Source organism: Lynx canadensis, chromosome B3, assembly GCF_007474595.2.
Source record: "Lynx canadensis isolate LIC74 chromosome B3, mLynCan4.pri.v2, whole genome shotgun sequence".
Classification (NCBI taxonomy): domain Eukaryota; kingdom Metazoa; phylum Chordata; class Mammalia; order Carnivora; family Felidae; genus Lynx; species Lynx canadensis.
In genome coordinates, this window is record NC_044308.2 from 136,146,778 (window position 1) to 136,207,725 (window position 60,948).

Below are 60,948 nucleotides of genomic sequence, written 5' to 3' on the forward strand. Positions count from 1 at the left end.
ACAATGTTCTCTGGGCCAACTGCCCAACCAGGAGCTCAGCTCTTATCCAGAGCCCAGGCTGCCTCAGTTTACCTGGCACACCTACCTTCAGGGGTCTGGCAGCTCTTATCCAGAGCCAAGGCTGCCTCAGTTTACCTGGCACACCTACCTTCAGGGGTCTGGCTGAGGTGATTGGTCCCTTGTGGGGTGATTTGGGCGTGCTTGAGAAGTTCACAACCAACCGATGCTCTCCTCTGTTCCCTGGGCTGGCACGTCTCTGCAGGGCTTGGCCTCAGGAAGAAACCAATGAAAAGCGCTAAGGAGCCTCCCGACTCAGAAGGGCCTGGGGTTCAGGTCTCAGGTCTACCAGTTCCTAGCTGAATGAAACTGAACAAATCACTGTGTGCCTCAGTTTCCTCGTCTGTGAAACAGGGGTACTCAGAGGAGCCCTAGAGTATGGCTGGAGGATCTGGAGAGTGAGCATGAGCCCCTCTGTGTCTCTTTCCAGTATATAAAGCGCTGGCCAGGGCTTACTGGTCTCAGAGAGCATCAGCTCCCGGTGTGGGGCTCTAGAAGCTTCTAGAGCTTCTAGGGGCTGGGTGTGGGGAGAGGAGACGATGCTGTTGCAGACCCTTCCCTGCACTGCCCCCAGGATGCTCACAGTGGGCGTTAGAAGGCGGGCCCACATTGAAGTTTTGTGCTCTTTTGGGGGGTGGGGAGCAGACTTTCGACACTCCCTCCACATGAGATGACCGTTTGGCAGAATTGAAGGGGGAAGAGGAAAGAGTGACTCTCCAATGTTCACTTGTGTCCTCCTGGGCACTGTTAATTAATATTTAAATTAACATTATATCCAGGGCAAAGCTTGGTAAAACTTCCCTGCGTGTGGGGAGGAGGACAGAGAGCCCGGTTAGGAGGCTCTGGAAGCGTCCGGGTGAGGCGAGAGACGGTGGGAGATGGGTCCAGGGTAGAGCAGAGGAACTGGTGATGAGGGGTCAGATTCTCGATACAGTTTGCAAGCAGAGTCCAGGGGGGCGAGCTGATGGAAGGCTATGACTGCGGGGTCAGGGATGACTCTGAGGTCTGGCCTGAGCACCTGGAAGGAAAGAGCCGCGGTTATTTGAGAAGGAAAAGCCCGGGGAGAAAACCCGGAGCTCAGACTTGGGTGTAGAAAGCTGGAGGATTTGGAAGATCCTTGGCGAGAGAGCAAGAGAGCGGCTGGATAGGACTCTGGAGGTTAGGGGAGAGGTCCAGGCTGGAGACGGACGCGGGGAATGATCGGCTCACGACTGGTGCTGACAACTCATGAGACTCATGGAGTTTTCCGGGCTGTGAGTGCAGAGGAGAGGAGCACACTGTTCCTGGAGCTGTGGCCGACGATCCAACTCCAGGCTTCACTGGGCGAATACCGAGCCCACATCTGCTGCCTCACTTCCCACTCTGGGCAGGACCTGCCGGAAGAATCCGCATCTCTGGCCCTGGGAGTGGCCTGCATTGTCCCGCCCGCGTCTCATGCTTCTTACCTCCCTCCTCGGCCCACACTCTCTCCTCCCAGAATCCACTGCATCCTGACAGAGATAAAGCCACCCAACACATCCTTTAGCCTGCGGGAAGGGATCTGTGGAGCTGGGGTCCTGTTTACATCACCCTTATCATCCATTCAAGGTCTGATGGGAACTGTCATTGCCAGCCCCTCACAGATGTCTTTGAACTGGAGCTAGATGTGATCAAGCCCTTGGGCACTATTCGGGGTTCTCTCTCCCCCTCCACCACGCCTTGGTGCGTCTTAGAGCCCTGTCAGACCCAAGTCTTTCTCCATGGTCCCAGCAAGCCAGCAGAGTGAGTATAATGGCCCCCATCTTACAGATGAGAAAAGTGAGGTCCAGAGAGGCGAAATTATTTGCCCAGATTAGCAGAGGCAGGACTGGAATGTAATTGCCTGACTCTTAAGGTTCGTGCATTATCTCTGCTTCCAGGTGAGAAATGTGCTCCCGGGAGCACCTACCATGTGCAGGGCACTGAACGCCACCTAAGTTTGACAGTGTTTGGCCTACACTACCCTGTCAGCCTTGCTACCCCAGAGGAGGTGAGGGGGCTCCTGAACTCACTGTAGTAACTCTTCTTATCTGAGCAGGACCTCGCGGGGGAGCCTGGGAGTTACTGATTGTGCAAACGTCTCTCTCTCTCTCTCTCTCTCTCTCTCTCTCTCTCTCGGAAAGACTTTATTCAGAGAATTTTTACAGTGTGTGGTTTGGGCTGGATTTGGGCTACAGACAGAGTTGTGATCAGAGGTCAGGAAATCACGAGTTGGCACTGGGTCGGATGACCCAGGGAGTAGGCCGAGGGCTGGGCTGTGACACAGGCCAGAGGCGACAAGCCAAGAGGGACAATATCCCCTGCCTCCTCTGAGGGGCGCTGTGGTGTAGACACGAACTGAATCCAAACCCCAGGTCCTCCGCCACTTTGCTCAGAGGTCAGAGGAGAGCTTTTCTACCTCCTGCAGCCTCAGTTTCCTAATCTGTCAGATGGGAAGGATGACGCCCCCCTCAGAAAGTTTTATTTATTCAGTCATTGGTTTGTTAGGGATGATTACATTATATCTGAGATAGCAGCTATAAAGCTCTCAGTGCATCATGGTATTTAGGGGAGTGGGGCTCCTCCCCTGTCACCTTTCTCTTAGGAAATCCCAATTCGGGGAGGCAAGGGCTCCTCTCTGATGAGAGAGTGCATTGTTTATGTGGAACTGCCGGGGGACAGCTGTGGCCGGGAGGGCCACGGAGCATATGCTGTTCCCAGGATGTTTTATGACTGGCTACCGGAGCCCCCAACAGGACTCAGAAGCCAACCAGTCATTTTGCTCCATGTTGTGATTTGTTCAGCAAACCTTTATTATGTGCCTACTGCATGCAGAAGTACATGGGGGATTCAACCGTTCTTCCTAACTTTATCTCTGCCCCCACGCCCTGCCATGGCGACCTCCCCTCTCCATTGTCCTAAACGTCTCAGTGCCTCTATTCTCCAAAATGCCTACCCACTCTAGTCTCTGTGTATTGCACTGAGTCAATGAGCTCTGGTCTGGGAAGTGGGAGCGCTTGAGGACTTGGAAAATCAGTCTTTCTCTGGGACTCTGTTCCCTTGATTAAAATCCCAAGGGTCGGGTTACCAGAATGCCAAGCTTTGCACACCCTGGCTTCGCAGCCTGTGACTGGGAGCTGGAGGCAGGGACACCTGGCATCCAGCCAGCCCATCTCCATCCGCACCCACAGAAGGCATGACTAGCTGATCAGGGCATTCTAACTGCCGGGCCTGCGGGGCCCTCGGAATCTTTCCACAGGGTACCTGCCAGCCATCACCAATCAAATCCGAGTTGGCAGTTGAGATTAAACGGACTTTTCATTCCTGGCTGTGCCCTGCGTTGGGTGAAGAGACGCACCAGAAAGGCTCCCGGAGTCACAGGCAAGGTGACAGACATGTGGCACAGTAGCTGGGATCAGTGGGGGGCAGTGGTCCGTGGGGATCACCCGACAGGGGCGTAAAGGCATGACTGCTGTGTTATTCCTGCCACATCAGCCCCTCTCTGTGGGTGAGCCGTGCCCAGGCTGGGCTTCCCTGGGCAGCTGTGGACCCAGCCCAGAGGGGCAGAGCTGGGGGAAGGGCACAGACTCTGAGCCAGGCACTGTACTGGGCTTGGTCACAGATGATCTCTTTTTTTTTAATGTTTTTTTGAAATTTTTAATTTTTAACATTTATTCATTTTTGAGACAGAGACAGAGCACGTGTGGGGGAGGAACAGAGAGAGGGGGAGACACAGAATCCGAGGCAGGCTCCAGGCTCCGAGCCATCAGCCCAGAGCCCGACGCGGGGCTCGAACTCATGAACTGTGAAATCATGACCTGAGCCAAAGTCGAACGCTTAACTGACCGAGCCACCCAGGTGCCCCAATGTTTCTTTCTTTTTTTTTTTTAATGTTTATTTATTTTTGAGACAGAGAGAGACAGAGCATGAACAGGGGAGGGGCAGAGAGAGAGGGAGACACAGAATCTGAAACAGGCTCCAGGCTCTGAGCGGTCAGCACAGAGCCCGACGCGGGGCTCGAACCCACGGACCGTGAGATCATGACCTGAGCCGAAGTCGGACGCTTAACCGACCAAGCCACCCAGGCGCCCCTGTTTATTTCTTTTTAAGAGAGAGAGAGCACGAGCAGGGAAGGGGCAGAGAGATGGGGACAGAGGATCCGAATTGGGCTCTGTGCTGACAGCAGAGAGCCCAAGGTGGGATCCCAACTCACAAACTGTGAGATCATGACCTGAGCCGAAGTCGGATGCTTAACCGACTGAGCCACCCCGGCGCTCCCCAGATGATCTCTCTTAATCCTCATTGTCCACTCTGCCAGCGAGCTGCTATTAGCTCGACCTTAAAGACGGTCACCCTGACACTTGTCTCTGCCACTGCAGTCGGGCCACGGCCAGGGGCGCGGGGACTGGGGAGCAGGGCTGTGAGGCATCACGAGGTCTCCGGCTGCTCTGAGGGCACCGCCATGCTGGTGCTCAGCCTTGGCTGTGAGAGGAGGTCACCAGGGCAGGAAGCCCCCAGTCTGGCGGCCTGGCAGCCAAAGGGGTTTATTTCAACCCAATGCCTTTCTTTCCAAGAAAAGTGGAAAGGCCTGTCTGTTCTGATTACAGCTGACAGCCTGCCTCGGGCCAGTCTTTGATAGAAATACTCCCATTATATAAGGGGGTTACATAAATCATCTTGTGATGTCTGTCACACGTCCGCGAGGTGCTGGCCGTGCCGCTGTGCCTCTGAAGGGGCATTTGTGTATTTCCGGAGTTGAGATGGTCAGGCCCAAGTCGCCAGGTCGGGAGGGGCGTGCCTGGCTCTCTGGGTTAGCTAAGCCCCTAGGAGGGAGTCGGGGCCTGCGAGTTAGTTAATAGTCAGCAGGAAGCAGCATCATACAATGGTCACGACCAAGCGTCTGGACCCGGCTGCCGGCGTCTCAGCCCCTGGTCTGCCATTTACTGACCGGACGACCTTGGGCAAGTTTCCATGCTAATTCGTGCCTCAGTTTCCTTATCCATTGAACAAATGGCTCACTATGTGTCATATACCTTGATCCAGTGGTGAGTGCTGGCTAGGGCCGAGCTCTGAGCAGACGTCAGGGTGCAGAACAGCCTGACCTTGGGTGAATCATCCCCCCTGCCCCGCCTCTCTTCTTCACCTCTAAAATGGGAAGATGGCCCATCTCTTGGAACGGAACTTTCTACAGAGGTGTGGACACGTAAAATTGTCTTTAAAATTTATTTTTGGCGATTGAAAATATTACGTGCTAAAAACTGTACTAACAAACACACACTCAAACGAGTTGTAACTCACAAGCCAGCACACTAGACCCGTTAGCCCCGGCAGTTAACCTGTTAACGGCCCAGGGGACTAGATACTAAAGCTTCTCGGGGAATCGTTTTCATTTGATGACTATCCTGAGATAGCAAGACAGACTTTTAAAAATTTACCATTTTAGCCTCTTATCTCTTTACGTCAAGATTTCTATAGGTTCTGCAACCAGAGCAAAATATGGCCGATACTAGACTGTAATCCACACCTCCTGATTTTGAAGTTCTAGGTCATCAAAACACTCTCCTGGTGTGAATGTGTTTTCAAAATAAGTGGAAATTATTGCATTTGGGTGTGTAAAAGAAATCTGCCCTCCTAGCACATCTCTGTCACTGTTTCATATATTGGACTCTCTCAGGAGTCTGTTTAAGGGGCTTCTTTGTGTAAACGCAGTTTGAAAGCCCACTGCCCCAGGTGACCTTCCAGGTTCCCCCTCTGGCTGGGTGGTTCATGTCATTGTCACCTGCCTCCTCTCACTTTTGGTTCCAATCTGCAGCTGTGTTGGCTGAATTCTAGAAGTGGGTTATGTCAGATGACGTCCAGGGATTCTGGATGGGTGGCTCCAGGTAGTTTGGGAAACCAGGGAAAGTTGGGGTGTTTGTCCCAGTGATGGGTGGACAGAAGATGGCTGTTAAGTCGTCAGGACAGAGTTGGTCTCCCCTCCAGCACGTTGCACTGGGGACAGAGGAGCAAGCAAAGGAAGCCCCCCTCCTCCGTGCCCTCTGGTCCCCGCACGCAGGTGCTGAGTGGAGTTACTAGAACCCGGAAGTCCCTGACACTGAACCATGTAAATAGTCTTGAGGAGGGGTTAGCGCAGCTGGAAGGTCAGAGACCCGCATCCGTGACGGATGATGGGGAAGGAAGTCTCAAGTTCAAGTCAGCCCCGCTCATGTGCCTTTAACAGGTGCTTCAGTGGCCCCGTCTGGTGCGGAGAGATGCAATTATGAAACGGTGCTCCCTGTTCTCCACACACCCACAGTCCAGAAGGAACACCGAGGATTTGTTGTCAGGTGCAACCGTAGCTGTCACCAGGCTCCTTCACTAAGTCCTACTCTGTGCCGAGGCCGTTCTACAGAAATTCGGAGGTGAATGAGCAGTTGTGCCCTGCTTTCACAGAGCTCACTCAGGTGGAGGTAGATGGGTGGGTGGGACAAATAGTAAACAAACAAATAAACAAATAGAGGCAGCAGTTTTTCCATTCGGTGGAGTGGGCAACATATGTGATTCATGAAACATTTAGTGAGAAACTACCCTGCGCCAGGCCCCAGTTAGGGGTCAGATTACCAAAGGCTTTCTGGGTTAGGCCAAGGAGGTTAGACTTCATTTTGGATCTATAAACATACGGAATGGAGAGGGTGCACGGAGACCGGCCTGGCTCCAAGTTCAGTTTTGCCAGTTATTGGCTGTGAGGCCTTGAGAAAGCAGCTCAGTCTCATATCCTTCATAGCAGTACTCCCCTCAGTGAGCTGTTGCGGGGTCAGGTGGGGTCTTCTACATGTGATCACTGATTGCAGCTCTTGGCACATATAAGGTGCTGACCAAGTATCAGTTTCTTCCCTCCTCCTCCCTCCCTCCGCCCACTCCCTCCTCCCCCTTCCTCCCTTCCTTCCTCCCTTCGTCCCTCCTCTCCCCTTCCTTCTTCCCTTCCTTCCTTCCTTCCTTCCTCCCTTCCTTCCTCTCTCCCTCCTCCCCCTTTCCTCCCTTCTTCCCTCCCTTCCTCCCTCCTCCCCCTTCCTTCCTTCCCTCCTTCGTTCCTCCCTTCCTCCCTCCATCCCTCCTTCCCTTCCTTCCTTCCTTCCTTCCTTCTTTCTTTCCTTCCTCCCACTTCCCCCTTCCTTCCCTCCCTCTTTCCTCCCTTCCTCCCTCCATCCCTCCTTCCCTTCTTTCCTTCCTTCCTCCCTTCCTTCCTTCCTCCCTCCTCCCCCTTTCCTCCCTCCTCCCCCCTTCCTTCTTCCCTTCCTTCCTTCCTTCCTCCCTCCTCCCCCTTTCCTCCCTTCCTCCCTCCCTTTCTCCCTCCTCCCCCTTCCTTCCTTCCCTCCTTCTTTCCTCCCTCCCTCCCTCCATCCCTCCTTCCCTTCTTTCCTTCCTTCGTTCTTTCTTTCCTCCCTCCCTCTTCCCCCTTCCTTCCTTCCCTCCCTCTTTCCTCCCTTCCTCCCTCCATCCCTCCTTCCCTTCTTTCCTTCCTTCCTCCCTTCCTTCCTTCCTCCCTTCCTTCCTTCCTTCCTCCTCCCCCTTTCCTCCCTTCCTCCCTCCCTCCCTCCCTTTCTCCCTCCTCCCCCTTCCTTCTTTCCTTCCTTCCTTCCTCCCTCCATCCCTCCATCCTCCCCCTTCCTTCCTTCCCTCCCTCTTTCCTTCCTTCCTCCCTCCCACCCTCCCTCCTCCCCCTTCCTTCCTTCCCTCCTTCTTTCCTCCCTTCCTCCCTCCCTCCCTCCTTCCCTTCTTTCCTTCCTTCCTCCCTCCCTTCCTACCTCCCTTTCTCCCTCCCTTCCTTCCTTCCTTCCTCCCTTCTTTCCTTCTTTCCTCCCTCCATTCCTCCCTCCCTCCCTTCTTTTCTTTCTCCTCAATAAGTAGGAAGAACACACAGGAAAAACAGCCCACATTAAGAGCACTATGGAATGAGTTTTTAAGCTATGGACTCAGACCCCACAAGGTTCATTGGCCTCGGGGGTTTGCTGCTGGCAGAGCAGTGAGGGGACGACGTCACCGGCAAGCAAAGCCCGGTGGGCTGCAGCAGGAACAGACCCGAGCCTGCAGGAGGCCACAGTGGGAATGGGCCGGGATGGTTTGAAGCCAGCGTCCCAGCAGAGAATGATGCAGAAGGCGGTTAAGTGGGCCAGCGCTGGGTTACGGAGGGATTCGAACACTAGCCGAGCCGTGTGACCTGGCCCCCAAGCGGGGGGCAGCAGGGGGCCCACCCCGGTGACCTCGGGGCAGCCCCGTGCAGGACCGGTTCGGAGGAGCAAGGATGTTCCCGCCTGTACCGGTCAGGCTGGGCTCGGTTCTGCTGCAGAGACAACCCTCGGCTCTCAGCGCTTAGAGCAACGATGACTTAGCCGTCGTGCGGCCGCGGAGAGGGGCCGCTGTCCAGGGCGGGGGATGGCCAGCGGTTGGGAGACTCCAGTCCAGAGACACCTCCGTGTCAGCTCCTGCTTCTCCCGCTGCCTCAGCAGGGGGAGGGGCACGGGGGATCCCGCGCCCGATCCCCGATCCCTAAATTAAGTTCCGGCTTGTGGGCACAGGGCCCTCTCCTCCAAACCCTTCATTTGGCCTGCAGGGACCCTCCAGCCAGAGAGGGAGGCGGCTTGAAGCCAGGCCACTGTGGCCGGCGGCAGCAGTCTATTGGCCAGCAGGAGGGGGTGGGACCATCCTCCTGGGTGAGTCCCCTGGGCCTGCCCTGCAACTGCTCCCATGCGGGCGAGGGGACCTCAGAGAGGAGTCCTTGGCATCACAGACCGTGCTACAGAGGTGGGGTGTAGGCCGCCGGCCCGGCCGTTCAGCTGAGCGGAGGACCGGAGGAGACGCTGGAAGAGGAAGGGGGGAAAGGACGGGAAGGGGAAGAGGTGGAAGGGAAAGGAGGCCGAGCAGAGAAAGGCAGGAGGCGCGGGGCCCGCCCAGGTCGGCCGGCACGGAGGCCGCACCGATCAGCCTGCCTCCGCCCGCGGCCTCACCTTCCCTCTGGCCAGTCAGTGGGCAGGGCCAGCGGCCAGCGCAGGGCTCCCTCGCTCGCTCAGAGCGGCCCGCTTGCGGCCCCGCCGGCGTTGGCACGGTGACAGTAGCCAAGTGTGCAAACTTGTGCCATTGTCCCCAGGCCAGGGGGAGCCATGGAGACTGGCTAATATGACACAGGAAAATGTTTGCTGATGGCAATTCTATGGGCTTTGTCCACCTCTTTCTCCATCATGACGACTCGATTTAAGTCCCTAACTGTTTGACTACAAATGCAAGGGGACCGTGCAACGCCAGCCTTTTGTCCGGCCGCGCTGAATGGGCAATTCAGGCTTTGTGCAGCTCAATTGAGGAAGCAAACATAAAGACAAGATTCCTGAGAGCTCCGGCTCCCTTCCCATGGATATCCCAGCACCTCGTTAGGGAGTCCTTCCCCGGCTACCTTTCCCGACATCAGCGAGCCGCCTGCCCTCACAGGCTGGCCAGTGGCCGGTGCCTCCGGGAGGGGGCTGGGAAGAGGGAGACAGAGACAGACAGAGACAGAGAGGGAGAGAGGAACGGGGCGGGAGGGGGAGAGGGAGAGACACTCAACACTCAAGGACGGAGGGGAAAGAGCCCGCCCCGGCTTACCCCGTCCGATTGTCTGTCTGCACTGGGGCATGGCAGCTGTAGGCCTGGAGTCTTTGGGGGAGGTATGCAAGCCCATCTCTTCTGGGCCCAGCCCCTCCTCAATTCTGGACTTTTTAAACACACGCACGCACACACACATGCACACACACACACGCACACACACACACACGCACTGCCCCCTCGAGAAACCAGGGAACCGAGGTCAAGGGGAGGAGGGGCTGAAGGGTAGAAATTTACCGGGAAATGATTGCATTTGGGAGCTGTCTTTTTTGTGATGGTCCCCATGGTGACAATTTGTGACGGCAAAGAATGTGGGAACGGGGCGCTGCCGCCTGATTGGGATGCTTTGTATCTGGAGAGGCGCTCCTGATTGGCCTGAGGGGCCCCCCAGCGCCGGGGACTCGTCCTCCATCCAGCCCACTCGAGGGCTGCACGACTGCTTCCAGCCGGACGCACGGAGCTCGCCGGCCACGCCGGGCCTGGCCCAGGTCTGCCGCGGGGAACCTGCCAGGCCACGTCGGCGGGGGGCCCGGGGCCGGCCCGCACCCTCGGTCAGTGTGGAGGCTCAGGCGGCTCCCGCCGGCTGGGTGGGGGCGTGGGGCAGGCTGGGGCCTGGGGGAGGGGCGAGGGGCCTCGGGTGGTGGCCCAGGAGGCATGAAATTGCTGCAGATGCTTCTGCGGGGGAGCCCCGCTGCCCACAGTCTGAGATCAGCCCGCCAGGCAGGCCCAGGCTTGAGTGCCAGACGGGGGTCCTGCCTGTCCTGCGTGAGCGCCGGGGGTGGAGCGTGGGCGCCGAAGAGGGGGGGCTGAAGCTAGCAGGCCTGGGGGCGGGGGTGGGAGGGGGAGGGCATCACCACTGGGGAGAGAAGGGGCTTGGCCTTGCTCTAAAGTGGAGCGGTGGCCTCGGCTCAGAAAATAAAAACCTCGCTGGCAAGTTGCGCACGTTGGCAGCGTGGTGTGTGGGAGACACGGTGCGCTGGGCACGCGGAGACTTGCGCTCCGGCCCCAGCGATGCCACTTGTGGCTGGGCCGCCCTGGGCAAGCCGCCCAGCCTCTCTGAGCCTCGGCTGCAGGGGAGGGCCAGACTTGGGAGGACTGAGTGGGCCCGCGTGTTCCCTCCCAGATGCTGAGGAAACGCATGCTCAGCGGCCTGATGGGCAGCCCGGTGCCCAGGACTGTGTTTCAGGCTAAGGGGCGCTGGCCCTGCCGCCTCGGGGGGGGGGGGGGCGGCGGCTGGGTGCTGGTGCCCGGAGAGACTCCCAATGGCCTGTGTGTCCCCCCAGGTCAGCTCTGTGCCCTCCCCTGGAGCTGCCAGCCACGAGCAGAACCCACCCGCTTCATGGAAAGCCCCATGCAGTGGCCTCCTGGTGATGGCAAACGACAGTGACGTAAAGATGCTGCTGAACTTTGTGAACCTGGCGTCCAGTGACATCAAGGCGGCCCTGGACAAGTCTGCACCCTGCCGCCGCTCAGTGGACCACCGCAAGTACCTGCAGAAGCAGCTCAAACGCTTCTCCCAGAAGTATTCCCGGCTTCCTCGGGGCCTCCCCGGCAGAGGGGCGGAGCCTCACCTGAAAAGGGGACCCGAGGACCGGCCAGGGAGGCTGCCCCTCGATTCTGGCCATGATTCCAGTCCCGGCGGGGGTGGGGGCTGCAAGGAGAAGGCTCTGGGGAACCCGTACAGGGAGGAATGTCTCTCTAAGGAGCAGACCTTACAGGGGCAGAACCCAGAAGCTGCCAGGCCTGGCCAGGTGCCCATGAGGAAAAGACAGCTGCCCGCTTCCTTCTGGGAAGAGCCTCGGGCCACCCACAGCTACCCGCTGGGGCTGGAGGGGGGGCCGGGCCCCAGGGAGGGACCTCCCTATGAGGGTAAGAAACATTGCAAAGGTTTGGAGCCCTTGGATCCTGAGACGGCCCCAGTGCCGGCATCCCCAAGGGCACCGGCTGAAAAGGAGCCACTCAAGATGTCTGGGGTCGCCCTGGTGGGCCGTGTCAATGCCTGGAGCTGCTGCCCCTTCCAGTACCATGGACAGCCGGTCTACCCAGGTCCTCCAGGGGCCTTGCCCCAGAGCCCGGTCCCCGGCCTGAGCCTATGGAGGAAAAGCCCGGCTTCCCCCGGGGAGCTGGCCCACTTCTGCAAGGATGTGGATGGGCCGGGGCAGAAAGTGTACAGACCCGTGGTCCTGAAGCCTATCCCCACCAAGCCGGCTGTACCGCCGCCCATCTTCAATGTCTTTGGCTACCTCTAGCCGGGCTGGGAGGCCCTCGGCTCCGACCTCTGGCCTGTACGGGTGTTGGGGGCCCAGGGAGCTCTCCGCGCGAGGAGCGAGCTGGGCAGTGGCGTGGCCTCTTGGGAACCTTCCCTTTGTGTGTGTGGATGGGAGGGGAGGACAGGATTGGGGCAGTGGCTTCTCCGGCAGGCGCCAAGTCAGCCCTTGCCTTGGGAGCTGTGGGGCCGGGCTCCGCCGGCCCCTCTCCAACCAGACCAGAGCCCGACAGAGCATCCCACTGTCCTCGTGCCAGTCTTGCGCGGCGGGGCTTTGCCCCGGCCCGCCAGCCGCTCCAGAAGCCAGAGTTACACGTCTGTTCACCTGCCACCCACTATGTAAGCCAATCTCAGTTCTGTTCCTTTCGAGGTGTTTTTTTTTTTGTTTTTTTTTGTTTTTTTTTTGTAAATATTAAGAAGGTTAAAAGAATAAAGACATTTCTTTTGCAGTTTCCACATCTTGATGTCATGAGGTTGAATGGTCCCCAGGTTAAGAAATGCTGGCTGGGCCCGGGGAGAGAGCAGCTTAGGGAAGGCGGCTGGCTGTGGGGGTGGCCGGGAATGACCCAAAGACCTCCACGGTGTCTGAGAATGGACACTGCGGGCCGGCAGCTCCACTCGAAGGAAGGAGGGTGGAGAGGAGTCACCGGGCAGTCACCTCTGCTTGCCAGGTCCAAGAACAGAGGGTGAGGGAGGCCCGTATCTCCAGATGGTCCACAGTGCTCTAGAGAATAAGGAGGCCGGTACCAGAGGAGGTGGGGCTGGAGTCCTGGCTCTGCAATGGAATGTGGTGCTGGACCTTTCCTCCGGGGGCCTCCTTGCCCCACCTGCAGCGTGAGGGGTGGGATGAGAGTGGTCCCCCTCTGCTATGCCTTCCACTCTGATTACGGCCTCAAAGCAGAGGCTGGGCCAAGGCAATCATGCCCGACCCTGGCCAGAGAGAAAATCAGGACACACTGGAGCTTGGCCCCCTGTGGACAAGCCAAAAAAAAAAAAAAAAAAAATCTCTGGCTAAGTCAGATTCCTGGGTAACCTTCTGATGGCCCCCTTCCTGGGCCTGGCACATACCAGGTGCCCTGTCTGTGACAAGGCACAGAGGAGGGTGCTGGTGGCAGGGAGTGGCCCTGGGTCTTGCCCTGATGCTGCCTAAAGGGCAAAGCCATTGGAGAGGCATGCGCCTCCATACCGGCCCAGGGTCTGCTCTGCTGCGTGAACCTGCTCCGTGGCTGAGAGCACACAGACCTCATCAAAGCACAGCTCTCACCACTGGGACAGGTGCAGGGCCAGCCCTGGCTGGGGACTGCAGTCCCCTAATTAGCAGCATGATGCCGGAAAGTTCATCTCCCTCTGTGCCTTGGTTTCCCCACTCTATAAAGCCGGGGACGAGGTCAGTGATAGCAAACAGAGGTACCTGCCATTTCTGCACCCAAGGCAGGTGTCCTCAACTAGTCACAGTCACTCTCCCTCGGGGGCCGGATACGACCTCGGAATCCTTTCTAACACAAGGCTCCAGGATTAGCGATTGTGAAGGGCCCTTCCTACTCTGCCTGGTTTTGCTCTAGGATTCCCCTGGAGTGGAGCATCTCTATGGGAGGGCGGCCTGCTCCCTGGGAAGCCAGTGGGTTTCTGGTAGTTTGTCTGATGGTCTGGGAGGACTTGAGAGCCACGGAAGCCATGTGATGCCAGCAGACTTGTTCTGAGTCGTTATCTAGCACACAGGGTAAGGCATCAGGACGCTCGCCGCAGGCCGCTCCGGTCTGCTCTGCCCCTCCACACAGTACAGCAAGGTGTTAGAAGCCCTGATCCACCTACCGGCTCTGTGACCTCGGGCAAGTTACTTAACCTCTCTGGGCCAAAACTTCCTCATCAGAAAAATATGACAGAAAATAGATTGTCGTAGGGATGATGGGAGCACCTGGTACTCTTGAGTGTCACAGACCTGACAGAAAGCCTCACCCGCCAAAAGTCGCCTCCCCTAGTCATCTGGGCCATCCAACTGTCCTCCCCCCGGGGGAGGAACAGAGCCCAGGGAGGAGTGTTTTCTCAGAAAGCTGTCCGAGCCGCTCTTGGGCTCCTTTCCCCAGGGGACACCCTAGTGATGCATGAATACAAACGCAGGGAGGCTTGTCTGGAAGCAGAAACCTTTACTAAGAAGCGCTGGACAGAAGCACACGGCCCGTGACTCCGCAGGCAGAAGCAAGTTGGGGGCAAACACATGTAGGACAGCTGTGGTTAAAAACATACAGCCGCAGCAGAGGATTCCCTGAACAAAAAAGTAAGTCGTGCTGGTTCCAAGTGAAACCCGGGAACTCACCTCCTAGCCTCACATCTCCAGCACTAACGTCCCATGTGCTGTGCGCACAAACCGGAACCACTTGCAGGATTTTTAGTGTTTGGTGATGCTGTTGAGACATCTCCGCGGCCCAAGTGTGGGGGTGGGGGAGGAGGGCTCTGCAGAGGGCTGTGGCTCCAAAGTCGTTCTCTGGAGCAGCGGTGGTCAAGAAATGGAACAACCAAGCACAACCCGAGCACCGGCCAGTCACAACCGACCCTTGGGAACAGGCCCCAGCCCAGGCCTTAATCCTTAAGCTTCTGGGTTGGGGGGCGGGTGGGGGGGGAATAGGGGCCGGGATCTGAGAAGGCCAAGGCTGGGGAGAGACACCTGGGGAGGAGGGGCCCTGACCAGTGCCTGTGACCAACCAGTACGGACGAGCACTCGTATTCTAAGAACCCAGTGCGTCCCAGCATCCCAAGAAGGTGTCACAACCATGCCCACCTGAAAATGGGCTGGGGGCTCCCGAAAATGCCTGGCTTCCCCCACAGAGCCACGTGAGGATCCCGGGGGGCAGCAGAGGGGACGAGGCTTCGTGCCTCCGGTTCGGTGCCTTTGCAGGGGTTGACAGTGGCCACCCCTCCAGCACCTTCGCTCACGGTGGCCCGTATTCAGATTTCTTTTCCTTCCTGGTATCTCAAGTTTTGTGGCAAACGGGTGAGCAGGACGCGAGGACAAGCTGCCAGGAAACATGTGTGTGCGAGGCAATCCCAGGTGTCAGGAGGCTTGTAGACACGGAGCCCTGTTTGCGATGCTGCTCACGTTTCCACGGTGATTGAAGCAGGACAGAAAAACCAACCCCAGGCCGCTCCGCTCACAGAGCAGGAAGCTGCCCCCTCTCCTCCAGCTGCCGGCTCTCCTGTGGCTTTCAGAAGCCCAAAGGTGTCGTGCACCCTGTCCCAGCACCTGCCCCACCCCTACACCCGCCAAGAGCAGCGCCGAAGACCCCAGGCCCTGTGGGAAGGAGGGGGTCGGGCGAGAGGGACCTCGCGGGGCAAGGTGTCATCTGTGCAACATTTATTGTACTTGACACGTGGGTCCCCCACCCACCCCCGCCGGATCACACCTCCAGGAAAAAAGCTCAGGAGTCAAGTGGAGAGTTTTACAGACAAAGTGGGAGGGGACCGGGACAGCCCGGTGGCAGGTTGTCTCCGAAAGGCAGACACATCCCTGAAAGCGTCGGGGGCGGGGCTGCGGCTGCCCTGCTGGCTCCCACCTGCCGCCCCCCCCCCAACTTCTGCCCTTGGGGTCTCTGCCATTCCCAACGGCAGAGAAAGTCTGGGCTCTGCTCATCAGGTTGAAAACAAACACGGGTTTTCCTCCCACTTGACACGTTGTGTTCTCTGGTCCGGGCAAAGCTCTGGCCCAGAGACCTGGTGAGGTCACGGCGGCTGCCCCAGCTGCCACGGAGGCCAACCCACGGCCTCGTTCTGTCATCAGGCCCCCTGGGATTTGGGGACACGGCTGTCCTGAGGCTTAGTGACAGTCTGAGGAGCGACTCCTCCACGCGGCCTTGGTTACTGGGTATTCTCGTGTTTCAGGTACCGAATCAGCCTGCCCGGGAGGGGCAACGCGTCCAGGAGTTTTATGCGGTGCTTTCCAACCACCTTCCTCACTTGCAGCCGGCACAGGTGAGCCAGGGGCCTCGGGAGTTCTGGGAAAGGGGAGAAAGAGAAGTGCCAGCGTGTCTTTTGCAAGCAGCAGAGTTTGCCTGTGACTGCTGGCAGGTAGGAGACACCCAATCGATATGACTGGATAAGAGGGGGGCGCCTGGACCCCACCACGCTCCGAAACCCCGGCCCCTGTCAGCTGAAAAGATCTGGCGAGGCAGCTCCCGCCTCGTCGCCCCTCATCGATCCGCACGGCCCAAGGCGGCAGCTAGGGCAGGTACAAACCCATTTCACAGGTGAGGACGTAGTGGGGGGCACACCTGGAGCCGGAGCTGCCAGCCCCCTCGTCTTGTCCTCCTTCCTGTATATACACAGCCTGGACCCCCCAACACAGTCTTAGCGAAGGGGTTGGGGAGTTCGACCTCTTAAGTGCCCCCACGCATGGAATTAAGCTCTGAGCTCTGGCGGTGCAGACAGGCCAGCGTGGGGGCAGGGATGGGGCATCTCCCCACACGTCCCCAAATCCCACTTGGCTGCCGCCTCCTGGGAGGCCTCCCGGGATATCTCACACGGCGGAGTTTTCTCAGCTGAGGGGGAGGGGTGAGGTAGGAACAGGGACTGATGTGTCTGGTGACGGGGCAATTTATTTCAGTCCTGGGCACAGGGTCTGGCACAGGCGAGGGGTTTGTTGAATCAAAGGATGCCATCCATTCACTCAACAAACACATGCTGACCCCTTGGCTGCCTGGCCCCGTGTTCCCGCCAGGGATGCAGAGGAACCAACCCAGGACCGTGGGGGAGGCTTCCACACCAGATGGTGCCATCTGAGCAGGGTCTTGGTGGGTGGGCAGGTATTTGCCAGGCGAAGAAGGGAGGTAGGGACGTTCCAAGCAGGGGAAACAGCAACGCCGAGCCGAGGAGGCCGTGGCCATCCCGGGAAGATCGGGATGCGGAGGGAATGTGGAAACAAAGGCAGACGGGCCAGGTGGCTCAAATGCCATCCAGATCCATTTCTGGCTGCTCGGTCTCGCTTAGGACAGAGCCTCCCCTCCGGGAAGCTCAGTCCCTTTCTCAGCTGAGTGAAGACTGAGTTTGTGAGGAGGAAGGCAAAAGGCCACTGGCGAGCAGAGGACAGGGCCGCTGGCCCGGCTGGCTTCGGAGACTCTGGGGTACCTGCCGCCTCTTAGAGCCTCTGTCCACCCTCCGTCTGGTAAAATAATGTCAACATCACAGCATTAAACGAAAAAGCACGTGGAGAGTGTTCTGTAGATGGAGGGTGGGCTTTCAAGTTACCACAACAGGTGTTGGTTAAGAACTATTTGTACTACCTGCTAATAAATGTTTATAGCACACCGAAGCGTTCTGCACATTTGTCCCTGGGACTAGGTCTCGCGAGCGATTACCCTTCTCTAGGGAGGGCAGAAGGGGACTGGGAGGGGTGGGGCCAACATCTAAGCAGGGACTGCTCCGCGGTCCTCTAGTGGCCGAGGATCACCGTGATAGCAGCCAATGATTCACGAACTCGGTGAATGTTTAGAGAGCCTCTAGAGCTGTGCCCTGGGTGAGCGGGCAAGTCACCACCTCCCACCCTCCGCTGTCGCTGCCCCAGTAACTCGATCAAGGGTCCAATGCAAGTGCTTCAGAGGCATTCGTGCAAATGAAAAATCCTACAGTGCGTTTGGGTTCATCGGGGCACGGGGATCAAGGAGGAGGGTGGCAAGGGAGAGGTGGGACACTGCGGGGTGGGGCACCTGGACGGTCAGTGGACAGGCCACAGTGTTGCTCCCGGTGCGGTCTGTGGACCAGACCTGGGAGCACGCTGAAATGCAGCCCTGCCCCACACCTGCTGAGTCAGAATCTGCATTTTTAACAAAATGCCCAGGTGCTTTGTATGCACTTTACCGTTTGAAATGCCTGAGACCACTATTCCCTCCGCTACCCTGCCACACTACCTCAGTGGCCCACAAACATGGGCAACTTACTCTGAAAGTCCCGGTACCCCTCGGTGAGCTGGAGCCATTTAAAACGTGCTCGATTTGGCAAAGAGACCCCGGGGTTGGTCAAACTTAGGTTTGAATCCCAGATGCCACCAACTAGCGGGCAGACCCTGGCTCAGATGACGACATCATCTCTCTGAGGGCCAGTCTTCTAGTCACAGAACAGTCCTGGAGACCCTCTATGTGACACGCGGCACAGAGCTTGCCACATAGTAGGTGCTCGTTAAATGTCAGTAACGGTCACGTGCCCCGAGTCCTGGGCCTGAATCGGGCAGGGTGCCCCGCCAGCAGCAGCAGCAGCAGCAACGGCCCCTACCTGCCTTCTCCTTGATGACAGCCCAGTCCTCGAAGCTGTCGATGTGCTCCTTCAGCCGCGAACAGAGATGCACGTTGCCTACGTAGTCCAGGAGGACGTCGATGATGGGCCCCGCCCAGCGGCTCATCTCCGGGGCAGACAGGATCTCGCAGAACTGGAAGACATCACACACTGTGGCCGGGGCACCCGGGACCAAAGGCAGCGCCTCTGTGAGCACACCGGTCGGGGGACCCGAGGCCGGGGAGAGCAGGGGTGTATGCGAGGACGGACACTGGGCACGCCCATGGCAGGATCCAGTTCTACCGGCCCTCGCCCCTCTCCTCAACACAGCCTCTGCTGCCACAAGCGGAAGGCGGGCAGCTGGGACATCACCTCTCTAAGCCTCAACTTCCTTGTCTGGAAAATGCGACTACGACAACTGGAGGGTTATTTTTTACGAGAATTAAGGTAACGTGAACATCACCTTCTTTGCACGCAGCAAGTGGCCCTGCAATGATTCCCATTAACCACTACGTTGATCTCCAAGAGAAGGGTGTTTCTCACCTCCTTTTCATTTCAAGTTCGGACTTTTTAAGTCACCACCACGGCCACGTCCTGCCTCTGGGTCCCTCTTTGCACCTCGTCTGCTCTTAGCCAATCTGCTCTCACCTCCATCCCCATCGGGGTCATTCAACATCATATTCCGGGCGCAGGTTTGCTGTGGGTGATGAACCCCTCAGTCTCCCACATTCCCCTGCTCCGCTGTTGTTTCCTTAAATCCCCCCAGACCGGGGAGCAAACAAAGGACGCAACCCGTGCACGGGAGCCACTGAGCTCTGCTGCCTCTGAAGCACGCCGGCCACGGGGTTCCACGGCCTGCGGGGTGTGCGGACCGCGATGCCCCCCCCCCGCCCCCGCCCGGGCTCCGAAGGGCATCCGCCATCAGGCCACCCTGGCGCGTGCTGGGCCTGGGAAGCGCGCCCCCGCCTACCTGCACCACGCCGGGCGCCTTATCCGTGGCGGGCGCGTCGCTGAAGCGGCTGGAGGGCGGCGGGACGGGCGGGTGCGGGCCGTTGCCGTACAGGCACGAGAAGCAGGGCTCGCCGTCGCAGCCGAGGTCCATGAGGAACTTGAGCAGCGACAGGTACTTCATGGCGAACATGATGGTGGCGGGGAAGGCGGTGGGGTGCGTGGCGATGTAGGCGTCGATGTTGGCGCCGTGGTCCAGCAGCAGCTGCATGGTGCGCAGGCAGCCGTGGCGGATGGCCACGAGCAGGGGGCTGATGACGTCGCGGTTGGGGTCGGCGCCGGCGAGCAGCAGCAGCTCGGTGGCGTACACGTTGTTGTTGACCACGGCGAAGTAGAGCGCGGAGCTGCGGCGGTCCTCGTAGAGGCGCGCGCGCTCGGGCGCCAGCGGCGCGTTCACGTCGAAGCGCGCGCCCAGCAGCGCCTCGAGCACCGCGTCGTGGTTGCGCTCGGCCGCCAGGTGCAGCGGGCTGATGCCGCTCCGGCGCACGCGCGTGCGGCTGGTCACCGGCAGCAGCATCTGCACGATCCTGCGGGTGGGGCGGGCAAGCCGGGGTCACGGGGCGGCCCGGCCGGCAGGGGGCGCCGAGGGTCCAGGCCGGGCCGCTGGGGACTACCGTGTGAGGAGGCAGTGGCCCACCAGCGGGGGGCGCCGGGGAGCCAGCCGGTCCCACAATGACCGCTTTGGGAAGGACGGGCCTGCGGCTATCCCCGCTTTGCAGATCAGGGAAACTGAGGCTCCGAGAGCTTCGACCACCTTCCCGAAGTCACAGAACCAGGAAGGGGTGGAGCTAGGCTTCACTCTCAGAGCCCGTGGCCTCCGAAGTCCTAGTTCTGAAAGACCTCAGCCCGACTGGCCTGTGGTTTCAAGAATTTCCTGCTGACTTATTTCAGGGTAAAGAGTGTTCCCCATTCCCAACTCATTCCCTGAAGGAATGGACCGGAAGGCCCACAGACCTGATGCAGGAGGCAGTGGAGCCCGTAGTGAAATTTGGAGCTAGAAGTTTGGCACCTGCCCTGCCTGGGTGGGGCGGGGGAATAGGGGGACAGTGACAGTCATATCCGAGAGCTCACAGCGTCCCAGGAGACAACTAAAGGATTTACAAACACAGTTTGGTTTAATCTTTTCCACAACCCATAAAGTCCGTCTCATCATTCCCATTGTGCTGATGAGAAAGCTGGAGGCACAGAGAGGTTGACGGACTTGTCCAGGCCGTATATCGGGAAAGGCAAACCAAGAAATGTACCCCCTTCCTGCCCCAGGGCTGCGCCGTCCTGCATCTCTGTGGAGCCGCCAGGTCCTGGGGGACAGGAGCGGATGAATGTATTTGGCGTGGACCATTCCTGCGCTCGGCCCCGGTCAGCCCTTGGTGACCACAGAGTCCCTTCCCCTCTCCTGTGAGTCTCAACACCTCTTTCCCTGAAGCCTAACTCGAGTCTCTCCCAGGCTGTCTGCCTTGCCTGTGGCCTGGAGAGGGTTGGTCAGGTACTGCTGAGGCTGGAGATTCCTGTGATCCCTGGCTTTGCTCTCCTGAATCAGACACTGCTCTTAACATTTCATCTGCATTCATCTATTATATCTTCCCAGTAGCCCTGTGAGCTAGTACGTGTGCTATCTTAGTTTACAGATGAGGAAACAGAAGCCCAGAGAGGGTATGTGACTTGCACAAGAACACACAGCCAGTCAGTGACGGAGCCAGGGTTTGAACCTAGGCAGTCTGATTCCCCAGGCCACACTCTCGACCCCTGCCGTACGTCTTGTGTCGCAGGCAGGGTGACAGCTGATAGGTCACAGAGTTTGGCGTCCCCGCGCATTGACTTGCCTGCCCCAGTTTACCTTCACTGCAGCCCCGTGGGGTAGCCTGAGCAGGTCTGTGACCTTCCTTTTGACAGATGTGATTCAGAGAGAGGAGGCAACTCATCAAAGGTAGTAAAGCAATTCTGGGGGCTCTTGACCCCTTGTATTACTCTCTTCCCCTAGACCACTGCCACCTGCAAGAACGAGCTTCCGCCACTGACCCCAATCCATCCAACCCTTGCTGACAGGTGACTTCCCAGCCCCATGTGGCCACCAAGGAGGTGGCCGTGGTGAGGCAAGCAGGTGCCACCAGGCCTGTTCCCATGCCTCTCAGCCTCCTGGCATGCTGGCTTTGCGGCTTCCTGGAAATCTCATGCCAGTGATCTCCTGCTAAGATCTCAGCGGAAAGTATTATTATTGTTAGTGACGCCGTGTTTGCCTAAAATCTGCCCCTAAAACCTCAAAAGGAAATTCACACACTCAGGGGGGCTAATTGCCTCCTAATTTCTATTTGTGCAGGCGCAGGAGGCCTGGCCTCACTCTGTAGAGGTGCTGGTCAAAGGCAGGGCTGGGGCCTCGCCCTGGACCACAGCCATCGCCAACAAATGCTCCCTAACAGCCGTGGCATGCCCGAGCCCGGGAGAGAACAGCGAGAGAGACCGCCCTGGGGCCGCTGGCCAGATGGGGCTGGCATCCCCGGCAGGTCACAGCTGGCCTCCAGCAATGCCCTGCCCAACCAGGGGAAAGCGGCAGGAATGTGGGAACATGACTAGCGTCGCCTACAGTCCCAGAAACGTCATCTTAATAACACAATAAAGTCATCTTAATGTACGCTTCCGTAGGACTTCGCAGAGTAACTAATATGCCCTGCAGGACGGGGTCTGGAGATCAGCCTGTCCAGCCCTCCCATTTTATAGGGGGTGAAACTGAGGCCCCGGGCATGGGGTGAGGAAGAGGGTGAGATTGGATTGGAGGCGGATGACAAAGCCAGGGCAGAATGTAGGTGTCCAGAATTCCCAAGGCCAGGCCTTTCCGTGATGCCTCACTCCCCCAGCCCCAGGGAGTGGCCGCGTTGGTGGCCCTGCCACAAATCATCACTCCTTTTCCCCAGCCCGTGTTGTGGGACAGAGGGCTGGAGGATGAGGAGGTGACCCCATTGATCTGAGTCTCTCTACTTCTCGCACAGGCAGGTCCTGGGGCCACAGGGCTCAAAGTGTACCTCATGAAGAGGAACAAAGCTGACCACCGCCCAGTAGAACCTTTGGTGTCTGGGAGGCCAGGTTCCCTCTGCCCCGCCCCCCTTCTCCCTTCCCTGGGGCAAGAGCCACACCCACCAGCTTAAGCCCTGAGACCAGACCAGACCCAGCTCAGGGCTATTTCAAGGAGGCCTAGAGCAGCAGCTGGGCAGGTGACCTTGGACCCCAGTCACAATAACTGCCCGCCCCCCCCCCCCCCCGCCTTGTTTCTAGGACCCACCAGTAAACGAATCCAACTTTCTCTGTCCCAGACAGCCTCACTGTCTTTTCTCCAGGCCCCGGGTCCCCACCCAGGATTCTGGTGTCCTCAAGGCTGCTGCCCTGGTTCCAGTGTCCTGCCTGAATTTTAGCCCAGTGACAGGGAACAGAGCAGAGAGCTTCTAGTCAAAGCAAGCTGCCCCTGGCGGTGTGGGGTCCCACATGGGGCTGTGGACCTGGGTTACACCACCGGTGTCGTCTGTCGGTGCTGGGCCATCTCAGGCCTGTCACTCAACCTCTCTGAACCACGTGTGTAACAGGGAGGTAATTAATCGCAACAAGAGTGATGATGACGATGGTGACGATGATAGCTGCCCTTTAGGGAGCCCCTGTGAATTGTTGGGAGCACCCCACCCTCCTAAATAATATTACTGAGCATTTGCTCTGTTCCAGGCACCATTCAAGGTACTTTACTCACCGACCTCATTTATCCTGGAAATGGACCGTATGAGCTAAGGACTTTATCGCATTCACTCGTCGTAACAACCCAGCAAGGTGGGATCCTTCTGCCCCGGTTACAAAACACAATTCGCTGATACCTTTCCCTGAAGCTGGTCTTCAGGATAAAATGAGATCACTCGAGTAGTAGGGACCCCATAAACGGTGGCCGTTGGTGTCTTGACCACCGTGGTGACTGCAGCCCACTTGCCCTGCACACGCAGCACGCAGGCATTCTGGGTCACAAGGTCACGGTGGAGTGACCTTTGTCAGCGTTGGGTGTAATTTGATTGCAGACTAGACCTTCGCAAGGGAGCCAGTCACCCACAGATGGCTCGGCTGCCAAAACCACCGGGCTGCACTGTGGTGACCCTGCCGTGTGTGTGTGTGTGTGTGTGTGTGTGTGTGTGTGTATTTTGGAGGGGAGAGACTGCCTCTTCTCTGAGCCCAGGTGATGCTCATGCTGAGCCAGAAAAGACTCCACCAGTGGAGGAATCTGCCTGTGGACATTCCCAAGGGCACAGCAGGACTCTTGCCCGCGAGGGACCCTTCTAGGCAGATGTGTACCTCTTGTCCCGAGGTACTAGGAGCTGGAGCAGGGGTGCAAACCGCCAGCTCTCCATCAGGACTCAGAACAGCTCAGCGGATCCCCACGATGCAGACTTCTGGGCCCTGCCATCCAGGGCCTGATTCAGCAGGTCTAGGGAGGAGCCCCAGAGTTCCCTTTTAGTCAATAGGGATACTAACTTGCTTGTGAATGTGCCTTATAATCTGCCTTTTAATTTAATGTATTTCATGCTCTCTATCCTCCCTTTTTCCAAAAAGAAAAAAAAAAGTTTTAAGTGGCTTGCAAAGGTGATAGAGATTAGAAGTAAAAGAGAAAGAATAGTTAAACACAAGGGCATCAGAAGCGAGGCCCAAAAGGTAAGTTGTATGCCAGCCACAAAATGCACCCTAAAAGAATGGTTCTGTCCCACACTGTGCGGTGAAATCGTCTGGGCAGCTTTTAGAGACCCTGAAGGCCCAGCCCAGCCGGCTTATATCAGAATCTCTGGGGTGAGTGAGGCCCAAACATCAGGGTTTTTAGAGCCCTTTAGTGGGGTGCGGGTGGGGCTCCAGTATGTAGCCAAGACTGAGAATCTCTGGTCTTAATGCTATTCTAAATTCAGTTTGAAAGATGTCTGGGGCACCTGGTCTTGTCCAACACAAACCATTTCTTAATAGATCTGTCTTTGGTGGGGCGCCTGGGTGGCTCAGTGGGTTAAGTGTCCAACTTTGGCTAAGGTCATGACCTCACCGTCCTTGAGTTCGAGCCCCGCGTCGGGCTCTGTGCCGACAGCTCAGGGCCTGGAGTCTGCTTCGGATCTTGTGTCTCCCTTTCCTGCTCGTGGTCTGTCCCTCTCTCTCAAATACAAAAACATAAAAAAAAATTTTTTTTTAATCTATCTTTGGTGTTGAGCTTTAATCTCATAAGGTGCCTTTGCTAAACTGGAAATGAAAAAGAAGATAAAGCCTCTGGTTAAATGTTCTACAGAGATGGCATCATCTGGCGAGCACAGAGACCAGCTACTGGGCACTGCTTTCCATGCTATAGGTGGGCAGGGCGTTTTGGCAGGTGGCCGAGAGCGGAATGCCCATGGAATGTCACATCAAATCCCTGAGCGGCTCATGGGAGGTCAGCGCGGAGAGGGCCATTAATGCCGCATCCCCAAGGAGTGAAGTGCCCGGGACTTGCCTGGCCATGGGCCCTGCGGCAGAAGCTGCTGGGAACACGGCTTTAAACCTTTGTTGGGCAGCCCTCAAAAGGGGCCTGGCCCCTCTCAGTCTTGGGGAGCAGAGGGAAATGGGGCCTGGGAATGGAGGGTGGGTAACCAGGGAAATCGCTCTGAGAGTCATGAATCCGAAGCAGATTTGGGGGGAACACAAACTGTCCATATGGGTGGTTCCGGAGAGGACCCGCCTTGCTCCCTAGTCATCCTTAGGTGCTCCTTCAACCTCTCCTCCAGCTGGGGCCAGACTGCCAACATCGGGGTCCACTTGAGGCATCTGGGTGTGATCGAAGGATGCCAAGGGACAGTCCCCGCCCTGCCACTCTCTGGCAAGCCACTTCCCATCTCTCTCCTCTACAAAATCAGGAGTTGTATGAGATCAGCGATTCCCTCAAAGGTGTAGATGGGCTGTATCTGGTTGGCTCAGGGAGCTTTTCAAAGGTAGAGGCTTAGCAGTCCCCCCCGCCCCCGCCCCCGCCCCCACCCCCGAAGATTCTGGTTTAGTGGTTCTGGGATTTGTCATTTAACAAATAGCCCAGAATGTCTGTGCTCTACAGGCCAGTACAGGGATCCCGTGGGCCTGGAGATTCCAGCCCCTTCCTTCTCTTGCATTCTTGGGATCTCTCTCTCCAAGATAAACCATGTTTGTTTCCCGGGGCAGAAGGGAAATAACGTGTCTTGCCTGTCACCACTGCCTGACTTGGTGCTTTCTCCCGTCTCTTGGCTTCACTAAAAACTGAAGGCTCCTCCAACCTGGGAGAGAGTGAGCACAGACCTACTGGGTCCCTGCTGTGTGCCTGGCACTCTGCTGGGCACTTTATTTCCATTCCATAAGCCACATATATCCATTGCACTAGTCCTAACAGCAACCCCATGAAGCAGCTGTAACTATCGCCCGTTTTACAGAAGAGGAAAACCTTTCTGAGGTTCAGAAACATGCCCCATGGCTTCAGCAGGGATTCAAACCCAGGTCCCTGTGACTTGCAGCCTGCCCTGCGGTCCAGAGAAGGCAGGGTCTCCTCTGTGGGGGCAGATTGGGTGGAGAGGGCATCTTTGGGTGGCCTTAGGTACAGACGGCCTGCACAGCAGGGCCTGGGGCTGTGGGGGTCCGTCTCTTCGTCTCCACTTCATTCTCTGGGATGTCACTCTCACCCCCTTCTCCCTCTGCCTCAGCAAACACAGCCAACACCCCCACCAACGCACACAGTCTGTGTTTTCCCCTCTTCTCTCTGTCTGATGGCAGGCTGTGTTTCCCAGAGTGTGTCGTCTGGGGTACACGGGATGGAATTTTATGTAAAAACTTTTTTTTAAATCAGTTGTAAATTGGCAACTTTAGCAATTTAGTAGTGTGATGGATGTTTCCTTCTGAAAACAGATTTTCAGTAAACATGTCTTCAGAAGAAAATACTCAGCAATGAGGGTAGAGACGCCTGAGATGAGGAAGAAAGTCTGTGAACGAAGTTTGGAAAATGCTAGTTGAGTGGCAACTGCCGAGCCCCGGCGTCCTTCAAATGCAGCTGGGGGTCTCTTGCCTCCTTGGAGAGTCTTCTGTGACCCCACCAGCTGGGGGTGGTGCACGTTTAACAACTGGCTCTATGGGGAGCAGAGGGGGCCCTGATATGTTGTGGCCAGCAATTTCCGTGGTGTAAACATTCCCACCATGGCCAATTTTCGGCTGCCCATGTGCACAGTTGGCTCCCGTGAGCGGGTTCGAGTCAGCTCTAGCGCACCTCTGCCTCCGGGCCCCCTGAGTCCCTCTCCTCCAGGGCTGCTGTGGAGCCCAGCTCTCCACACTCTTCCATTATGTCATGAGCTCGTGTGTGTGTGTCTTCCCTCCCCCGAGATCACTCCCGGACAACTTAAGCTTCTCTCGTCTTAATCCAAGTGTGCAGCAGATAGTAAGTGCTCAATAAAGCCTAGCTACTATCATTGGCACTGTCTGTGTTATTGTATCATTGGCACTATTCAGATTATTGGATGTATCCCCTACGTGCTTGCTAACGGCCTGAGAGGCTATCTTTTTCATTTTTATTTTTTTAAGTAGGCTCCATGCCCGGCGTGGGGCTTGAACTCATGACCCTAATTTCAAGAGCTGGATGCCCTACTGACGAGCCGGCCAGGCACCCCCTCAGAGGTTACGTTTGCACCCCCAACAGAAATATCCCTTGGCCCCGACTCCTATCCTTCCCCCTGAGTGCAATTCCCGTAGAAGCGACTTTTGTAGCGGGTCAGTTCTCGCCGCCTGCAAGATGTGTGACCTCGGGCAAGTCACTTGACCTCTTTGTGCCTTAGCTTCCTCGTGTGATGAAATGGAGGTAAAGGCATCTACCTCCGGAGATGTGTTGAAAGGATTGTTAACAGTAGTCAGAGGGTGAAGAAGGTTAATCAGGCGACGCGCTCAAGCTTGCCGACTACTGGGGAGTCTCCTCCTTTCCACCTGGAAGGCGCCCTCCACCCTGACCCCTCCTGAGCCCCCCTGGTCCCATGGGTGGGACGCTCGCGGCCCCCGCTCCAGCGGCGTGGGTGAGGCGGGGAAGCCGCGAGCATCGGTGGCAGGGCCCCGGGCTGACCTGTAGTTGCCCTTCTTGGAGGCGATGTGCAGCGGGAGCATGCCGTCCTTGTTGGCCTTGTTGGCATCGGCGCCCTGCGACAGCAGAAACTCCACCACATCCTCGTGCTCGTTCTTGCAAGCCTCGTAGAGGGCGGACGCGCAGTCGCTGGCCTGCGTGTTGATGTCGGCGCCTGGCCAAGGAGAAGGCGGATCAAGGAGTGACCAGGGCGGTCACTGTCAAGCACGGTGCCAACCGCCGTGGCGCATTGGATCATGTAACAACCACTCTGCGACCCTGAGACTGGAGGGGGGGGGCGCTCTCGGAAATGAACAGCTGCCTCGCTGCTGCCGGCATTTCCTGAGCACTTACTACGCGCCAGGCACCCTGCCGTAGGGGAGCTCTCTCTCTTTGCATCCACGGCGTCACTCCACGCAGTCAGTCACAACTCTTACGTGCGTGTTGCAGACGAGGACACTGAGCACAGAGGACCCACGCAACTTGCCCCAGGCCGCCGGGGTCATAAGTGCGGAGCCCAAACCTGGACCCCGGGGGGTCTGACAGCGGAAGCCCCGGCAGCTGGTCTGATGGCAGAGGCCATGCTCTTCCTCCTCGCTCCATGTGAAAGCATCCAGACCCTGTTCTGAGGAAGCCACCCAGCTCTAGGAGTGCAGAGCCCCCTAATAAAGAAAGACCCCAAGAACCGCCTTAATTGGGATTTGTCCTCCTCCGCCCTCCACCGCAAGGAATACGAGAGGGATTGCTTCCTGTCCCCTCTGAAGAGGGCACTACAGCCTGCTGAGAGGTAAGGACTCGGGGACAGACCCTATCAGCCTCATTTACAACTTCCCCATCTCCTTCTCAGAGCCCCATGGGTTTCTCTGAGAAAAGAGGTACGGTCTCTTCACCAGTCCCTCCGTATTCTGGAAGGAAAGAGAGCTGAGACAGCAGGAAAGTGTCAGTAAGGGCCGAAGTCAAAAGCATCCGTTAACCACAGCTCTGCTCTGCCTGGGCATTCTGCTTATCTCAGGCTTTCTGGTAATTTTCAATTTTGGTAACTGATTTCTGGTCTAGTGGAAAGAGACGAGAACTAGCTGCCGTTTCTTTTCAGGGCTTGCAAGCCCTGTGGCCTCGGGCAGCCCCTAGGGGCCACACTTTTCCCATCTGTAGACCAGGAAGAATAATGCCTACCAGTCAGTGTTGCTTTAAGAAGATAAAACATGTTACTATCTGCTGTGGACTGGATGTTTGTGTCCCCTCAAAATTCCCAGGTGGAAACTTGATCCCCAGCGCGATGGTGTTAGGAGGTGGGGCCTTTGGGAGGTGCCCAGGTGACGAGGGTGGAGTTGTCGTGAGTGGGACTAGTCCCCTTACAAAGGAGACCCCAAAGAGCTGCCTTGCGCCTTCCACCACGTGAAGACCCAGGGAGAAGATGGCCGTCTGTGAACTAGGAACAGGCTGTCACCAGACACGGAATCTGCCGGCACCTTGATCTTGGACTTCCCAGCCTCTGGGACCGTGAGAAATAAATAAGCACCTGAGGCTGTAAGCCCCTCGGCGTATGGTATTCTGTTACAGTGGCCCAAACAAACTAAGACAATCTCCCTGCACAGTGCTGGGCACAGAGAAGGTACTCAGCAAAGGCCGGTTCTCCAGCACGGAAGGGCTGGGGCACAGAGGCTGGTTCTGCCCCCCCACCCTGAGGGAAAGCCAGTGAACGGGTCCAAGCTCTTGAAGTCAGGCTCCCTGGAAGCCTGGACCCCGCCAGCAAAGCCGCCCGCTCTCACAAGAAAAATATTTGGCCTTAAAAAGGGACTCAGCCCACAAAGGGAGCGAGACCCTGACTCAGACTGTCGGCAGGAGAGCTGGACAGATGTTCAGAGTTGGCCGGTTCCCCTTGCCGGCTGAACACCCTGCCCTTTGCCCAGCCTCCTTGCCTGGGCTCCCAGGACCCCGCCCGTGCTCCTTTGTTCTCATGCGGGTCGGTCCAGATTTGTCCCTGGCTGCAAGGAAGGGCCCTGGGTTTGTTTTCTCAACTGCTCAGGCGCGTGCTGAGTAAGTGGATGTTTATCCGAGCAAAGTCCCACGATGGTAATTCTCGAGGCCTGGGGTAGCATGGCCAAGTGAAGAAGCGTGCAGTTTGGAGTCAAATGCGTGTGGTTGGAACCCAGGCTCTGATGTGAGCAACCATTTCACCTCTCTGAGCCCCAGTCTCCTTATCTACTGAATGGGATGAGGACACTCTCCACCTCGTACGGCTATGGAGAAAATCCCATTAGCCTATCCTGTGCTCGCGCTTAACACAGAAGGTCCTCAACCAATTACTTCAGCTCAGCCCGAGGGTCTGGCTTGCTCCTGGCCTCTCTGTTGGGAGGGAGGGAGGTTCACCTCCCACAGAGAGAGAAAAGAAATCCAAGGGGTTCTCTCGGGGAAGAACGGAATGACAACACCCTTTAGCCAGAACAATGCCTCCCATTGTCCCGGGGTCTTCTGTTCACGATGCGGGCAATATTGTTTTATTTTCTCCCGATAACGTGACTAAGATTTTCCACGGGCAGAGAGTGCCAAGACCCGGGTTCAAATCCCAACTCCTCCACTACTTCGCGGCGAGACCTTGGACAAATCACTTGCCCATCCTGGTCCTTGGTTTCATCACATGTACACTGAGGAGGTGACCTAAATGCTGTCTGAGGTTCCTCCTGGCCTTGAGGTGTGATGTGGGTGGAAAGAGTAGTTGAAGTGTCAGGAGACCCGGGGTCTGGCTTGTTCCACCACCAGTTTGCTACGTGACTGCAAATAAGTCACTTCCCCTTCCTGGGCCTCCGATTCCGCATTCGTAAAATGAGGATGTTGGGCTAGATTAGCGACGGCACGTGTTTCACGCCATTCCTCCCGCCCCGGCCTGTGCCTCGTTGCAGGCGTCGCTGGTGGATCTCAACACGCTTCCCACCGAGCTTCCACACAGCCTCAGATCCCTTCTCAACACGGGCCTCCAAGAGGATGCTATTCCCAGGTCAGAGTATGACCTAAGCTTGCCTCCCCTTAGACGTCTGAGGTCCTCCCCGGCGCTGCCCCTCGGGGGCTACGTGACCCGGGGACCCTTAGCACTCACCGTACTTGGCCAGGAACCTCAGGGCCTCCAGCTGCCCGCTCTGGGCGGCCACGAACAAGGGGGTGATGCCATAGGCGTTCTTGGATTCCACCTTGGCGCCTCTGCTCACCAGGATCTCCATGACCTCCAGGTCGTTGCGAGAAACAGACTCGTGCAAAGCGGTCCAGCCTCGGTTGCAGCGGTGATTGGTGTCCGCGTTGTACTGTACCAGCATCCTCACCGCCTCCGCGTTCTTGCGCTCACAGGCTGCAGCCCAGGCACAAAGAAGCGAGGCGGTCAGCAGGGCCCTGGCCGGACCCGGCCGGCCGAGACTTCATTCATTTATTTGTCCATTCGCCCGTTCGTCCGCCGGACGTTCCGTCAACAGACATCCACTGGGTCTGTCCCGAGTTCCAGTCCCTGCACTTTACCCAGGATGCACGCCTAAAATAACAGTCCTACTCATAGCAGTAATATTTGCTGGTGTATGCAGCACAGATTAGGTGGCAGGCACTCTGTTCAAAGCACTTTCTGGGCCCCTCCAATATAATTCTCCCAGTCACCTGTAAAGGATGTGGTGCTATCATCCCCCTTCCAACAGAGGAGGAAAATGAGGCACAGAGACGTTAAGCGACTTGCCCAAGGTCACACAGATAGTGGCAGAACAGGGATTCAAACTCAGGCAATCAGGCCCAGCGTCTCTGTCCCTTGGAATGTTCCAGGGTGTCCCTGACCCCTCTCCCTCTCCAGCGCTACAGGCTGCAGTCCTCTACATCACCAGAGCCAGGAGAGGTGGAGGGTCCCAGAAGCCCCGCTCAAAGCCCTTCCTCAGGCTACACACTTAAACTGAGGTAAAATCTGTCTTCTGCGTACAAGACAAAGTCTTGTCGAGTCTTCTCGATCTGCTCACACCTCCCTCTTAAGCCTCATTGCTTTCTATTTTTATTTTTTTTTAATGTTTATTTATTTTTGATAGACAGAGACAGAGCACAAGTGGGGGAGGGGTAGAGAGAGAAGGAGACGCAGAATCCGAAGCAGGCTCCAGGCTCCCAGCTGTCAGCACAGAGCCCGACACGGGGCTCAGACTCATAGACCGTGAGATCATGACCTGAGCCCAAGTCGGATGTTTAACGGACTGAGCCACCCTGGCGCCCCAAGCCTCATTGCTTTCTAGAACCTAAATGCACTGTTGGCTCTGGTCCAGGGTTATCCCCAGGGAGGCTGCTGGGCTCTTGTCTAAATTGACCACTTCTTCGAGTCAGGCAGGGGTGAGGGCAAGAAGAGAAAGGGGGCTTCCTGGGTAGTGTTTCAAACAGGACCCCAGGCAAAGCTCCCCACCTCTCCAAGCCTTGGTTTGCTTGCCTGTCAACCAGAGATAATAAAACCTTCCTGAGAGGACCTTGTGAGAGTACTGGGTGAGGAAGTGCATGGAACACTCTAGCACAGTACTTGGCACGTGGGAGAAGTGCACTCAGCACCAGGGCCCAAGCCTCGGCTGAGAATTGCCCAGTGCTCGGGAAGCTCCCTTTGGGCAGCTCGGCCTCTAGGTGATGGCTCTGGTGCCCGGGCAGACACGACTTCTGAGAAACACTCCCATCTCGGGTCTACGGCGGACCCAGTTACCAGCTGCCAGGCACCTGCTTCCCGTGGAATATTCCAGGTACTGGATACCAGTCACACGGGAAAGCAGGGATGTCTGTCGTTTTTCAAAGTGTAAAGGCCCTCTCACATTTGTATGTGCAAGACCCAAGCCTGATTGCTTAAGCCCGTGGGCGTGAACTGGACGCTTCATAATGTCATAGTTCAGCATATGAACTGTGAGGCAGCTAGCTTGCTGAGTTTAAATCCCAGGTCTGCGCCTTGCTAGCATATGTGAAATCCTGGGTGCCTCATTTCATGTCTCTGTGCCTTAGGTCCTCATCTATAACATGGAGATACCTCCCATGTAATGCCCGTCTCCTATGTAGATGGATATTAGGGTTAAATTGAAGAACAGTGCGTGGCACAGAGTAAACACTCAGTAAATACCAGCTATTACGATGATTCAGATTTTGCTAGAGATGCCGGTGTCCTCGGGTGATGTATTGAATGAGCCAGGCTAAGTTTCTGGTTTGTTTTAAATGTCCCGGGGGTACAGATTTTCCTTCATACCTCTTTGCCTCTGCCTATGCTGTTCCCTCTGCTTGTCCAGCTGGACACAGCCTCCTGTTTCAGCTCAGCTCCGACGCCCCCTTTTGTGGGTGCTCACCCCCAACGCTAGAGCCCTCCCCGATGCTCCCGGGCGCATCATGCCCAGCTCTTTGTTGCCTGGCTGTTTATGTTGTCTGTGTGTCGCTGCCCACTGGGCTGGGAGGGCGCTGGGGCACCGATCATAGCTTTTTGTTTCTGGGCCCTCAGCGCTCCTCGGCGTGCCGGGCCCACAGGAGGACTTGGGTAGCGTGGCCCGTAGACATCCGCCCTTCACAGGAGACCCCTGGCTGGGGAGAAGGGGGGCTAGGGAGGGAGTTATGCACTTTGGGAGCGATGTTCCCGATTGCCCACCTACCCTCTGGACCCTTCCCCAGGGAAGCCCACTGTGGGGGGGCTCACCTTTGTAGAGCGGGGTCTCTCGGGACTTGTTGGAGATGTCAGGCTCGGCGCCAGCCTGGAGGAGGGATTGGAGGCAGTCCAGGTGTCCCCTGCACGTCGCCAGGTAAAGGGCCGTTTCCTCCTGCAGGGTGCGCTGGTCGATGACTGCAGGGTATGCTGGGGAGAACAGACAGGGAGTTCGTGAAGGGGGAAGACGCTCCCACCTTCCCAACACAAAGGTGGCCCCAATTTCTGCCCAATTCCAACGACAGACATGTGTGGCATCCACCTAAATATACCATCCATCCTTTGGCCCTGGACTCCGTTGCTCTCACGGGGCTGCTTCAGCTATCCCACTTGTATTATCTCAGCTTAGATGCCACCTCCTCTGGGAAGCTTTCCCTGGTTGAACCCCTCTCCGTCTCTGAATGACCCTGTCCTTTCCCACCAGCCACGGCCAGAAGCTCCGTCTCCTACAACTGGTTCTGCCCTAGCGTATGGCGGGCTGTCTGGGGCTCATGCTCCTTGAGGGCAGAGGTAAGTCCTGTCCGCAAGTGTTACCTTATCCACATCTGGCTTGGGGGCAAGGCGAGGCTCCGAGAGGAGGCATGATTTGCCCAGGTTCCCACAGCTGTGGGGGAGAGCCTTGGCCGGGGCATAGGCACAGCTGCAGTATTTTCCACACCGCATCAGCCCCTGGAACATTCTGGAACAAGCTGGCAGCGGCTCTCCCAAAAGTCAGCCCTCCCCCTCTCCTTTTCTAGGAATTAGGCTCTGCTGTCCTGAAAGGCCCAGAGCGGTGGCAGCAGGGCGGGTGGGGACGAGCCACTTTTCTCTCCCAGCGTGGTGACTTCAACTCTGCCACGGGGGTAAGAATCTTGCCTCTCGCCCCCACCCCTGCCCAAGACGGTTGACGCTCCGGAAAAGGAGCCCCACCCCCAGTCCTGTTCCCAGCCCTGGCTGCACCCGGAGCTGCGGCCTCACCTTGCTGCAGGGCCTTGAGGCAGCCCAGCTGGCCGTAGTAGGCCGCCTCATGCAGCGGCAGCCAGCCCTCCTTGTTGGGCTCTGCGAGGTTCTTGCCCGCCTTGATCATAGCCTTCAAGGCCTCTTCATCACCTTCCTTGATGGCCTTCAGCACCGGGTCCACAGGCCTGTGACAGCAAGGGGCGGGGCACTCCTCAGGACCCAGGCGGCAGAGGAGGGGCGGGCTGCTTTTCTCCCCACAGGGAGAGGGAACGCGGGGCTGCTGGTGGCCGGGGGCAGTGCTGGCTGTGGGACCACTCGGTCCTGCTTGGCCCCTGCTGGTCTGGAACAGGTGCTCAGCCCCCTGCCGGCAGTGTCCTCCTCAATAAGGAGAATAATCCTTCCTAAACCACATGGGCGTGCCCTGGAACTCGGCCCCGACCTTGGCCCTGACCTTGGCCCCTCTGGCTTATCCATCCACCAGCTATCCATCACAGCTTCCTCAGGCCTGTCAAGCGCGGCCCGCGGGCCCAGGTCAGCCTCTCCCCGCCTCCGGTCATAAGCCCTCATGTAACCACTGGCCTTTGCGTGTCTCTGAGCAGTTATTTGATGCTATCTGTGTCCCCCGCGGGACTATGAGTCCCAGGAAGACAGGGACAGCGCCTTTATTTCTTCCATCTCTCATGATTTCATTCTCAGGGCCTAGCTCAGTGTCTGGTCCATAATAGGTACTCAGTAAATATTCAAAGAAAGGAAAGAAAGAAAGAAAGAAAGAAAGAAAGAAAGAAAGAGGCAGAGAGGAAAGGAAGGAGAGAAAGGAAGAAGGAAGAGGAAGGAAGGAGGGAAGGAGGGAAGGAAGGAAGGAAGGAAAGAAGGAAACTTCCAGAACCTAACGATTATTTCACTCCTTCATCTCTTCTATTTCCTTCCATTTCCAAAAAGATGACCTCTCCCCTACTAGCATTTTCCTTGCTTCTTTGGGAATTTTATTTGTATCTTGTTCAAAACATTCTTGTCCTCCTTTGTGCATTTGGAGGACAAACTGGCCTATACAAGTAAATGTGGGGGCTCCGGTCGAGCCTTGCCAGTGTTTGGTCCCCGTGCGAGCAGCCCAGGACCCGGGGTCCTTCCACGCCTTTATCTCCAAGTGGGCACCATGTAGGGAAAGTCTACAACACATGGCAGGCTCGTTCACTTCCACGGATGGAAACTGAGGGTCTCTTTTAGACGGGGCTCCTTCGTGGCCAAAAGAAAATTAGGGAAGGAAGCTCTCTGTCCCTGCACCTTGCAGGGCTGCATTTAATGTTACACCGAGACCACGTCTACCAAGAGGATTCGGGCAGACAGTGCCGGCCCCCAGACGGATGGATAACTGACCCCGTGGGAGCTGTTTCAGTGCAGTGTGCTAGCACTTACCGGGAACCTTTGGGGCCAGTTTGCACATCAAGCGGCTCTGAGACCAGAGTCTCAGAGGGGGGCTCTTTCCAGTGAGCATGTCTCTGGGGTCTTCCCTTCCTTGTTCCTCACCCTTTACCCTCACCCCTAGAAGCTTTAGCTGCTGAAAGACTTCCATCCTTGAAGGACTAATACATATGAAGCCTGCACAGTCTTAAACTTCTGAATGTCCGAGAGATTTCAGGGCTACTATGAATGACAACTTCTTTGCTACTTCACTCATGCATTCATTCATTCATTCATTCACTGAGCTCCCTTCCCTCCATCCTTGTGTCAGTGAGGACCAGGACAGCTGTGAGTCCCAGATCCACTCCTGGGGAATGTTCTGCATAAGTGCTCCCATTTCCTAGATGGAGAAGGTGAGACCGGAGGCAGGCCTTGTTCCCAGGGCGCTCGCCCACGTCAGGGGGCAGGATGGGCCCCGAGGGTCCACGGGGCCGGCCCCTTGACCCTCCCAGCTGCTTCCTCCGTCGTGAGCGGCACTTCCTCCTGACTTTCAGCCCCCTCCAGTTATTAATAGCTTCAGAGCACAGATGCCGGTTAAGTTACAGACCCACGAGCAAACTGGGCAACTGACCAGATAAGCCCCGAAGTCCCCATCAACGCCAGCACTACCACCTCGGTGAGTTCTTCTTACGAGGGGCCAGAGCAGCCCCTGCTGGCGTCAGGAAGAGCCCGGCTGGGTATGTATCCCGGCTCCCCTGGCAGGTCTCCCGTGGGACCCCAGCTGAAGGGGAAGAGAGGAGGGCTGGCTGTTCTCGTGGACGGGGCGGGGGGTGGGGGTGGGGATGCGCAGTCTCATGAGAACACTCCCAGGACCTGCCGCCCAGCCTGGCTCTCGTCCAGCTGTGGTGCAAGGACCCTGAAGCTCTCGGGCGCACATGCCAACTGCTGCTCTAGGAGCTCAGCCAAAGCCCCGCCCTGAGGTAGGGGGAGGCTGCTGGGGGTGTCAGACCATCAGAGACCGAGGAGCTAGACACGACCCTGGAGGCCGCTCTGTCCTCTCCAACCTTCTCTCACAGAGAAGGGAGATTCAGAGAGGGACAGCGACTCACAGGCAGCCACACAGGAAGGGGCAGCAGTGCCGAGACCAGAGTCTGGGGCCCCCTTTTCCAGACCGTCAGAATTCCACCCACAGCCCCAAGGAAGCCGGGGCGGCAGGGTTTGAAAAGAGCTGGGAAGAGACTCAAAACACTGGCCCATTGCCTCCTCCCCTCTCTGCAACATAACTGGAGCAAGGAGATAGGGGTTCCCGCGACGGGGGGGCCCCTCTTTTGCTTTTAGCTGCTTCTGGGGTCGATACAGGGGGGCGGAGAAGGGGCAGCACGGATCTGTTTTCCAAGGACGCACCTAGCCCAGCACCCTGGTGCCAGGCACACAGAACCCCTCCTGCAGCCCAGATTATTTCTGGACTTTACCGCCTGGCACTGAACAAACACAGGCAACGAGGCAAAACAAAGACCACGGGCGTGAGCGTTGTAGTATGCTCAGATACACCCATGGTGACGCAGGGGGGAAACTGAGATAAATAGAAGGTGCGGCTGACTCATCAGCTTGGGCTCGGAGTTCCTCTGGGCTTTTGGGGGGGGGGTCCTAGGGCCGTCTCCCACGGGGCTGCTCCGTCCCCCGGGGCCCACGTGGGGGGCATTGCGGGCTCAGTCACAGGCACAGCCCCGCTGACAGTCTTGAACTGAGTCTGTGACTGCTAAGCTCAGCTCAGCTGGGTCTCAGGGGGGACACACGTGGGAGTGGTATGCCCGGGAGGTCCCTCCAGGATGCCCCCCTTCCTGGGGTCTGCTTCCCACTCCCCACCCCCCGCTAACCCTAAGTGGAAGAGTGAACTTGCACGGTCTCGGGGGCTGGGGGTCACTTACGCCAGCTGGGAGTTCCTGTATTTCTGCATGACCCCTTGGAACAGGCCCTTGGGGCCCGAGGCAGGCGAGTTCTCAGGAGGCACAGTCGACCTGGAGGGTGCAGGGCAGGAGTGAAAGAGGGAAAAATACTCTGCATAAGAGAAGCGGGTCATGGCCGGAGGCAGGATCCAGGATGGAGGGATCGCAAGGGGAAAGACTGACAGACAGACACAGGGCTCTGAACCAAAGCAGATGGCCGGGTCCTCTCTGTGTGCTGGACACAGCTGCTGTGTCTCCGGATTATTTTTGGCCCTTGGAGGAAGCCCTGGGAGATTTAAATGACCATATAAGACAACAATGAGGTTAACCTCATCCCCGCCCCCACGGCCCCCTCCCCAGCCAACCCCGCAGGAGGCAGATACGAAGCAAGGTGACATTCTTCACCAGAGAGGATGTGAGAAGAGTCAGCGGCAGGTCCCTGGATGGAAGGGGCTCAGTCTCGGGCTGGCCAGGCTGGGTCCCAACAGGGATGGGCAAGAGGTTCTTGGAGGTTGTCGGGGGGACAAGGGAGCGCGGCTGGGAAGCCAAACCAGGTCTGGACTCCCGCATCCGCCTCGCCGGGTCCTCGTTAGAAGGTCCTGCTGTCCCAGGAACACGCAGGACAGAAGTTACAGCAAAAGGCCATCGGGGGGGCCAGGGCTTGGAGTCAGACGGACACAGGTTCAAATCTAGGCTCTGGCACTCTCCGGCCCTGTGACCTCAGACCGGTTGAGCTTTCCTGGGTTTTAGTTTTCTGCATAACCCAGTGTCGGAAGCCGTGAGGCTGGAGCGAGTGAGCTCAGCCGGGGTCCAGGCACGGGGGTGCTCGGCACACGTCCGCCACTAACTTGATCATGATTTCACTTCTCCGAGCCTCAGTTTCCCCACCCCCTTGGGCTTTGGTGAGGATGGGAGGGGTGAAAGGGGGTGTGGTGGCCATGCCACAGATCGAATTGATTGGGGTGCCAGGTGCCATGGACGCTCCAGGAGGCCTGGCCTGGTTCCCCCGCACCCCTCGGGGGTGCCCCGTGGGACTGAGGACATTGCTACGTGTGACCAGCACCCTGTGGTGTTTGCAGGTGCTAGAACTGTGACCCTGAGGAGGCCCACGCTCCTCCAAGATAGGCCAGAACCTGCAGATTTTGTGGGTGCCCTCAGCAAGGCCAGGTCATGGTGGAGGGGGGCGGAGGCAAGGCAAGGAAGCCGGCCCGCTTTGCTTTGGCCATCTCCGCTCGGGGGGACCGCCAGGCCGGCCACCTTCATTCTCCTCACTGTCACTGCCTTCCTCCGTGCTCTTCTGAGTGTTACTACTCACCTTTCCTGACCACCACCTGTGTGCTCCCATCCATCAGTCCTCTAGAGCGGGTACCAACGTCCTCACCCTTGACAGACGGGTAAACTGAGGCTCCGGGAGGTGGGTCACTGCCCCGGGCTCGCACGCAGCTGAGCAGAGCAGAGGCCGACTCAGGTCTGTCTGCAGAGGTCCTGATGCCCCTGCCTCCTGCCTCTTCATCCTGTCTCTGGCTCTAAGGGCTCTACTCTGACCGGCCCTGCGACTTTGAGCAAGCCCCCGCCCCCTTTGTGCCTCAGTTTCCTCATTTGTTAGATGTGGAGGCGCGACCAGACGGGGGGGTTTCCCCACTGCTTCTGTAGCTGAGGAGCCTTTGCTGAAATGAACTCACGTGGAAACTGCGTGTCAAACAGATCTAAGAGACCACATCCTGGGAAGGGGGCGGTTGTGCAAAGCCTGGCCCTGCCGAGGCCCCTCTCCACCCCCCGGAAAGTGGAGCATGCTGGGCAGGGTGGAAGGCAGCCTGGGGCCCAGCTCACAGCACCCCCCCCCCCCCCTGTGTGGTCCTGACAAAGCTCTGGGTCTCTGTCTGCGCAGGATCCTGGAGTCCCAGCCACCTTCATCACTGGCCCGTGTGTTACTGCTGTCAGGATGTTTTTAGCAAGACGATAAGCACCAATAAAAACCCATCACACCACCCTAAGACCAGGACTGTCTCTGATGGCAAAATGACGACAGCAAGACAGGGACGGCGAGGCGGCTGGGGGTGACTGACAGCTGTGGTGACGGGGATGTCCCTCACGACCGTGCAGGGCCTCGCCTCACTTCTGTCCTCCCCACCAGCTGGATGTCGTTGCCGCTTCGCAGAGGAGGAAGCAGGCAGACCGAGTCCCGCGCAACAAGAGTTTCCCACTCCCTGCTCCGTCCCAAGCCTTGTGCCAGGGCCCGGGATGCAGACCATAGAGTCTCCGGGGAGGGGGGAAAGAGAGCAGGGACTCCTCCTGGAACCCTGTGGTCAGTTGTGAACTCGGCTTTAGGGGGATGGGCAGGGCAAGCGCTCAGAGCAACCGAGTGCTGAGCTGAGCCTCACGCTACATGGGGAGCCGGTCCGGTCAAGGCTGTGGGCCCCACTTCCCCTCAGCCCCGAGGCAGGGGGGGAATTCCCAGCAGAGAAAACCACCGGGGTTAGTCATCAGAGGTAAGAGAAACCTGGCAGGATGTGGGCAAAGGTCGTGCCCTGGAAGAGGCCCAGGTAGGGCCCCTGTCCTTCACGTAGGCGGCAGCTCGGGGGGTCAGGAGTACAGGACTGTCACCAAAAGTCCCGGCCCCTACTCCAGACACGGGTCAGGCTCAGGGAGAGCGGGGACCTGGGCTGCAATGACAAGGCTCCCCAACTTCTCCGAGAACTGACAACCCCAGGGAGGACATTAAATTCGGCTGGACCCGGCTGAACACCGGTGGCTCAAACCAGAGGTTCAAAGAGGTTTGCTTCCTCCAGCCTACTTCGCGAACTCCTATTCATCCTGCAAAACTCACCTGCTTGACTAAGGGAATCGACCCTCTCTGTGTCCTTCTGAAACTGAGGCAAGCCTCTTTGCTGCGCCCTTCCTGTTGGGCCATTGTGTACATCTGGGACCCTTGTTAGACTGCAAACTTGGGGAGGAGAGGGACGAGGCCTGATTCACATCCAGGTGCCAAGAAGGCACCTGGCACCTCCTAAGAGCACGGTCGGTGTGGGTGGTTTGATTTGAATTCTCTGCAGTTGTGCGCACATCAACCCAAACAAATTTCTACTTTATGCTTTCCTCCATTGTCGTCTTAGAAATGTAACCTTAAAAACGCGCAGAAGTTTAAAGACTGGGAAGACCCAGATTCCTGGGCCCACTGTGGGCTGGTCCATCATCGTAGCCTTGGGCTCTCTGGTTCATGGCTGCATGAACCCTACTTCTCCATGGGATGGGAAGTTGAGTCTGCCTTTCAGGGAGCCCTCAGGGGGCCAAAGTTCAGCAGATGATCCCTATGCATGTTTCTGACTTCATCCCTTACATCGCGGTGGGAGAGAAGCAAATGGGAAAAAAATGGCTTTAGAAGGGGACATTATATTTTCTCTGGGATGTGGATCTGGCTTTCATTTCTAGGACCCCGAAGGCTCAGTTGACCTTTGCGTCCACAGTCGCCATTTTGGTCACAAGGTGAAAACAATAAATTATATTTATAGAGCATTTTATTGGTTTTGAAATGCAGTTACTTGCCTCAAAACATTTCTTGGGCACCTACAACAATCTAAGCCCTTTGCCGGGCACTGAGGATACCAAAGGAGGCAATATCTGCTCCCTGTCCCCAAAGAGGTTGTATAGTATAGTTGGGGACACTCTCAGGAGGCCAGATGATGCCTTCCTATAGTGACGCAAAAGCTTGTCCATGAAACAGAGGCGGTCATGACGTGGGCGCTCTGGGTGCTCAGAGAGGAGGTGGGGGAAGGTCGACTCAAGCCGGGAGATGTGAAGAAGGTGCCATTTTTATTTGCTTTTCATAAGAACACTGCACGTCGGCTAGGCAAGTTTTTGTTATTACCATTTTAAGGATAGGATTGTTGGGACTCAGAAAGGTTAAGTAACTTGCCTAAGGTCACACAGCCAGTATGTAACAGAAGAAGGATTTGAACCTCCAAACCCACTTCTCTTTCCACTCTACTCTGCTACCTTTCTATACATTCCTTTATTCACCCAATAGTCGCTCACAGACAGCCATTTGGTGGTTGCTATGGGTCAAGAGCTGTGTGCTAGACAAGAGGTTTCGCAGGAAGGAAGATGAGTGAGGCCCCTGCCCTCGTGGCCGAAACAAGTACATAGAAACTGTAAGTCATAGTCGGAGAGAAGAAGGAAACAGCCAAGGGAGCGAGTAAGGGGGAGACCTGTTTGACCTGGAAGGGTGATCAGGCAGGATTTGCTGAGGAGGTGACCTTCCATTGAGAAGGAGCCAGCCATGTGGAGCCCTGGGACATGTATAATGTCCTGTCCTGACACCTGCTCTGGGCTTTGGATGGCGACTCTGCTATTTGGGGATAAAAGGATTCTACTGGGTCCTGTGCTTCTTGAAATGCCATGTCTGGGAATGTGGGCACAAACCGGTGTGTCTCTTGCCATTGGGGACCCTGAAACTCTGTGGGTAGGAGGTGGCTGTAATGAGACCCAAACCCCACTTCAAAGCGGAGGAAGGAGAGGCACGGAAAGAGGCCTTTGCAGGATGGGCAGAGCTGGTTAAGCGTCCGAGCGGCAGAGCGGGACAGACGTCGGTTCTGTTCCTGGTCCTGCTGTGCGCACGTTTATAACATCGAGCCCAGAAATGTCCACCTGGCGCGGCTTTTGGAAGGATTAGCTGAAAGGCTGTGTGCTGGGCGCATGGAAAGCACTCAGTGTGCATCTGGGGCGGGGCGGGGCGGGGGGTGGGGGGAGGCATGGGCTTCCCCAGCAGGACCCAAGCCTGCCCGTCTTCCAGAGATGAAAGGGCAGAGCTGAATCTGGGAGATTTCAGCTCCCATCAGGAGTGAGAAGGTGCAGGGTCAATCCCCTCCCCTGTATTACTTGTGCCTGGAACTTAGGTGATGGCTGTGCAACCCTGGGTAAGTCATTTCCCTTCCTCTGTGAGAGCTTTTGTCTCAGGAGGCTGGATAAGGGTTTGTGTCCCATGGTGGGTCTGTCCTTCCTTGCCCACCAGAGGAAAGAGGAGGTCAGGGTCCGGACCCCACGAGCCCACTCCGTTCTAATGTTTGTAAGTGTCCCCAGGAGGCCGGGGGGTGGGGCCCCCCCACACTGGGGAGAAGGCTGCAGATACCCCAGGGGATGTTCTCTCTATCTGATCTCCTCTTGAGAAAGAGGAACTTGTGGTCTGACTTAGGATGAACCAGCCGGAACAGGAACCAGGGCCTCCCAGAGCACCGGCCATGAAGTCACTTCTGTTTCTAAGGCTGGGTTCCAGAATGGGACACCCTCAGGTGCAGCCCAGTAACCTGGTGCCTCCTACTCCTTCCCGCCGCCCAAGGAGGCTGCCCATCTTCCCCCTTAGAAGGGGTTCCTCGGTGTAGGGCAGCCTGAGTCTTTGCCCAATCTGCCTGGCAGAGGAGGTCCAGCCTCAGCAAGGGCCAAAGTCACTTTGGGGAGCGCCTGGTGGCTAGCATCAGGACAGGGCTGGGAGGTACCACCACCCACCTTCAACCCTGTCAACTGAGACTGGATATTAGAGACGGGCTGTCCCCTGTTGCTAAGAGAGCTTACGGGACTTGCCCAAGGCCACACAGAAAGTCAGCTGGCTGCTGGAGACGATGAGATTTTTTTTTTTTTTAAGTAGGTTCCATGCCCAACCAGGGGCTCGAACTCACGACCCTGAGAGCTGCACACTCCACTGACTGAGCCAGCCAGGCGCCCCTGGAGACAATGAGATTTGAGGCCCGTGTCCTGAGGCCACAGAACATAACTGTTCCACCCACCACCACCCCCCCAAATACGGACTTGACCTGGATTCGGTGAGGAACAGAGCATTTTTAAACACAGCTTTCCTTCCTAAAAGCATCTTAAGATCCAATGCTTGATCACCTCTCTGGTTCCCACCTCCTGCAAAGAAGGTACCCTCTGGATCTGTGCTGTCCACACGTGGCTGGTGAGCCGTGGCGATGCGGCTAGCCTGAACTGAGATGGTCTGTGAGGGCGAAGCGCACGCTGGATTCCAAAGACTTGGTGGGACAAAGAGAATGTAAAAGTCTCCTTCGTAATTTTCCTATTGAGGACACGTGGCAATGATAATACTTTCCACCTAAATTAATTTCACCTCTTTGTCTTTCTGTGTGTAGTGTGGCTGTTAGGAGATTCAGAATTGCCTGTGTGGAACTTCGGGGGTGGCTCCCATCATATTTCTACGGTGCTGCCCCAGGAGGTCCTGCCATTGAGGTCCTGCTGAGACAGGGAAGCCAGAGCCAAGGAGGAATGGGTGACTTTGCTGGGCAAATGTCCCTTGCTTCTCAGACGTGTTTTCCCAGGAAGACTGCATCGGTAAGGTGGGGAGCTCTGCTCGGGACTCAGAACATCAACCCCACCGCATTCAAATATAAAGCCAGTGGTACAAAGCCAAGCCATGATCTTTGGAACCGGATCGTTCCAGTCTCCGCAACACCATCCACTAGCTGTGCAACCTGGGACTAGTTACCAGCCCTGAGCTTCCGTGTCCTCGTTTATAAAATGGGAATATAGCAGAGAGCCTCCTGGAAGGTCTTTAAGAGGGTTAAATGAGGCGAAACGAGTATAGCGCCTACTAGAGTGCCTGGCCTGTCAAACCTCGGTAAGTTTCGATAACAAACGTGAGTCTTTAAGCTGTAAAAAGGTACCCTACGGACCGAGGCTTTGGTCTTGGGTTAGCAGCGTTTGGGATCTGCACCTCACGGGTATCCTAGTTGGCTTCTCCTCGCTCACCTGGTCCATGGGTAGAAATGGGCAGGTTGGCGGTTGGCTCGCGTGGACACAGTGGCCTCAGCCGTGGTTGGGCCCCGAGTCTTGTCAGCCAGGCTCTGCTCAATGGCCATCTGGACCAGCTCGTCCTCGCTCAGGCTGCTATACAGGCTGTATTCCTCATTCCCAATGGTACGCTGTCCGCCCCGAGCGCTGATCTCCGTGGTCATTCTCTTCTGCCTCTCACCCCGGCCTCCAGAAGAGGCACTCCGAGGGGAGGAGAAAGCAGTAAGTCAGAAAGCCCTGTGACGAGACCGAAACCATCCTGGTCACTAACAGTTTGGCAAGAGAGTTATGTTTACCAGCAGGGAAGGCTGTGCTTTCCTCTGGCAAGCTCACGATCATTGTTTATCTATTCATTTTGTCACGTGATCCACTCAAACATCCATTCAGCTCCCCATCTCTCCATCCACTCGTCTGCTCATCAACACACCCACCTGTCTAGTCATCCATCCGATCGTTCGCCCATCTGCCCGTTGATTCATTCTCCCGTGCAGCCATCTGTCCACCCACCTACTCATTTACCCATCTACATCTGTCCATTTATCCAACTGCCTAATCATCCATCCAACCGATCGTGACCCGTCCCCTGATCTGTCTGTCCACCTACCCATCCATGTATCCACCCACCTTCCCATTCACCCGCTCTTACATCTCTCTATGCAACCAACCATCCGTTTGCCCACCATTCATTTTTCCATCCCAGACAGCTTGTCTACACGTGCATGCATGCTTCACTAACTGACAGAGTATTTATTGAGCACCTACTCCGTGTCAGGTGCGCCTCTAAGCGCTGGCGATATAACAATGATGCCAACGGACAAAAATCCCTGCCGTCACCGAGGTTACACAACAATGTCTATGTTTCTTCCTTCCAACAACCTCCCATTCCAGCACGTCTCCTGGTCTCTGTGCTGGGCCGGGGCTGAGAATGTTAGAGATCAATCAGACATGGGCCTGCCCCTTGGGTCCGCAGGATCTAGTTAAAATCAATCATTAAAACGATTTGCCGTGTGAATTCCAAGGACTCTCTTCTTGAAAGAAATTGCCTCGGAGAGAAGTGGACTTTGGTTGAATCAACTCATTTTCGGAAATAAAGTCAAATCAACGAAGCCTGCTTTCTGTTTTGACTGGCGAACAGGCAGTGTGACTGTAGGTCAGTAGTTCTCAGCCCTGGCGGAACATTAGAACCCATGAGGCCGTTTGAAAACTACCCCAAATACCAGTGCTATAATTTGGTTTGTTTAGCAAATATTCACTCCCCACTCCCCGGAGGCAAGGATATCCCTGTTCCCTTCCCCGCTGAGATTGGCTTGGCCCTGTGACTTCCTCTGGCCGATGAACGTTGGTAGACCTGATAAAGCAGCTACTGACATGTGGGTCTGTGTCGCCCCGGAGCCGCTGCCCGTTAGCTGGGCCCCAGAGTGGACCTACTTGGGGCAGCCTGAGCCCAACCCGCACAGGGGAGCCCCTCCCAGCCAAGACTGCAACTGGAAGCCTACGTCAGCCCAGCTGCAGTGACCCGCAGACCCACAGCATGAGAATAAGTGCTTAGTTGGGGTGCTTTGTGACACAGCATCCTTGCGGCTCTAGCTAACCGATGCCCAAGGATACCCAAGTGGCCAAGATGTAAGGATGCCGGACTTCCCAAGTGTTTGGGAGGCCGTTCAAATTAAGATCCTAATACAACACCACTGTCTACCCAACAGAATGGCCCACATGGAAAAGATGTGCAATAGCAAGGGTTGGGGGGTGGGGGGTGGGGGGAGGGGCATGTGAAGCGACCAGATCACCCACCACCATTGGTAGGAGTATCAGATGGTAAAAAGCCCTTTGGAAAATTGATGGCATTTGCTAAAGCTGAACAAACGCATCCTGTGACCCCCAAATTCCAGTCCCAGCTCTAGGGTCAAAAGAACCATGTACATGTATTCACCATAAAACAAGCCCCAAAATATTCACAGCAGTGCCACTCATAAGAAAACCGAGTGGAAACTACCTAAGTGTCTCTGAACATTTGAATGGGTTGAGTGTTGAATGGGTGACCGCGTTGGGGTGTATTCGCGTGATGCACCAACAAGATAGACAAACCACCACTCCACACAATGGGACGATTCTTACAAACCATAGCGAGCGAGAGAAGTCGGATCATAAAGAGCATGTATCCATGACTCGTTTATACAAAGTGCCAGCACAGGAAGACTAAACTGTGGTGACAGGAGTCACAAGGGTGACCTTTGGTGGTTACTAACTGGGAAGACATATGGGCCAGACTTCTGGGGAGCCAACCACACTGTATTTCTTTTTTTTAATTTTATTTTAATGTTTATTTTTGACAGAGAGACAGAAAGAGAGACAGAGACAGATCATGAGCAGAGGAGGGGCAGAGAGAGAGGGAGACACAGAATCTGAAGCAGGCTCCAGGCTCCGAGCTGTCAGCACAGAGCCCGACGCGGGGCTCGAACTCACAGACCGCGAGATCATGACCTGAGCCGAAGTCGGACGCTCAACCGACTGAGCCACCCAGGCACCCCTGGTATTTCTTGAGCTAAGTGGTAACATGGTTGGTCGGTTCTCTTTGCGAGGAACCTGTTCAAGCGTGATCTTTATTTACACACCTCTGTGAGCACATCATACTGCAATAACACATCTACTTAAAAAGTAGGGGTGCCTGGCTGGCTCTAGTCGGTCCAGAACATGCGACTCTTGATCTCGGGGTCGTGAGTTCAAGCCCCATGTTGGGCATGGAGCCTATTGGAAAGGGATAATAACAATTTAAAAAAAACAATAAAAAAATAAAATCATTAAAAAGTATACAAACTAGGTTTTAAAGAGTATTGGTGCTTGGGACCCCCTGTCTCAGACCAATGAAGTCAGAATCTCTGGGAGTGTGGCCCAGGGATGACACCTCTATTGAAAAGCTCCACAGGTGACTGGAAACCACCACCTAGGAGAAAAACTGAAGAATAAAGAATAAAGCAGGAGGGGCGCCTGGATGGCTCAGTCGGTTGAGCGGCCGACTTCGGCTCAGGTCACGATCTCGCGGTCCGTGAGTTCGAGCCCCGCGTCGGGCTCTGTGCTGACAGCTCAGAGCCTGGAGCCTGTTTCGGATTCTGTGTCTCCTTCTCTCTGACCCTCCCCCGTTCGTGCTCTGTCTCTCTCTGTCTCAAAAATAAATAAACATTAAAAAAATTTAAAAAAAATACCCTGATATTGATAGATACCCTTCTAATTCTGGTAACAGCCCTGAGGGTCACAACGACTCCTCCATCCGGCACTAGCAAAGTTATTATTAAGCAGGTCTGGGCTTTTCAAGCACAGCTAGAGGAGGCTGCAGGTCTGAAGACAGCAGATCAGCGAGCGAGCGGCACACAGGCATTTGGGAACAACGACTCTGTGCCCTGCCTCGGTCTCGCTGGTTATCACTCCCCTCTGTCTGCCTCTCTCCACCCATCCTGGCTGGCTCAGACCTAGATCTCCTCCTGCCTGCCTCGGCAGTGGCCTTCACGGCGGTGTCCCAGCCCCACCCACCCACCGTCCCCTCTGAGGACCCACACCCCAGACCTCACCAAGTCCCTGCTCTACCTGCACCTGTTGCCCGGGACTCCCAGCCCTTTGAATCCATTTCTTACTCTCCCTGCACCCATTCCCCCAGCACAGCTGACCTTCCAGGTAAGGCGAAGATGCACCTTTCCCCCAGCCCACCTGCGGCTCCCACCCCAGCGCCCTGGCTTGGGCTGTGCCGACTCATCTTCCTCCTTTCTGCACTCCTCAGGATCCCTTCTCACTCCTCAAGGCCCAGATTGAGTGTGCCTCTCCTTCCAGGATGCCTGCCTAGTTTCTTCCAAGAAGTATTCTGCTGCTACAACTTCTCCCTCTGGGCTGTGGTCAGTAGTTCATGTGTGGACCTGACCTTGGGTCCTCTTCCCGAGGCCATGGGAAGAGAATGCCTGGTTAAAGTTTACTGTACCCTCATGACCGCCTACCCAACAGCCAGTTCCCCCATCTCCTCTGACAGCAGAACAACAGACAACAGAGCAGTGCCCGAGCAGAACTCTTCAGACAACAGAGTGCCCTTTCCCATGGATGAATCATGATTATTCCAAGCCAGTTGGAATGATCTCACCCCCTTGGCCAGTGACTCGTTTAGGGTGGATCTATAGCCTAGCTTTGTCCAAAGACACATAAAGAAAATTCTGCTGGGGCCTCCTAGAAAGAACTTCATCTTCCTAATAAAAGAGACAGCAGTGGAGAAAATAACTCCTCACCCACACCCCTGCTTTGTGTTTGGAGGACTTGATGCTTGGAGCAGCGGCAACCATCTTGTAACCATGAGGGGAAAAGTGCCGGCACCATGAGTTTGACAGAGTGAATGTTGTTAGGTCTTCTGGGTCCTTCATGGTATTGTTGACCTCCTGAACCAATGCTGGTCTGCCCTCTCTGGCTTGACAGGTAGAGACTGAAGATCCTTCTGCTTTAAGCAAATGTTAGTTGGGCTTTTTTTTTTATGCAGTCAAAATCATCTTAAAGTATGGTTCTCAGGTCTGGCCAAGAGTCTTGAAAACATGCCAAGGCCCTGGTCTCACCCGAGATGGATGGACTCAAAGCCTCCAGGGCCGGGGCCCAAGCACTGCAATGTTCAAGGCTTCCCTAACGATTGTAGTGCGTAGCCAGGGCTGAGAACCCTTTTCTAGATCAACATGTCAGGTGGCCATGCTGGTTTTCCACACTAGAGGAGGGGAAGGGCCATTGTGACCTCAGAATCATTTTGTGCCTGATGGTTGGGATGTTGATTTTTTGTAGCAGCATCAACATTAGTTTTGTGTATCGTAAAAATAGCCAAAGACGGGGAATCAAGAGATTTAGGTTCACATAACAACTGACTGTGAGCACCTCTCTTCCTCTCTCTGGCCTTCGATTTTTCCACCTGTTAAATATCAGGATGGCCTAGAGCGCGTCCTCTGATCCTTTGGTCCCCACAGGGGCGCTGCGCAACCAGGTGGGTCCCCAGCCCAGCTGACCCAGGCGCCCTGCTTCCCTGTGCCTGAGGTCTGGGTGGGCCCAGCTCACCTTTGGGAGGGTGGGGAATGGGCTCTGCCCAGTGAGAGGTGACCCCCTTGGCTGCCCCAGGGCCAGGGTCAGGCTTCGACCCACCCCGACCTGGCACAAGGCAGGAATCCCCGCATGTGGTGCTACACTGACCGGAAGTGCTGGTGCCCAGCGCCTGGCCTGGCATCGTTGTGCCCCCATCTGAGGGCATCTGCTCCAGGCCAGGTTGACAAGGGGGAAGACACTGGAGAGAGACAGAGACCTGGGTTATAGTATCCATGTTGATGCTAGAGTGCTGTGTGACCTTGGCCAAGTCCCTGCCCCTCTCTGGGCCTCAGCTTCCCATTGCAAAAAGAGAGTTTTGGGTTTCCAAGTGCTGTTGTAGTTCTTTAGCCTCTACAACTCAGTGAGACATTTGGTTTGTGTTTGTGCTATTAACCCCCAAACTCCCTGTCCCCCAGGGTCCCCTATGGCCACCTTAACAGGTCTACCATATGCAAAGAGCTTAGCATTAGTCATGAGGAAATAAGGAACCCGGTGGTAGCGGAAGGGTCTCAGATCCGGATGTCAGAAGCCCCAGGTCTAGTTTCAATTTGCAACTTACTAGCTGTGTGACCTTATTTGAATCACTTCCCCTTGCTGGGCCTTAGTTCCTTTATCAGTAACAATGGGAATGAGACCACCCACTTCACCACGTTCTAGAAGCCGATGCCTGTGCGGGGGCAGCGTCTGGGTAGGAGGCCCAGCAAGCAGTCGACAGGACCCCCTCCCGCAGCCATTGGCCCTGCAGCCTGGCATGAGCTGATCAGAGGCGTAAGGACAGCAGCTACTGGGCCCCTTTCCTGACCAGACGCCTGTGGGAGGAGCCAGGTAACCATGACCTGGACCTGTCAGTCCCCTACAGCCAATTCCAGACTCCCTCCCCAACAGGTCCGGCCCAGACCCTCCCCAACGGGTCTGGTGGCATCCAGAGACTTGTCAGTTATTTCATGGCATTGTCCCGACAACAGCTCTAGAAAGTAGGAACGTCTTCCCTCGGCTTGACGTTAATTCTTCTATACCTCCACTCCTTCTGAAAGGACTTGATGCCCCTGTGTGGTTGCTCCCATTTTACAGATGAGGCAGTTGAGGTGCAGGAAGGGGAAGGAAAAGGTTCACACAAGGAAGGACAGATAGCTGGAAAGCTGGGATTTGGAGCGCCGGTGTTCCAGGAACGCCATCCAAGTAACCAGCACACGCATCGGCACGGAGCAGGCGGGGGTGACACTGCCATTTTCATCCAGCCAGGATGCCTGACCTACACCTGGGCAGGGAGCCCGCATCAGGCCCTTGACCTACCCAGAGGAAGGGGCACACAGACAGGCGAGGCAGAAAATGGCCTTGAAGGGACCCCGATGGAGAGGGTCTCAGCCCCGGAGAGGGCAAACTCCCCCACACCCCACTGAGCCTAGATAGCTCTTGCTTTCCCCACTGAGATCCTCAGCCTTCGAGGGGCCTTGGGAAAGCCATGTATCTTTAGTTTCCTCACGTGCAAAACGGAGACACGAGTGAGTAGTATTAAGGGGTTGGTGGTAGAATCAGGGCCCAGGGGTGCACAGGCTTAGCTCTGGGCCTGGCCGTTAGGAGGTGACAGCAGGCTGCCTCAGGAGGGGACTCTGCAGCCCTGGGCCTAAGCAGTTACAGGCCCGGGATGCCTGCCAGGGACACTGGGGTCTGTCTCCTGGAGGAGGAGGTGGGGGTGGGGGGTGGAGGCGGCTGGCGCTGCTCGATCTCAGAGGCAGGGGCAGTTATAAAGCAGCCTGTGGGGTCAGCTTGACCAGATTCAAGTCACAGCCTTGCCAGTGATTAGCTGTGTGATCCCTTAGAATCCCAAGCTCTCTGTCTATAAAACGGACATAATAAGAGTGCCTATGTCATGTCAGAGAGAGGGACACTGATCCTGGGAGATGCCCTGTCCCTCTTTTGGCCTCGGTTTCCTTTCTCTGCATGCTGCCTAGCTTGATTTCTGAGGCTTCTGCCCAGGGCTGGGCCACCTTCTAGGCCTGAGTCCTGGAGAGAGACGCCAGCCGTCCCTAGGGACCTTTTGGGAGGCTGGTTGGGATAACAAATAGCCCTTTCCCAGAGAAAGCAGGAGGCAGGTGGTTTTACCCGGGGAAGCGAGGGGCCTGCAGCGGGAGGGGAGTTCAAGGGCAGCCGGTCCAAGACCAGCTTGGAAAGGAGAGACCGGGACCACCCCTGGGGCCTCCGGGGGCCCCTCTCTTGCCCCCTTTGCAGCACCCCAAACATTGGCTCCAGTGGAGCTCTCTCTCCAGGTGGCATCTGTAAAATGGGACAACAGCGACTCTGAAGGTTTCTTGACTTAGCACATGCAAAGCACTCTGAGCAGCACCCGGCCCATCCATAGTCAGTGTTCCTCTAAGCTGGGCCTCAGTTTCTCCATCTGTGAAATGGGCACACAGACATGGGCCCTTGCAGGGGCTGAGGATGTGCTGAGGATGAAACAATAGCATTTGCAAAGTGGTCCTGCTTGCCCTCAGTCCCTTCCCTCCCACAGATCCCAGCTTGCTGCCAACCAGGGGCTGCCTGGGCAGTGGCTCTGGAGCGGAGGGTAGGGTCCCGGGGCTGCTGGGAGCTGCGGTGGGAGGAGTGGCTCCGTCGGTGTCTTATTGGAAAACTGGTGATGGGGGCATGGTTGGGAGGGCATGGGCCAAGGAGGGGAACTGGCAGTCATCATCCAGCACCCCAGGCTGCCTCTCAACCAGGGACCGGGGTCAGGAGTATGAGCGGGGACAAGCCACTTCCAGACGTGAGGCTGTTCGTAGACGGAACCCGGCTCATCCACCTTCCCGGCCCTTCCCTGCCTGTCACATGGCCAGTCGTCCTTCCAGATGCCGTTCAAGCATCTCTTCCACCAGGAAGCCTCCCTGATTCGATGTCTGAGGCATCCAGAGCTGCCTCCATTGCTCTAATGGCCTGCTCTGGGCCTATCTCCCCATAGAATCCAGAAACTTCCAAATTGCATGACTCTATCACATTCGTGTCATGACCCCAGGATGTAACCCAAGGCCAGATGCACAGTAGATGTTTATTAAATGCTGGATGAATGAATGAATGAATGAATGAGTCAAACCTTGGAAGCGGAGCTGTTATCAAGATCACTGCACCGGCAGGTGGTGCAGCCACGGGGGTCCCACTGCCCGGGTTCAGCCCTGGCCCTGCCACCTATTGGCTGTGCGATGGGGAGCAGGTTACTTCCCCCACCCCGGGGACCTCACTTGGCCCATCTGTAAAATGGAGATAATCGGAGCATACAGCCCCTGGAAGCGTCATCAGATGAAATGAGGTAACATGTATACATGCGGAGAATAGCACTTGGCACGCAGCCAGTGGCCCAGGAAAATCGTCTAAAGTCATTCAATGGCTCCCAAGATGCTGTGATCCTCTGCTCTGACTCATCCCTGCTGGGACGACGTTCGCTTGGACCTCGTTCCCAGTTGGCAGTTTCCAAGGAGGCTCCTTCTGAGGGGCTTGGATTCTCCTACACTGTCCTCCATTTAAAAAGAGTGACAGCAACAGCGAGCCAGCCTTCTCTTGACAGCTGTGGTCGAGAGGTAAAGCTGTGACTGTGGCTGTGGCCGCCGACCGGGTGGCTGGGTCAGTGATGGGGTCAGCACCCAGGCTGGATTTTGTCCCCTCATTGCAAATCCTCTGCTCCCCAGGGTCCCTCCTGCCCCCTCCGCCCTTCCTACTCACGTCACCCGCTGTCCTAGGAGCTTCGGGAAGGAGTCACAACCTGTTCCACTCTCCTCTCAATCGCGGGTTTGAATTTATATACGAGGCGACAGCCTACAAATGACAGGTGTGGCATAATGTTCCTCGGTGTCCACAAGCGTCTCTCAGGTGTGAGAGGGGCGTGCTCACCATTCGGTTTAGCTCGTACACAGCACACTGTCGCGTACATCTGTCACTGCAGATCGCAATGTGTGTTTGCGAAACCACCCCCTAATGCCTTCCCCCGCAGTTAATTTATGGTCTCACACACGTTGTGAGTTTGAGCCGCCTGATAAATCTGTGATAAGAGTATTGTTGTTCCCATTCTACAGATGAGGAAACAGAGGCACATCAGGGAGAAACTGACAAGGAAGAGACGAAAGCCTACAGCATCGGACTTGACCGTTGTCCTCCCCCCATGTAGCCGACAGCAGCATCCCTCTGTTCTGTGGGTTTGAGGAAAGGCCGGAGTCACACTGAAGGCCGCATGTATGTAATCAGAAGGTCTACGTGTATATGTGTACATGGGGATACGTGCACATCTATCTTACAAGCGTACCCATCTGCCAATTGCAAAAGTTTCAGTTTCTTGCAAAGATCACATGAGCCTCGGCCCGAGGCAATCCTGACGGCCCGGGGCCATGCGAGGAAGCGGGGACTTGGCCCCCAGGGTCTTTGACCCCACTCCATGCAAAGCCCAGTAAGTTTCTGTCAAAACTACTCTCTCCGGGGGCGCCTGGGTGGCGCAGTCGGTTGAGCGTCCGACTTCAGCCAGGTCACGATCTCGCGGTCCGGGAGTTCGAGCCCCGCGTCGGGCTCTGGGCTGATGGCTCAGAGCCTGGAGCCTGTTTCCGATTCTGTGTCTCCCTCTCTCTCTGCCCCTCTCCCGTTCATGCTCTGTCTCTCTCTGTCCCAAAAATAAATAAACGTTGAAAAAAAAAAAAATTTAAAAAAAAAAAAAAAAAAAACTACTCTCTCCGATCTGCCATTCTGTCAGGCTGTAGAGGGTTCTAGAAAATCCAGACACACTTCTAGCTTGAGGGCTCATGGCTGTAAATCATTCAAATGTTCTCTCCCCTTCCTGGGTCCTACTGCTTGAAAACCTAAATCCTAAAGGGAGCTGGTATTTGTGGTCCACTGTACCATTTGACCTTCCCAGTACCTGGTGGGGTGGGGTAGCGCTCTTCCCATAGTGCAGAAGGGAAGACTGAGGCCTGGGTCGCAATTGGCCCAGTGGGTTGAGAACTGGCCTCCCTGCCCTTCTTTTTCATAGGACCCTCTGACAATGAGTATTCAGGGCAGCAGCCAGGGGTCACTTACTCTGCAAGTTTCTGCCGGGGGTGAGCCAGCCCTGAGGAGATGGGGAGTGGAATCCAGGCCACTTCGCTTGGGGCCCCAGGAGGGGCTCAGGTCAAAGCCCTAGGGTAGGTTTCTGCAGTGGGGCAGTGTTGACAGGCCTCTGGCTGCTGGCTCTCGGGCCTCACAGCTGCTGGGGACTCTGAGCCTTTTGTGCAGACTCTTAAAGATTCTAAGAAGTCCCTCCCAGCTCTGCTAATCCCCGACCCTTTGATGCAGTTTACAAGCCCCTGGCTTCCCTCAGGCCAGGACTTTTAGGCTTCCAAGGTTGGGCCAGGATTGCTGGAAGTTAACAAGGGGAACTGCTGGGGGGGGGGGGGCAGGTCTCCCCCACCCCCACCATACAGGCTCTCTCCCCATTGTATGAGGCTGAGATAGGGGTGGGCACTGGCCCAAGGTCACCCAGGTAGGAGGTGATGACCGGAGATTTGAACCCGTCCAAAGCTGGCTCTGTTCCCGCTCAGCCATGCCACCCGGCCCTGCCCATCCGATGGGCCAGGGAGACCAGGGCCCCGTCTGGTCTGGAGGTGAGCGCCCTTTGCTGACCTCCCTCTGCGTGGATCTCTGACAACCAGTCTTGGGGGTTTATTTATTTATTGGTGTACATTGAGGAAGCCACCCAAAGCAGGAGGAAAGAGCGTGAGGAGAGAGGGAAGTAGGAAAAACAATGGAAAAAATTTTTTGTTGTTGTTTGTGGGTGGAAAACCATCTGTTTTCCAAGGAAAAGCATTAATTCCACACAGACCCAAAGGTCCACCATCTGAGGCGGCGCCGTGAGCACCAGCTTAGAGGAGCATCAACGAAGGCCAGGTTTCCTTTTTATTTCTTTGGGCCCCAAGCTTGAACCTCCGGGCCCTTCGGTCACCTTTGCCTCAGTCTCGCAGACGGAAGGCTCTTCCCTCACCTGCTGGCCCTGCAGGGGGCTGGCCCTAGCCCCCTCCGCACGCCTCCTGACCCATCATCCTGTCCCTCTCCTACTGCAGCCAGACCCACCATTGGGGCTCAGCTGCAAACAGGTCTGGGTGCTGGATTCCAGGCCCCAACCCAGTTTCTGCCCAGGATTCGGCAAATGCCAGGCCCTGCCATCTGTGCCAGCAGCCTGGGGGGTGGGGGAGGGGGCCTTACGGTCCAGGTCCGAGACTCCAACAGCCACCGCCCCTGCCCTTCTGCAACCCAAGTGCTGCCTTGCCCAGCCTTGTCCTGGGCAGCAGGAGAACATAGGCCCTCACCTTGGCCCCGGGGGGGGCCGGGGGCTCTGGAAACCCTAGCTCCAGTCTGCACATTGGGAAGGCTCAGCGGGGCAGGAGGGCCCTCCCAGACCCCCTCCTCACCTGGATCCAACCGCAGTACTGCCTGGAAATCTTTGAATCAGGGTCCCACCAAAGTCTTTCTCCTTTCTGTTTTTCGCTCCCCACCCCCACTGCCTTTATTTAAATCTTTTTCTTCTTCTCTCTGTTTGCCTGCTTTTCCTCTTTTTCTACCCCTCTCCTTTGTGTCCCTTTCTTTAAAAAATCAGGCAAGTTAGGAGCCAATTATATTCCTGGGCATTAATTAGTCCGAAAGAACGTGCTAAGGATAAAAGGTAAAAATACAAACCAGTCCTGCGACCGGCCACCTCCTCTGGGCAGCCTGACCCTCTGTAGCTCAGAAATGGAAGGACATTGGGCGGGTCCAGAGATATTTTTGTGACTCCTTTGGGAGAACTCTCTTGGATCTAGCCTGTCCACAATATACAGGGACCTTATGATGCCTTGACTGTGCCAGGGGCGGGTCTGTTTACCGCGGCACTGGGCCCCAGGGAGGCCGTGGCTTTGAATGTGAACCCTGGAGGCCAAGAGGCCAGGTTTTGATCCCGAACTTAACACCTCATAGCTGTCTGGCCCCAGGCAAGACCCTTAACCTCTCAGAACCTCAGTTTCCACATCTAGAAAATGGGAGTCATGATCACCTCTAACTCAGGATGCCCTTGAGAAACATCAGTAAGAGAAATCACCTCAAGCACTGGGCCAGTGCCTGGCTCCCAGGAGGTGTCCGATGAGTTGCTCGCGGCTATTGATTGCCATGTTATTCGTCGTGAGGTCACGGGAGTGGGGGCAGTGGAGGACCCGGGGCACTCAGGGCCTGACCTGTTTGTGCAAGAATGGATGATGCAAACGAGAACAGCGCCAGGTGGGAGCCACCGCCAGCTCCCGGAGGAGGCCGAGCTGTAAACAGGCCTGCCACCAGCTGTCGGGACCCATCCAACTGTTTTGGAAGTGACTGGGGCATCTGCCTGGGGCTGCCTCGCCCCTGCTCTACCCCAGGCCTGGGATGCCGAGGGCAGGGGCCGTGGCTGCTCTTCTGCCCCAGCCGGCTCTGCCCCGGGGCCCCGGGAGCTCTCTCCACCCCTGCCTTGCTTACACCCCAGCTTTCCCTTATGGGCGGAGAGTCCTGCTACCCTCTGCAGGGGGGCGGCCCCTGCCCTGCCTGCTGTCTCCGTCATTTATCTGTCTTCCCTAAGGAGCGCTGCCCCTCTTCTTCCTCATTCCCCTCCATTCCCCTGGCTTCCCGAGGAGCTACCTAGAGTCAGATCGCACCTGAACCCCCTTTGCTCCAACGCAATCAGCAAACATGCCATCTTCCCGCCAGGCCGGGGGTATCTGCATCTCCCTCTGGCTTCCCTCCCCACCACGCCAGTGTTGCCCCACTTCATGAGCCTTTGTTGTAGCCTCTTGGCACCTCCCGACACCCCAGACCCACCCTGACTTGTCTGCCTTTGCCCCAGCTGCCCCTCCACCTGGAGGTCCCTCGCCCTGTCCTTCTGCCTGGTGACATCCAGCCATCTTTTCAAAAGCTGTCCCCTCCCTGCATATGTCCTTGTGCTCACACACACACACACACACACACACAAACACGAGGCACTCTAGCGTCTCTGCATTCCCTCAGCGCTCTGTTAAATCTCACAAAGCATTTCTCATTCTTTACATGGTGTCAGTCTCTGTTTGCAGACTGGATTTCCTCTCGTAAGCCCCGAGCAGCTTGGAGACACAGCTCACCGCACCGGGCTGCTATCGTCCCACAAAACTGTGCACACAGAGGCACGCCATGGACGTACGTGACACTGATGCCCTCATGCATAAAAATAGCTATCTATTCACCTGACCTGAAAGCCTTTCTGAAAGTCACTTGTCCCCCCCGGATACTGCCCAAGGCCTACGGAACCCACAATAGCGACACCGATAACCCCATTTCATTTCCACGTCCAGAAGTGCACCGCAGGGTGAGACTGTGAGTGAGCGTCCCCCAGAAGAATGCGTACGTGTGCGCACACAGCTGATTCCACGTCCCCCAGGTCCAAAGTGAAAGTCACCAGCATGCTTTGTGACACAAGAGACTAGAGAGAGGGACGCAGGCAAGCGGTCTGATGATAAGAATCACGACCAAGCAGCGCAGTGGTTAAGTCCCAGCCAAGCAACCTTCCCTGAGGTCTGTGTAAGAACGTTGAAAGCATGCATTACCTGTTAGGCTCTGAAACAGGGGCCCAATTCGGGGGAACTAAAAAGGGTTTTCTTGAGAGTGCCTTAATTCAGAACATCCTCCCTGAGTTTTCCTCCTGCCCTGGCCCTGAGCTTTTGGCCGCTCTGCCCAGGCAGTTCTGAAGCACTTTCCTTTGAAGCAGGGAGTTTATTTCGGGCCCACCGCATGACCAGTGATGGCAAGCCAAACTATAAGATGTTGTGCATCTCGGATTTCCTGTTTGAAGATTGCACCGGGGGAGGCTGCCATGCCGCCTTCGGTTCCTCCGTGGCGACGCGTCAATTACGGACCTCGCGGCAGAGAGCATCTCAGAGCGCTGGCCCTCACGTGACGTCGTCGTTTGTGATCCTTGACATGGAGGCCATATATGGGTATGTTTCTGGAACTCCCCAGGACGGGGAGAGAGAGAGAGAGAGAGAGGAGGGGAAAGAGGGTGGGGGAACGGGAGCGAGCAGCGGGGGGGGGGGGGGGGATAAAAGAGACAGAGCCGGGGACACTGGGGGGCGTGAGAAGGGAGGCAAGTGCGGAGATGATGGAGAAGAAGGAAGAGGTGAAGGGGGGAGAGGATAAGGCATAAGTGAGAGAAGAAAAGAAAGAAGAAGACATAATTGGGGAAAGCGGGGAAGCAAAGGGAGAGGGACACTGAGATAATCAGGGGATGGAACGGAGCCAGGAGGGACTTGACAGAAGGGGGAGGAGAGGGGGAGGGGAGGGGGGAGACAGGCGGCTGGGAAGAGGGGGAGGAGAAGGGCGGATAGAGGGAAGGCAGGGAGGCAGAAGATGGACGGAACAAGAGCAAGGGAAACGAGGGAGGCAGAAGGGGGTTTGGGTTTGGGGTAAGGGGCCTGGGCAGACGAGCAGAGCATGCCACAGGGGCAGGGTGGTTCAGGGATCCAGCTGCGGGGGGCCGGGACGCCGTGGGGTGCGGCTGGGCTGCGGAGGGTAGGGGAGCAAAGAAGCAAGCATGTGGACAAGCCCCAGCAGGCACACAGCGGAGGGAAGCCTTCCTCCAGGGCCAGGGAAGAGGGCCCCTGTTTCTGGGATCGACCCAATGGCACAAGATGTCAGCATCATCAGGTGGCAAGGACAACACCCACGGCCACGTGCACTGAGCGTCCGGGATGCTCCTGGCACGTTGCCAGACGCTTCCATCCCCACAGGCTGGTGTGGGGGAGGGGGCTGGAAACGTCACTTGGTCCATTCTGAATATTCTTCTGAATTTCAATTTCGAAGGCCCTTTCGCCTCGGAGGATTTTGGGTTTCCGACCCCGTAGCGTGATTTCTTCATGCGGGGCGAAGGGCCAGCCAGGCACCCCTCCACTAACAAATGACGTCATCCTGCTGTACCCACACAACCTTCCTAGCAGGTGCTATGTCGCAGATGAGGAAACTGAGGCCCAGAGAGGTTGGGGACTTGTCCATAATCCCACAATGTACAAGTGGTGGTTTACACCTGAACCAGAACTTTCTGACGCAAAAGGCAGTGCTTTTAGCCACAGCTCCACCCGCCATGTAACAGGGAATCCGAATGTTGGGACCAAACAAAGAACCCCACCCACAAGCCTATGAAAGTAAATTGGTGGACATTTGCTTTTTTTAACCTTGGACCTTACTCATCCTAGCTGGGAGCATTGACACTGCAGTAAAGGTCCGCAAAGCCCAAGACAAAGACAGGCCGGCCTGTCCATTGACGTCACGGGTTGGTCACGTCCAGCACGAACGGGTCGGGCTAAGTCAGCAGTTCCTGCCTGAAGCCGCACAGTAGAACCCTATGAAACGTACCTGTGCCTGACTCTTCCCCCAGAGATTCTTCTTGAATGCATGTGAGCGGAGGGCCGAACAGCACTGACTTTTTAAAACTTTTTATTAACGTATCATACACACAAAAAGCGCACATAGGTGCACAGCTCCACCGAACTTTGCAAACAGAGGACACTCAGCATCTGCATCGAAGGGAGGATCTTAGCAGCCCTCCCCCACTTTTGCACCCCTCTTTGCCCCCGTCTCTACACTACCACCCACCTCCTCCTGCCAAGGAGGGGTGACCACTCCCCTGACCTCTAACAGTAAAGGTTGTTTTGAATGTCCTCCGAACGGCCTCATCCCTGTGTCTTCTTCCCGTGTGGTGTGAGATTCGTCCACATGACGGGTGTCCCTTCCCACGGCCGTGCGGTATCCTGAGCTGCGGCTTCTCTGTTCCACTGGTGGCGGACTTCTGGGGAGTTTGGGACAATGATGAACAGTATAGCTCGAACATTCCAGCACACATCTTTTGGTGCGTGCGTGTCCGCATTTCTGTTGGGCGTGCACCTCAGATGGGAGTCGCTGGGCCCCAGGGTGGGCATGTGTTCAACTTTAGTAAGTTTTCCCAAGTTGTCATACCAGTGACAAATCCCCATTCCTGTCAGCCACGTAGAAGAATCCCGGTTGCAGGGCACCTGGGTGGCTCAGTCGGTTAAGCGTCCGACTTCGGCTCGGGTCTTGATCTCGCGGTTCGTGAGTTCGAGCCCCGCATGGGGCTCTGTGCTGACAGCTCGGAGCCTTTTGCCTGCTTCAGATTCCGTGTCTCCCTGTCTCTCTGCCCCTCCCCCACTCACACTCTATCTCTCTCTCAAAAATAAAAGGAATTCAGAAACAAGAATCCCAGGTGTGCTAGCTTTTTTCGTATCAGCCATTCTGATAGGTTTCAGCGGTATCTTGTTTCAGTGTTAACTGGCATGTCCCGGATGACAAACGACATCGAGTGTCGGAGAATCCCTGGCCTCAGTGATCTCTGAGGCCTCCACCTTTGTATAAGACCCCAGAGGTGGTCCTGTGGAACAGTCCTCCAGGGAGCATTTTCACGGAGACGTGGGTAACAGAGGGACCGATAGATGCTGAGGCAGAAAGCGAACAACTGGTCGACCTGCAGGGAGGCAGGAGGAAGGACGTGACCACCAAGGAAAAGCCCCAAGGCTCACACTTGGCACCAGGGAGGTTCTATTTTCTGATCCTAAATAGAACCTTCCCTCCCTCCCTCTCTAGTCCCTCATCCCGCTTCATTTTTCTCTATAACACTTATCACCCCCCTTACCAATTACGTATTTATGTCATTTGTTTATTGCCTACCTCTCCCACCTAGAACAGTCTTTCTGTTCCCTGCTGCGTGTCAGTGCCTACAACAGTGCCTGGGACGTAGTAAGTGCTCACTAAGTAACTGTTGAATGTATGTGCTACCAGGCAAGCCACACAGCTCCCA

The 60,948-nt window shown here is 56.4% G+C and overlaps 2 protein-coding genes and 1 long non-coding RNA gene across 6 annotated transcripts; 2 read left to right on the plus strand and 1 right to left on the minus strand.

The window, feature by feature from the left end:
• Window positions 1–10,007: 10,007 nt before the first annotated feature.
• Window positions 10,008–12,326, plus strand: FAM181A (family with sequence similarity 181 member A). Its single transcript, XM_030320359.1, has 2 exons — window positions 10,008–10,217; window positions 10,950–12,326. The coding sequence occupies exons 1-2, from the start codon at window positions 10,008–10,010 to the stop codon at window positions 11,913–11,915; spliced, it is 1,176 nt and encodes a 391-aa protein (XP_030176219.1). The 3' UTR covers window positions 11,916–12,326.
• Window positions 12,327–15,264: 2,938 nt separating this feature from the next.
• ASB2 (ankyrin repeat and SOCS box containing 2) lies at window positions 15,265–57,755 on the minus strand. 4 transcript variants are annotated; one of them, XM_030319862.1, is made up of 11 exons: window positions 57,692–57,753; window positions 56,188–56,320; window positions 43,983–44,261; window positions 37,212–37,301; window positions 33,904–34,070; window positions 32,941–33,096; window positions 30,373–30,618; window positions 27,282–27,453; window positions 19,158–19,722; window positions 18,188–18,341; window positions 15,265–15,918 (listed from the first exon to the last, which is right to left on the minus strand). In XM_030319862.1, exons 3-11 carry the CDS (start codon window positions 44,186–44,188, stop codon window positions 15,782–15,784), a joined length of 1,893 nt encoding a protein of 630 aa, XP_030175722.1. In that variant the 5' UTR covers window positions 44,189–44,261; window positions 56,188–56,320; window positions 57,692–57,753; the 3' UTR covers window positions 15,265–15,781. The 4 variants fall into 4 exon arrangements, with proteins under 4 accessions (XP_030175722.1, XP_030175721.1, XP_030175724.1 ...); XM_030319861.1 differs by lacking the exon at window positions 56,188–56,320 and having other exon boundaries at window positions 57,692–57,755; XM_030319863.1 differs by lacking the exons at window positions 15,265–15,918; window positions 56,188–56,320 and adding an exon at window positions 18,731–18,884 and having other exon boundaries at window positions 18,254–18,341; window positions 57,692–57,755.
• LOC115516816 lies at window positions 56,283–59,800 on the plus strand. Its single transcript, XR_003969673.1, has 2 exons — window positions 56,283–58,081; window positions 59,333–59,800. It is a non-coding gene; the product is annotated as an uncharacterized LOC115516816 (long non-coding RNA).
• The last annotated feature ends 1,148 nt before the right edge of the window (window positions 59,801–60,948 follow it).

What these genes read in the sequence shown, in the direction of transcription:
- FAM181A (XM_030320359.1), top strand. Translation starts at nt 10,008, where the DNA reads ATGCTTTGTATCTGGAGAGGCGCTCCTGATTGGCCTGAGGGGCCCCCC. An exon ending in GGGGCCGGCCCGCACCCTCG is followed by an intron (nt 10,218 to 10,949) that starts GTCAGTGTGGAG and finishes GTGTCCCCCCAG; the next exon opens with GTCAGCTCTGTGCCCTCCCC.
- ASB2 (XM_030319861.1), bottom strand. Translation starts at nt 44,188, where the DNA reads ATGACCACGGAGATCAGCGCTCGGGGCGGACAGCGTACCATTGGGAAT. An exon ending in GAGGTTCCTGGCCAAGTACG is followed by an intron (nt 27,454 to 30,372) that starts GTGAGTGCTAAG and finishes CTCCTTGGCCAG; the next exon opens with GCGCCGACATCAACACGCAG. An exon ending in TCCAAGAAGGGCAACTACAG is followed by an intron (nt 19,723 to 27,281) that starts GTCAGCCCGGGG and finishes CCCCACCCGCAG; the next exon opens with GATCGTGCAGATGCTGCTGC.